The 72,089-nt window shown below is 37.9% G+C and overlaps 1 protein-coding gene across 1 annotated transcript; it reads right to left on the bottom strand.

Annotated features, from left to right (window-relative positions):
* Positions 1-24,480: 24,480 nt before the first annotated feature.
* On the bottom strand, positions 24,481-45,568 carry LGSN (lengsin, lens protein with glutamine synthetase domain). Its single transcript, XM_005421690.1, has 4 exons — positions 45,539-45,568; positions 37,667-38,663; positions 27,286-27,464; positions 24,481-25,680 (listed from the first exon to the last, which is right to left on the bottom strand). Exons 1-4 carry the CDS (start codon positions 45,566-45,568, stop codon positions 24,481-24,483), a joined length of 2,406 nt encoding a protein of 801 aa, XP_005421747.1.
* Between the last annotated feature and the right edge of the window lie 26,521 nt (positions 45,569-72,089).

The raw sequence follows: 72,089 nt of genomic DNA, 5'->3' as shown, positions 1-72,089 counted from the left end.
CAAAAGGTTTGGTATTCTGCTTACATTCAGATGTGAAAAGAGTTGGGTGTTTCATTATACATTGATTTGTAAAACCAAACAATTGGAAAATGCACAACTGGACAAAATTATCTTGTAAAGGGGCTTCTGGAAGCAATTGTACTTCTGGCTAATGGCTAAGGTAAATGACAAGTTCATTGGATTTTGACATCTGGATTCTGCATAGTACCTCCTACAGAGTAAGAATTGTAGAATTGCTGGTGTAGTCATACACATGAGAGATATTCATTTTTTCACCCCTCCATCTGAGATTTGTATTTTGATTAAAATCGGAAAAAATGGCAGAAGGATAAAATTAAATTTCAAGGCCAAATTTACTGTTATTCTTTATGTGCATGACAACTGCTGATGAATCTGGATATTGCTGCCACTGACAGAAAGCTGAATAAACTGCCATTGGAACTATGGGCACTATTATCTGTGGCATGTTTGCAGGCTCTCTGGAAAATTCAGTAACAAAATGGTGCAAATTAATTCAGCACCTTTGTAGCAACAAAAAGGTGAAAATAAAGTGTCAGAATAAAAATGAAGTACTATTCCTAAAAATTGGTCCCTTTAAGATCAGTTGGCTGTTCTGCAGAAAGCTTAAACTAGTTTAAGCCAACTTAATCTCACCTTACTCTTGTCCACAAGTTCCCAGTCTTTTCCTTCTGTCTGTACAAGGCTTTATGCAATCAGGCATACATCCTACTGGCCCTACTGAAAGAAATATTTTCCTGCATTAGTTTTTAGCAGAATGAGCTGTCTGAGCTGGCTGACTGGAAAGCTAATGTGAGTCAAGCTGGCAGAAGTGCACAGCAGAAACATACCATGGAGAGCAGGCTGAGAAAAGTCCATGCTGAAATCCCAGCCAAGCAGATCAACTGGAACCAAGGCTGCTTTTACAATTGGCTCTGCTCTGAACTATGTAGACTATTTTATCAAGCATGTCACACAGCTCCTGTGATATTGTGATAAATAATATGAACAAGTAGAATAAATGTATTATCCTCTGTCATGATCTGCATAAGAACTGAACAGTATGTGCAGTATAAAAATAGGTCTGGGAAGACAGAGGGGTTATTTGTGTTGTAAAAACCGTTGCCTTTGAAAAGAGTTGTTGATGGATATGCTAAAACAGCTGAAATTAGGACAGACCTTGTTAAAAAAAGAAGTTTTCAACAGGCTGAAATGTTGCTTTTTTTTTTTTTTAATGTCACTGACATTGTGCATCTGTTTCTCAAGGAGCACGGGGTGAAAACCTCTCCTTAACTGTCTTATTCATTTCCTTGTCATTGCAGACACCTATGCTACATAGTTGCTTTAAGTGTTTACCAAGATCAATTTTTTAAGAAATTTGTTACATTTCTTATCTCCAGTACTTCTGTGAGGAGAGTTTGAACCCAGCTTTCAGTGATAACTAACAGTAGAAAAAACAACTGAATATCTTCACGGAGTTCTCAAGTATAATTTTTAAACACCAGAAAAAGAAACCTCATTTCCTCTTTCAAATCACAGTAAAGTCTCTCATGTTGACATTCTTATTCTTCCCTAAAGGTTCTGTAGTTAAAAATGTCTCTTTTGTATTTCTGTTTCTTGAGCAAGCTACATTTCTTTCATATATTCTTTTAGTTCTTCCAGAATCTCATGTCATCTTCAGTGACATTTTTTCAAAAATCAAACTTGAATTTATGAAATATGTAATGTTCATAACACATACTGATGATCCATCAAATTAGAATGTGGCATCAGGATATCACCAGGATATTCAATAAAGGTTTTTCAAATGAGTTTTAGAAGCTGTTTCAGAAGATTTTCAAAGAAATATTTTCTTGCTTTTCTCAGTTCAAAATGTGTACATCAATATCAGAAAAATAAAGAATTGTGCAAATGCTTTTTCTTGAAGCCAGCAGGAGGTATGGCTTAATCAAAATTCATTATCATTTTGATTAACCTTTCACTGATTGTATTTCCGTATCAACAGAAATAGTAGTATATGATACTAAATAATTGAATCTATTTTGCAATTTAATAAATCATAGAATCAATTATTTAAATCAAACATATCAATTTCTTCTCCAAAACATTTAAACTGCTTGAAAGGTCTGCAGAGAAATGGTTACAAAAAATTCAAAAGGAAACTGAGGAAACTCATATATGCTATATGTAACCATATGCATGCAAAATGCTTCAAGTTGTTTGTATAGCTCATGTTTGAGCTGTAAAAAAGTCAGCAAAATCCACTCCTCCCTAGAATTATAAATGCATCAAATAAAAGAAAAATACATAATGGAAAAAAAAACAACCTACCAAAAATATAGCTATTAACCTGATTTTAATACAATAGAAATTATTCTAAAATAAAATTTTACTTTAATAAGTTATAAGTGACATTAATACTGCTACCTTGTTATGCAATGTTTCTTATTCAGTAATGTGTATATCTGGAAACTGGTGTTCCAGAATTACTCAGGAATAAAAAGTATAAAATATACACATGGAAACAGAAATAGTCTTGGTCAGAAGAAAAAGTGGAAATTAATCTTGCTGAATCCTACATCTCTTTCTTCTATTTGCACCCCAGCCAGACACTAAAGTGAGTTCTTTTAAGGCTTTTGGTTCATAATTTATAGCAACAGCTATTGTTGGCTCACAGGGAAAGTGAAAAGAAAAAAATACTTTCATGGCATTTTAGAAGAATAAGTTGTGTGCACTTTCTTCTTATGCACAGGCCACAGGAGGATTTTCAGCAAGTTGTGCAATCCTGAGCTACTTTGTGCTTCCATATTTGGGAGCAGAGCATTGCACCTTTGGAAGATGTCAATTCCAAAGCACTTTCTTTTTGTCTTAATAAATGTGGACAGCTAATTTACTGTCCATTTTGTGGCAATGATATTCCAACACTTGAAAAGCATAATTCATAGCGGAGATTGCCCTCAGCCTGCCCTCTGCATCATTTACCTTCCTCATCCTTGTGCCACCCAGGCACAACAGAATGCCAAGCTGTAAAAGTTCCCTTGAGTTAAAAAATTGAAATTAATCTTGACAGAACAAATAAAACATGTTATCTCTACGATGTGTACCTTTCAGCCACCTTAAAAAAAATAAGACCTTCAAAAGTTGTAATGAATATTTCATATGTGTGAGAGGAACCATTGCACTCACGCCTCATGGGTGAAACTGCATATTTACAGGGATTCATAAAGACATACTCAGGCATTCTGGAATGACAGGTTAACTGGAGTACTTTTCCCCCAAGCACATAAGAAAAAACAGAGGTGAAACACACTGGGAACAAACTCGGATAATTTTAACTGGGAGTTCAAAACCTGTACTACAGTGGCGCTACGAGCACCATGACTTTAATTAGGGAAGTGTTAATGGAGGCTCACACATAGAGGGGCTACTTGGATACCTCTGCTGGGTTTTGTTTCAAACAAAAAAAAGGTTGAATTCCATATTATGTTTTGGCAGTTTGCTTCATGTTCTAGACATTTAAAAGTAAATATATATCTTTAGATTTGTGTTTATCAGCATGTGAAGTATTAAGAAAAATCAAAAGAAGGTGTGGTGGAAGACAAAAACTTCTCTTGCATTTTTTCTATGCAATAACTTTTTCACTTCCTGAAAAAGCTGATATATTTATTTTTCATGAACTATCACAGAAAAGACGCACATAAGCAAACCAAAGTGCATGTTAATGAAGATTAAGCAGTTTTATGATGCTGCAAATTGTTGTAAATATTAAGAATAAGTTTCTGGACAAAGACTAATGAAGAAAAGTGCCCTGGAGTGCCTTTTCTAGCTGAAAATTTGAGTATTTGGAAAACAGGGTGATTTTGAGGCTTATTGTCTTGTTAACGTCTTGTCTGAAATTTTTCCAGCAACACTCAGTAGAGGATAATTGAATAGGACGCGTATAATCTAAAAAGAAACACACTTTTTATTTGAATTGCCATTATTGATCCAAATATCAGCTCTCCAGTCTGAATGCATTTGGCTTCATAAGGAAAGCTATGGTATCTTACATGTGTACTGGGTAATTCAGTAATGAACAAGTGCTAAACAGAGTTTGCTGGAGCTGAAATAGTACTGAGAGAGTTTTTACATATTGGTTTCAGGAACTGAGTGTAACAGCATTATTCTTGTCACATAGATAAGACATAAAATATACAGGTAGATTAGACTAGCAGGATTAATCTTTGCAAATGAAGCTGTCTACAGTATGGATGTCTGAATTTGAGCTAGGCCTTGTGAGATCTCTTTATTGTAAATGGAGAGAAAACAAGTACACTAGAGTACAATTGACTTAATACTGAACCTAAAGTCAGCACATTCAGAACAGGTCAGATACATGAAAATCAAGAAGGACTAGGAACCAGGACAACTATGTTAGAGTTAGACATATGCTTTGTACATTTAAAGTAAAATGAGATTATTGATACAGAAAGGATCTTCACACAGGAAGGACCAAGACTGACAGAGCCCAGCCACATGCCTCAATTTCAGTGAAGTTAATGTCCAGCAGAATTAGTTTAATGGGGAAAAGAAGTTACTCAAAACAGCTCAGTCTGAATTCTGGGAGTTACTTATTCCCATACAGTTGGTTTTTTAAGAGAATTCAAAATTAATTTAAACCTAAAGGAAAGTAGTACCAAACCGGAGAAGAAACATGGAGGTGAAAAAATATTGCTCATCTTGAGAAAACACCTTGGCAAAATAAAATGTGTTCTATGTCATATTCATAAGCTTTCCATTGCTGCCCTCTTCCACAGGTATACTAGAATGTCCTCTGAGTCACACAATTTAATAACCTGTTATTATACTGATCCCCAAATCAGAAAACTGGGAAAATAGGAAAAAATGTCTGAAGGCATATTGGAATGTTTATGAAAGAAAATAGAAGTCAAATTTCCAGTGTGTCTATGTAATTGAAAGCCTGACAGGACATAGGACCCACTTTTATTATTTAGAACTATGAGCAAAATCTGGATAAACGTGGAGAAATTGGGACTAGAAGAAAAAGTTTGTATGTTCAGCAATCTCACTGAGGATAGATACCATCAGGTTCTGGGCTAAGTCTGTGAAAAAGATGGATTAAATTGATACAAATAAATATCGAGGACATTCACTGAAAAGAGCATCTCCATCTCAGCCACCGAGGAGGGGAATGACTGTCTTTGATCTTGGCAGTAGCAGTTCAGTCTGCAGTTAATATGTTCATGAAATACTGAGAACCAAAACACAGATAAGTACACATTGGCTCCTAGAAGGGGACATTATGCCAGTAAATTAACATGGGAAATTATTGCTCCTCTCAAATGAGAAATATATATGTTAGCAGAAGATCTGATGTAAATTTCCTTAGGCAGAGACCCTACACCACTGTTCCACCTGCCAACCTAAAGGTTAAACACTTAGCCCTATTAAATACTGTGCTTTTTGATTCAAGCAATTTCTGTGATGTGTCAGAAGTTAATATGTGTGTGTATGTTTGTACACAGGTTTTTCAAGAGAAGGATTTTGCTAAAAACCTGTAAAGGGAATTTATGCTGGCAAACCCTCAGGAGGAATAGGGGGAAAAAGATTTATATAATGCTAACATTAGTTCCATTCCTGTGCTGGGTTTGTGGGTGTACTTTAGTGAATAAAGACACTGATAAAGTGGTACATAAATTCCCTGGATCGAAGGTATAATGTTATATCATGAGGAATGGAAACATGTTTGAGATTCAACTCCTCTGCCACACTCATTAGTGTGATTCTGGCAAAAATTTCAGTATGAGAAACACTGACCTGAGAATAAAAACTTTAGTGGCAATTTGTCATTATCTTGCTCTATCTCCAAGTTAACCAGAGGCAAGGAGTGAGACTGTCCTTGAAAACACCTGAAAAACATCTGTGTTTTCAAGGAAAAACACAGCCCTCTCTTTTTATTGGCAAGAGACCACAATTCTACCGCATAGCAGTCGAATATAGTTTTTTTTTATGATCACCGAAAATAGTGTACAGTGTGCAGAACCTACCACGGGAAATGTGAATTGTTCATTCCTCTTTTTCACTGAAGAGATTGGAAAGAATGGAAATCCATCCTAATTTAGAATCTGCTTTTGTCATCCTCAACATTTTGCACTCCATGTGCTGTAACTCCTGCTTTAAAGCCTGTCAAGTTTGTTTCCAGAAGCATCATCCCTGGAGCAAGCAAGAAAACCAAAGTAACCCAGTCAAAAGAGAAGGAAGAAAAAACTTCAAATACAGAATGATGGGATTCTGCAGAGGTAACCTGGATTGCTTAATAACTCAGTATTGTTTCTCAGGAGAAAGATTATCATCTATCCATTTTTCCCTCCATCTTCTTACCCACTCATAAAGGGTGTAGCTCCCTTGCCTTTACATGCCTACCCTTTCCATCCTTCCCCACTCAGGCATTTGAATGCAGTTTTTCTGTAAAACACAAGCAATAAACTCAAAGGAGGCGGGTTGGGGGGGGAACCAATAAAAATAGCTACACAGGAATATTCCATTTTCCCAAACATTCTACTGATTATTTTCCCTCAAACATCCAGTTTTTGTTCTGTCTCTAGGTGCTCTCATGGCCTTGTTGAAAGCTTTCTAATTTGGAGCCATGGAAGAGGCCAGCTGACTGCAGGCAGGGCCTCACCTCAATCTGCCTCCTGCAGCCTCAGCCCTCTGTGAGAGAGATGGATTACTTAATTGCAATTTTATTGTGCCAGCGTTTGCCTTTGCAAGTGTAGCAACTTTTGGGAAAGCACTTTTCGAATATAACAGACAAGTACAATTTCAAAATAGAGCAGTTTGAACCATTCTATTTAATTCAGTTAAATGTAATGGCAAATGGTATTTTTAAAAAAACTCAACTTCCTAAGATGGTATTTTAAAAATCAATGAAAATCTATTTCCCTAGCTCTGGTTGCAACATTAGAGAAGCTGCAGATTTTGGATTCCATATCTGTGGGGCTTTACTCATTTGATCCCAATTCAATCTTATGCTATTCTTCCCTAAGGAAGAGAAGAAAACAGATCAGGGAAGACAAAACAATAACAAACAAACAAACAAACAAACAAAAAAAACAACAAAAACCCCAAACAAACCTGAAACACCAAACCCTACAAAATCTCAGAATATAATTTTTTGTTTCACATTTTTCAAAAATATTTGCTTACTGATGAGGCAATAAGGTCTAAAAATGAGAGACATTAAATTTCAAAATGTCTGTGTGTGGTTTTGCATTTCCAGAGCAGCGTAGGGGAGTACCAGACCTCCAGGCTGAAGCCACAGGTGTGCCATGCCAAGCCTTGCACTGGCACTCGAAGTGCCCTAGCTCTATCTAGTGGATGGAAAGGAGATTCTGCTTGCCGTGCAAAAGCTGCTTAGTGCTTTTGCTGGACATTTGAATGCAACACAAACAACTTCTCTTTCTACTCTAAGTGTAGCTGTGCCATTTATAAATTGATGCATGCAACAGCTAAACTGGCTGTACTATTTTATAATACTTCTTGAACAAAAACTTGGAGGTGGGGTTATAGACAGAAATATTTTATTAGACAACCGATATTATTGGACTAAAGCAAAAGTCACACAAGTTCTTCTCTGGAGTTAAACAAGAAATTTTATGTTATGGAACAAACTAGGTCTTCACTAAAAAAAAGTATTATTTTCCTCTTTTTTCCCCTCTTTTTTCTTGCATTATGAGTTTACGGCTATGAATACTTTGTTTACAAAGGTACTGCTTATCTCCTCTATACACAGTCTTGCATAAAAATTGTAAAGACTATAGCACCAATATAATAATTAATATTTTTTAACTTCTCTTAAGGCAATTAATTATTACATTTTTGTCTTAATTTTTATATATTATACTTATTTAGACAAAAAGAAAGACAATACAAGATGAAAATGTTTACACATCTATTAGCTAATAACAGTACTCCCCCTTGAAACTTAGCTGTAAATCCAGCCCAGGCTTCCAGCTACTCTTTCCTGCAAAACCTTGTGCAAGGAGGAAAATCTGCATGGGGGCTGCCAAGCTGGGTATACAGAGCAGCCCTTGCTGTGGACTCAGCGGATGCCCAAAGGCCTGGCATGAGGTGGGGGAGAAAAACTTTTAAGGGGATCCCCTATAACCACCAGGTAAAAATCACCTTTTTCATTTAATTTGAGGATGGGGTTGAAACGAATTGTGAGGTCCACTCACAAAATCAAAAGGAGCTCAATGAGATTCCGTGGGAGGTCCCCTCTCTATGTCACTGAGCAAGTGTGCTCACTCATTTCTTAACAAGGCATTTGCCAGACTGAAGGGTGTGAAAGCTCAATTGCATTTTTTCATTATCATCACACATTGCACAAATTTATGTGTATTTAGGGTCTCCCAAATGAACTGATGAGATGTCTGCCATATGAGCTGTTTTTTAAGGCCTACAGGAAATTTATGCTTGCGCTGAATGTAGCTGCCAACTTGCTTACTGGAATGAGAAATGTGTCTTTCTCTTCCAAGGACTCTAGTTTAACTCTCAACAATGTTTGGCTTTTCCTTTTGCTCAGTAAATCCCTCTATAGCTGAAACTTTCTTCACTGCCAGAGCATTGATCTGTTGAAACATTTTAACTAACTTCCTTTAACTTTTGCACAGAAACTCTTTCAATCTAGATGTATCTTTATATATTGCAATTTCAGCAAAGGAACCAGTGTAGTAAAAGTCTCAGAAGCATAACTGCAATAAAAATTACACAAATCTAAATAAATCAGAACAATGTCAGGAAAGTAAAAGAGAAGTGAAAGGAAATGAAAGATCATTGGCTTAGTTAGATTAGAAAAATATATTTTGTAAGAAGAGACAATCCTAAGTTAAACACACCTTAAGGCAATGTAGCATGTCCATATCCATATAACATATGGACATGTAACATATCCACCTTCACTCCAACCAACTAAAATGAACTGGCAAAAATCTTTCTTTCCCCAGTGTAATTGTGTTTACATTCAGTTTACATTCAGAAAACTGTACTGCTAAGTGTTGTGACTTTTTTAGTTGATGCAGTTATTTTTTTAGATGAACTGACACAGCTTTATAAAAATAGACAAATTTTATTTCTTAATATATATGTCATTATTTTGCACAAAGGTGTTTCTAAAAAAGATTCTCCTTCTCCTCCCCTGAGGACCTGCAGCTCGTATCAGCATAACACAAAAAGATTCTAGCACAAGCCTACCTGTAAATCAATACTTTTAAAAATGTTTTTCCTAGCATTTTTCAAAGTATAGACACTTTGAAAGGTCTTCTGGTAGAGATAATGATTCCTGTAAAGAAAATTTCACCTTAATGTCCTTAATTAGCTTTAGCAGACCTTCGTTTAGACCAAAGATCTTGAGAGTCCCATGGAAGCACAGATTTTAATTGAGTTAATCTATTTTTAAACAGTAGATCTACATATCATAATTTTCCTAACATGCAATTTTACCTACAACCAGTCTGAATAATTGCTGAAGATCAGAGAGCAAGCAACTGGCAGAGATGAGAAGAGGCAGTCTTGTTTAGTGCTTAGCTGTACAACACTCAAGTCTTATCATTAATTACTGTTTTTGCCTGAAGCTGGGGAAAATGCCAGAGGAAGTCTGGTGAGAGCACAGCACTGTCTTGGGAGGAGGGGATGCTCAGAAAAGAATGTACTACAATTAAGATATTATTATGCTGGGGCTGGAACATTTCTGGGTTTTTTGGTGCAAGATAGAGATCCACTGAAATCATATCAATTCTAAGATATTGTGATATTTTTAATAAATAGCAATATTTATCTTAATGCCTATTAATATTTTACATGCATTCAGATCTTGTTGATTTAGCTTGTTTCCTAAATCAAAAAGTATACACCCATTTACACAGCTGATATTACATATGCAATTAGCTAAATTAAAAGCTGGAATGAAAATAGGAATATTGTCACCATTTTGCAATTCCATGATTTCACAGTCAAAACTCTACCACATGAGGAAAGATTGTACAACTGGACACCTTAACATACTTGGATGAAAATTTTCAAAATTCCTAAGACTTTTTTGTCCCTTGGTGAGATTTTGCAGAAAAACTGAAATGTCTAAATATAAGTATATAACAGTAATTTATTCTACATAGACTGCCACTTAATTGAATTGTAACTGCACCATGAGAACCCTTTAAAAATGAGAAATGAACCCCTCAGATTATTTCTTCTTGATTAGGAAAATAAAATAAGTGTAAAAGCCTCTACAAATCCTGAGTCCTTTTGTTGGCAGCATGAAGTAGCTGTGCACAGCGCACAGATAGTGATTAGGCATTTATCTGATATACTGAAACACTGCTATGTAACTGTTTGCAATGTATCAGCCTCCCAAACAGAGGTTCAAGCTATGATATGTAAAATATTAACAGGCAGATATAGGCTCATTTTATTTGCACATTTTGAAAATAATCACTTGAAAACTCCCAGGGAGGTGAAATGCTTCTGGTCTTTGGATGAAGGATTTTCAACATTTATTTCTTGGACCTTTATATGACTATTCATTATATTCCTAAAGGGATATAATTTCATCCCTACCTTTTAAATTTGTATAAATAGCTACAGAGATTGTAACCCATATATTCCAGCCTGCAAGTGCTATCTCTATTGCACTTTGCCTATTAGGATTCAGTCATTACTGGAGACCATGGGCTTCACTCCCAAATTATTTGTTACTGCAACTTCTCTTCTCACTTGCCTCCAGACACACAACTGCAAATACAGTAAAAAATAACTGCATTTCTTACAACACTCCCTTATATCTCTTACTCTCGCTCTGCTTCCAGTTGTAATTCCTGATTTGTAGACTACTGCTGCAGGCAGTACCGCAACACAAGTAATGAGTCATGCAGAGCAGTACAGAGTGCCCAGGCAAACAGGGGAAATCAGTTACACGCTCACGAGTGCTGCAGCCAGCGAGGCAATATGTAGAATTTAGACAGTGGCAATATTTCTAGGGCACAGCTGAAGATATAAGCCCTTCCTCTTTCTCCTAGTCAGAGCACAGCTGGGGAAGATGGAATTCATGTTTGGAGCCTGGGCCATCCCAAGAGGGCAGTAACAACAAATCAGCAAGAACAGCCTGCCAAAGGGAGACAAGGCAAGTGGTGCCTGTCTAAAATATGCTAAATGAAGGGGATGAGCACATGGTAGGGACTGAATCCCTTGCATTGAACAGGGAACAACTCAGCAGTGAGAAAGGGGAAGAAAGGAAACTCTCTTTTTAAGGCTCAGTATTCTTGTGGAAGTTGATATATTGTATTGGCACACTTCTGAGTTGCAATATATATAGAAAAAGTAGCAAATCTGATTCCACCCGCTCTCTAAGACAGACGGTTATGCTAGCGGAGGCACAGCTGTCAATGTGCCTCAGGCACAGATGTGATCTTCAGGATATGTCTAAACTGCTAATTGCAAGAAATCTTCTGGCTGCCAGGACCTAGGCCACACCCTGTGTTGTCCTTTACTGGGATGAATGCTGATCACAGACTGCTTTGGGTGGGAACAGACATTTAAAGGTCCTCTAGTCCAACCCCCCTCAATGAACAGTGACATCTTTAACTAGATCGGGTTTCTCAGAGCCCTGCCCAACATTGCAGTAATCCGTGGCTCTCTGGGCTTTGTATGGGTCCAGTCCGGCTAGCTCGAACCCAAGCCCACACGGCCTTGCATGGACAGAAAGTAAGAGACGAGAAGCGCTCTTCTCCACGTGAGGACGAGTATCCTGTTTATTGGCTTGGCACAGGACACTCCCAGCAGCAGCAACCACCAAGGCAGCAAAGAGCGTATGGCACCCTTGCAGTGGAATTTTATACCCCAGGGAAGGGGGCGGGGAAGAGGACAGCGGCCAATGGGATGCCAGTGGGGAGGGGCAAGGGGAGGGGTACCCATGGGACAGACCACCAAGTGTGTATAGAAAGGGGGGTGCATAGGGGACATGTAATGAGAAAGGGGGAGTAACAATCTCTCTGACATAACATACCCAGTACAAACTTCCCATCACCCAGTGCAAAACAACAACACAACACAACATGACTTAGAATTTTTCTAGGGACAGGACCTACAGCTTCTCTTGGCAACCTGTTCCAATGTTGCATCACCTTCATTGTAAAAAACTTCTTCCTTATGTTTAATCCAAATTGACCCATCTTCAGTTCTAAACCATTACCATCAAAATGATGCATGCCAGCTTCCTGTCATCCTGCTTCACCTCAGTTTGTGTGAAGGGATGGAAACCTGGGCATCCACTGCCAGCAAGGATCCAAAACATGCTATACTCTTTTGTCATTCTGGATGGGAATTCTCTTTTCCCATTCTGGATTGGATTCTGTGGTCTGGGACCACAGACTCTTGTCCTGTTAATTCTTGTAAACACAAACATATAAATGAGTCATAGCTTATATTAATATATATTCATATTATCTCTTAACGGGAAAAATGTAATTACTCTACTTAGCAAGCACAAAAATCACTTTCATCACACTTCTGACAACATCACTGTGTCAGTAACACTTTCTTAGACTTCAGATGGTATTTGTTCAGTGCTGGTTTTGAAGACCCCAGGCTTCCCCTCCAGGGTGCAAGAGCATAAAAGATGGATGTATATCCCAAACTCTGTTCTTGATTAGAACTGTCACTTGCAGTAGACTACTCTGACTGTATATCTTCAGGTTGTTGTGTGGAAGAAAACAACTAAGGAGACCACACATGAGGATCACATTAAGGGCTGAACTGTTGAGTTAAACTCTGTCATCACCATGGTGCAAGTACAGAGAAGCTGTACTCATGTTGGTGGATTTAAACCGTTAAAAAATCAGGGGAAGTAAAACAAGGGCAAGACTCCACCCACTAAGGAGTGTTCCCAGTCCTTGGGGTAGTGTTATGCAAAATTAAGGCATTCAAGAGAGGAGTTTGAAAGGAAAGGCTCTGAAGAAATATTACCCTTGCATTATCACAGTATGAGGTCTGATACGCAGAGCTGAGACTGTAGCCTACTGTGTCAGGAATCATGTTTAAAATGTCAGATGAGCTGGAATAAGTCTTCTTAAAGCTAATAATTCCTTTCATTGTTATTCTTTACTCATCAAAACGATGTATTGATTTTGAAAAAGCAGAGTGGGTGGGATTTTTCCACTTCTATCTTTAAAAACGTAAAATCTTACAAGGCAACAGACAGGAGTTCCATCAGGTTAAAAGATCTCAAGGACAAGAATGTTGTGATTATTTGGGGTCTTTGCACTAATATAAGTAAGAATCCATATATCTCGCTGGGGGTGAGATTTGTTTTCTGTAATAATATTACTTTTTTTTTTTCTTTATCACAATGTCAGTTCAAACTGGTTTTAGAATTAAATACACATAGATGGTATATACACTATGACAGGTGAAAGAAACATGGTTTTCTTAAAACAAAATATTTGTGTCAGTCAGAAATAAAAGATATCTCTGCATGCTGTAGACGAATAGCTATGCAGTAACTCAGAAAAAATCCTGAACAAAGACAAAAAATGTCAGTTATGCACTTAGCTGGAAGAACAGCTCTTAACAGCAGAAATGACACACAAGAGTGATGAAAAGAGGATATTTAAAAACCTTTTATTTTACATAATCTGTAACAGAATAATTAGTTATAATTGTGTTAATTAATAGCACTGATTTTGATTGGTATTAGAGAATATATAAATATTAAAAAGTTCTATTCTTGTATGGGAGAAAAAAAGCATATTTTAGATGCAGCAATCCAGAGACAGAAGACTAAAAAAATACCTTTTATTTGTCTTCTTTACAAGACCAGGGTCCAGCAAAACAGAAGGAAATTAATGAGAATAAAAATATTCTTGAAGTTCTTTCCTGTCTTAGTGGGTGGAAATTATGTTTTACTATTTTTTTAGGCTTAGTACTATGCTGCTTAACAATCCATTTCTTCATGTTCCCATCTCCACTTGTAACACAGTTGTAGGAAAAAATATTTTTATGGTTCTGTTCCACACAGTCTCACTTTAATAATTTGGTCTTGCTAAATAAAAGGTATCAACAGTACTTTAAGTTTTGCAGTCAACAAGAAACACTGCAGAATTAAACCCAAGACTAGGGGGTTTTTTTGCTATTACTCAAGAACTTTTAAAATAAAAACCTCTTCCATGTTCATGACTCTTGGAAGTATACTTGTAGCCACCAGAAATCTAAGCTGGATATAAGTGTGAATTCCATCAAATATGTGAGTCGGCTCCCTCAGACACTGAAATCTGGTCAGTAAAACCAGCAAATTACCCAACTGTATTTCCATTAGATCTCTCACCTAAGAAACAAATTTCATTGAATCTTTTGGGAGACGTTTTGTTGCTTCAGGAAGCATGTCCTGTGTTCTGAAATTTGCTGGATTGACATGGTGGCAGTTTGCACAGAACTACTGGGATAGTCATCTAGATAGAAAAAAATTAAGGTGGTGCCAATATTTGACTTTCTACTTGAATATGTGCTGTTTGGACTTTCAATTTAAATTTGAATATCTACATATTTCTTGCCCTTTAAAAAAGATGTGATGCGACAGAAACAAGCTATATGGACTTCCATTTATTTTGCTCTGAGTTTATGGGCATTTATACTATCTATGGCTCTGTAAGAAAAATCTGCCTAACCCCACTTTTAAAACAAATTATGTTTATGATGTGTGGGGAAACTGCACTGTGCTGGATCCAGTGCTGGATCCAAGAGAGGCTGAGCAGACACAGCCAGTAGGCACACAGACGCAGAACACACATGTACACCTCTTACAGACTCCTGGAACAGTCCTGACAGGGGCCCAGGTGGAGTGTCCCTTCCTCTGAGCCCTTAATTTGTGTTCCCACATGCCACAGGGCTCTCTGCTTCTCTGCAGTGGGGAAGATCAGCTCGTGATGAGCTGATGGATCCTGGATAGTCCTTGAAGGACACAGAGCAACGTGTTATTTGGATTCCCCTCCATGTACCATTACTTCTCTGTGTTTCTGTGTATACTGAAGAGCTTTTGAGACATAACATACAGATGCTGGCGCTCACACAAACAGATTTAGTGTCTAGTCTTTGACCAGCAGGAAGTGCCACAGTGAGGATGTGTGGAAAGACAGAAAATATTAGAAGAAGTTGCCTTTGGGATCATCCTTGACATAGCAAATATTTCAATATCTCTTTCACTGTAATTTCCTTAAGATCAAGATTTTATGAAGCAACAGGTTTCCAGCTCACACAGCGCACCCAGAGAGGTACATTCTCTGCTGTCAGAGAGCAATGATTGGCACCTGTCTTTTTCCAAGGTTTGTGGTTACAAATAGCAGGTAAAATGCAAGGAAGACACTGTGTGATTAATCAACTGGTTTCAACAAGACAAAACAGATTTTGTTTTGCAAGCTGTCATTTGTGAAGGTGCATAATGCAGTACATAAATGGAGAATGCATCTCACACAAGCAGCATGAGCTGCATGGCTGGTTCTGACAGGATCAGTGGAAATATCTGTCCCTCTGCTATCAGGATGTAGTAACACCCATTTCTGTTCATCAAAGCAGCAAGGTGGGTAGTGCAGACTTTTCAACCATGTATTTTACTCTGAGCAAGTAACCCAGACCCACAAATGTGACCCACTGATACTCTGTGGCATCTCAAGAATTAATGAAAATTATACCAGATGACATTGGCATTTCCCTTGTCATTCCACATAGCTCCTTCTGAAATCAGCACTAAACATTTGGTTTTAATGGTACAACAAGCAAAATGACAGCACGGACATATTGCTGCCATCCAAAATTTTTGCTATGGCAAAGGCTACCCAGGGGCTCTGAGAAATGGCCTGTACAGTTTCTAGAATTTAGAAATATATTAATCCATTTTATGCCTTCAAAAGAAAGCAATAAACTATGTATAGGATACTAAAAGTGACTTTGGCTGAGCCCTGATCAAAATGATAGGTTACATTTTGGTGTCTATAGTCAAGCACAGAGGCAAGGGGATGACAGCAGCATTTAAACTGCAACACCCATGGGACAGAGCAATGATCTTCAGGCTTCTCAGATGCAGCAGTACTGAGCTGAAGCAGCAGCTGAGCAGATGGAAAGCTGCTATCTGCTGGATGCCATTGTAGTAGCAGTCCTTTTTGGCTCTTTGATGAGTTAAGGGAAATCACACATCAGTCTTGTAGCATGCAGTGACTGTTCCAGAGCTCAGAGTGCTTGGAACCATACCCTCTTTGAAATGTCAGATTAACTCATCACTTAAATGTACAGCAACTCCAGAGAAGTCAACAACTAACTGAGTAACCACTGGTGTCTATGTAGCTTCTTTAACTAATATTTGATGTCTCAGTGCAATGACATTATTTGATGCTGTTGGTCATGCATACTTCAAGGTCAAAAACACGCTCTGAGTGGGGAAGCTCCATCAACATACTAACTGTGATACATTAGTAGTTTACAAAGCAGCTTTGTTAGCTATCTCCAAAATAACTTTCACTTGGGAACTGCCTCTAGAGGCATCCTTCACAACCACTTCTTTGTTGATGGGTCATGTGCCAAGTATATATTGGATGAAGGATGAAGCCTTTTGCCTGAAGCAGCCATATGATCTCTGTTTTCTTCAGCTTTTCCACAATCAGCATCAGCTTTTTTTTCTCATTCTTCTGGTTTAATTAATGCCTGTATATCTGCATGAATGTTCCCTTTTCCCTTTCAACCCTCAGTATACCAAAATTAGAGTGTAAACAATTCTGTATGCATATATCCTTGAGAGCACTGCCCTAAGTTTTCAGGGAAAATATTAATCACAAAAAAGGTGGCTGATCTGAAGCTATCCATCAAAACAAAATTAAAGTTTTAAAGTGATGTTTTGCAGAGATTCCTGTGAATATTGTTTTCCCAGTGTCTAGTGAAGTATCCCCAAAGGAGAACTGAAATTTACTGTCAACTATTTATTTCATAAATGCACATGCTGTTAAGGCAACCAATGGAGCCCTGGGATTAGTTCATCCTCACTGTCGAGCAAGGTCAGCAGGTCAGCAGTGGTGGAGAAATGTGCAGAATAGGCCTGTGCTAAAGAGGCCACCTCACTGCCTTCTGATGTTTAAAATTCTTTTCCTACTATGTCCCTGTCTGTTGCAAAGCTACCACATTTCTAAGCAGAATTGTGAGCATCCCAAAGGAAGCACAAATTTGATGCAGTAGTTGGTGGCCACACTCCATGTGCATCCTCAAAGTCAAACTGATTTACCATTTTCCTTAACTCTACCTGTCAGTGACAGATACCCCCATATCACTACAGCAGTAATAATAATAGCCCAAATAAAGCAAGGTGCTTGCTGGGCCTTGCTGTAACTTAGTGATTTATTGTATATTACATGGGAGCTTAAAGGTGAACCTTATAGTGAATCTCCATGATTTAGCACATATTCCAGAGACGCTTAGCATGTAATTCTGTTGTAAATTTATATTGATTTGCTGTACAATATACAGAACATTATGGTGTAGCTTCATTGGGAGGTTCTTCTTGCTCACTTCCAGTACCATGCACTGTGACTGTAGCTCCAGTGTGAAATGCTCTGATTTACAGGGGGCACAGACGATTTCACTGTGCAACTCTGCTGTGACCTTCTAATGATGTCCTCACTGAGTCCTGCTGGAGGATAGGCAGAACTTCAACAACCACTGATGCTATCATGTGCTAAAGTATCTGCAGCCAATGAAATATTTAAATATTAAAAAAAGCTTTCAGAACAGAGAATCTGGATTAAAGCATATTTGCTTCTAATCCAGACACTAATAAGGTGTCACAAAACATGACTTGTTCACCTTTTCCACAAAAATCCTGATATCACCAACACTACGCATCAATTACTCCCATTTCCAAAAACTCCAAAATTTTTAGCTTGCACAGTGTTTTCACCTAGGTTTGTCTTAGGCCAGGGTCACAAATTTTCCAGCAGCAGTTTGTGGCAGGTTGACTGCAGTCAGCAACTAAGCACCCCCACAGCTGCTCACTCGCCCACCCTCCCATCAGGATGGTGGAGAGAAATGGAAGAGCAAACACAAGAAGGACTTGTGAGTAAAGACAATTTAACATATGAAGGAATAAGGAGAAAAAACCCAAGTGACACAAAGACAATCACTCACCACCTCCCACAAACAGATCAGTGTGCAGCCAGTCTCCAAGCCCTGGTCGCTTTGAAAAAACTTCTCCTGGATTTATTGCTGAGCATGTTATATTGTATATAAGTGATATCACCCTTGTCAGTTTGGGTCAGCTGTTGCAGCTCTGTCCCCTCCCAGTTTCTTGTTCACCCCAGCCTATTTGCAGGTGATGCAGAGTGAGAAACAGAGAAAACTTTGTGGCTGTGTAAGCCCTGCTTAGCAGTAGCTAAAACACTGATGTGTTACCAACACTTTTACTCACAAATCCTTTGTTGTGGGCTTCTTTGAAGGAAACACAGCACCTTTGTTGTGGGCTTCTTTGAAGGAAATCTACTCCATCCCAACCAGACCCAGTCCACTGTTGTAAAATATCTAAGAAATCAGATTTCAGTAGCATTGTCCTCAGCCCTAATTTTGAGAATTAAACAATACAGTATATAAAATAATGTAATTTATTTTTTTGCCCTGTAGCAATTTCTATCTGTTTCAATAAACAACCAGAGGTGCATGGGAGCTAAGCTCCTAACTGAGATGTGCCAATAAAGTGCCTAAAATTTTTGGGGGTAAGTTTGAGCACAATAGCTTTGAATTCAATTTAGTATTCTACATAAAGTTCATATAGAGTGTGTATGGAAGAGAAACAAAACAGTGTCAGTAGTAGCTGCAATTTTGTAAATGGTGGCAGTAAATCAAGAAACCCAAAGTGAAACAACAACAAGAAGAGTAAAAAATCAAGGACATAACATTACCAGGATGGAACATCATAGTCAGTGTGAGATGGTAGAAGGCTCTATTTGTGGATGTTGTTATGATGAGAGCTTAGTGTCAGCAAAGAAATCAAAAAGCACTCAGAAATTACAGATTAAATTGAACAATTGTTATTAAATACCTTCAATGAAAAAAAATTGCTCTGTATTTGCAAACTCATCCAAGTGATTTCTCATTTTCAACCAGTCATTCTTCATCCAAGAGCTGGTCTTTTTTTCTCAGGTGATGAATTAGAGTTTACACAAAGCACTCTCACCTGCTCAGTCCTCTTCACATCTTTCTCCTGTTGCTCAACACTAACACTTTTAGTGGAGTTGCTTGCAAATAGTTCCTCTCCTCTTTATTCCTTTACTGCCATGCCCTGGGACTGCATTGGTGTCTTTTCCACAGACAGCATATTCAAATGTGTTAAAACAGCAGAGTTTCAGAGCAGCTAAACTAATGCTCTGCAACAACACTGCAGTATCCATTTTTATTTTGAAAATAAATTTGAAGAATTTTGGACATAATTGAGCTCTTTAGTTAAATAGAACCAAACAAACGAAACCAAAAGGTCACGAAGGTGTTGCAAAGAAAGTGTTGGAGGAAAAGGATTGCTAAGACTTAAATACTACAACTTTGTGAAGAAATTCAATATTGAAAAATGTGAGTTGTGGTAGCAGACTTGCGGAGCAAAGCCATATGGATATATGTGGTCAGAACCACTTAAAAATGGCTATCCCACATACTGAAAGATATCTAGAATGTGTATCTAAATTTCAGCAATTCAAACTCTGGGTAAAGTTATGTTTCTGCTCAGAAATAGAAAGGTGGTTGGAATGGGTATTTCTAGGGTGTGTTTATTCACTATGCATTTATGATTTTCTTCCTGCAGATGGGGAAAAAAATGACACAACAGTATAGGTAAAATGGAAGTCCCTATAAGCAAGCAGACCTCCCAAAGTATTTAAGATGGAAACATGAAATAAATTCCACTAATGGCTTACATTATATTACAAAATTGGATTATTGCCATTAAATGGTTCGTACTTTCACTGCAATGCTATTAAGGATGATACACCTAAAGATCACACAATTCACACATGAATATAGATACAAGCTTTTCACTGGACTATGTTATTATCAAGAATGAAAACAATATTTTGGATCTGTGGTGCTTTACTGAAAAGGCCATGCAAATTCAACAGATAATTAAGCTTAGCTAAACCAATGTAAAAGATATGCATTAGCTTTCAGCTGCCACACTATTTAAAAAAAATATTGTAGGTACATATATAAAACATATAGGTGTATTTTAATGGGTGTTTTTCAGCACAGCATGACAGCTTGAGAGCCCAGAGGAACACTGCACAGTGCACTGCTGCCCTCTGGCTGGAGCCTGAAAGAATAAAATTTGAATATATACTTGGGTACATGACATCATCACCTTGTCTTGCTGGAGACATGTTAGCTAACAAATTCAATTCTCTTTTCATACCTCATGAAACCTGAAGCCTGGTTAGAAGTATGGCATTTCCATATAGAAAATAAGCTACTGTATGAAGGTGTTTGTAGCTTTTGTATTATTTTTTGGATCCTGTATCACAAAAGAGATCAAGTCATGACATGTGTCAGGGGTATGAGCTACCTCCATTTCTCATTGCATACATTCAGCATAAAATTTTCCTGAGCAATGATATTATAGTTTTTCAGTACATTTTCACTGTGTCCCTAGTGTTCCACTACATTATATGTCTAAGTGTAGCTGTACACCAGTTTTTCTGACTGCTTTGCTACTCTGTATCTTCTGGTATGTTTTCCTCCATACACTCACCATGGATAGATTTCTCTCATTAAAAATAATGTGAAAAAGTAAATTATAAAAAATAAAAGTAATGATAAAATTATTATTATTTGATTAAAAATATGATTTTAAAAATAATTTTTTATCTCCTAAATTAGATAGTGTAGCAGTCTGTTCAATGATCTCACAGCAACATGGGACCCAGCAAACAATGAAAATGAGCCATCCTATTATAGCTGTAAACACTGTGAAGGTACTATGCATCAGGATATACTATCTTAGTGCATCATAAATTACACTGTGGAGCCCCTTTTCATAACACTGCCACTTTCCATGGACATCTACCTGCATCCAGTTTCACTCTCTTTAATGAACTGATGTATTCCAGACCGTCTAATCTAAATTTTCCTTGATAAAAACCTGCTGCTATGTTCTAACTGCAACAGATAGGAAGAAGAGATAATATTCTGCTCCTTAGCTATGTCCTCTACATGCCTGAAAACCATTAGTAAAACCTATACTCTGTCTCCACTTTCTGAGCTACACAATTCAGTTATTCCTAGTAAATATGTCCTACCTAGATGTATCCACTTTGGTCCCTGGATTTTCTCCAATAAATCTGCATGTCTTTGAAGTGTGTCACCCTATTATCAAATCCTGAGAAGAATTTAATTGAGCAAAATTATCAGGTTTTTGTTCTTGCAAGCTATACGCTTGTTAATATTTCCTGATCTGCCTGTTCTATGCAATGCTGAGCTGGTGAAATGAGCACAGCCCAGATTCCTCTCTGAACAAGCACAAAGTTAGGCTCCTCACATCCTTGTCTCAGTGTAGTATCCTGCATTTACTCTTATTCAAGTACCTATTTCTTCCTTGAGCGCCCACCCTGGAAGTGTTCAAGTCCAGGCTGAGTGGGGCTCCAAGAAAACCTGTTCTAGCGGAAAGTGTCCCTGCCCATGGCAAGGGGCTTGGAATTAGATGACTATTAAGATTCCTTTTAACTCAAATCATTCTACGGTTCTATGATTTTATGTCCCTGAAAAATCCTCAGGAGCATATGCAAAATTACAGATGCTGTTTTTTTTTTATTTATAACACTACATATATTTATATTATCTAACTAATAATGCTCTAGACATTGACCTCAGACTTGTAGAAGAGTGAAGAGTACTTTCAGGCAACACTTGATAATAATTAATTTCAGCTGAGCAGAGGGAAGTAATTAACTTTTTCTTGTTGTCTTTCTAAGGAATATGCATGAAAACTTAGTTGGGGATACATGAAAATTTAAAATTCATTTGAAATAAGTTGAAATAAATGTTTTTGTGCTTTTGGACAGAGTTGGAGTTACTCTATTTTGATTATATAGAATATGTTTAGGAAAAGGTATTGAACAATATTGACCAAAATTTGAGACCCACTAGCTTCAGACTCCATCTGTAAACTTTCTAGTTTAGAAAAAAAAATAGCATTCATTTGCCAGAAACATGAAATGTTTCCATTTAATCATATATCAATGCCTTGTCAGAGTATGAGTCATCAAGGAATATGAGTCACTACTTAGAAAATACCTGTAGGTTTATTTTACTGGTTTACCTTATCTCGTTATAACTGATTATAACTTGTAGAACATCGGTTCTAGACACCTGAGGTTTTTTGGTTTATAAATAATGGCTTTCTGTCAATCTAGCATACAGCAAGAGGTTTAGTTGTGATGTTATTTTTTCAATGTTGTGATAAGAAAAGATATGGATAATATATGTAGTATATATAATAAACTTCATGTTTATTAAATTCAGTTATAGAAGTCCATTATATATATTTTTTAAGTGAAGGTATACAGTGGCATATAAATTATAAATCCAAGACAAATGAGAAAATGTCTTATAAACCCGCACCAACAAATAACTATTAATCTGTGTGACTGCTGGGGCTAAATATTAAGTGTGGTAAGTAAGCTCTCTGAGCAAGTAAATGATTTTTATGTGTGTCTTCTGCCAAGAGCTTGTGAAAGTGGTAAGTAACCAGAAAGAGAAAAGAGAAGACAGATTTCCAGAACCCCCGAAGAAGTGCTTGGGCAGCAGAGGAGAAGATTTTTTTTCAGAATGGGAAGTTCTCCTTAAATGCAAGGCTATGCAAATATATGCCCAATGCAAATTAGCCTCTAGCAAAGAAAAATAGTCCCCTATATGCCTGAAAATTGGGCATTCAAAAATGTATCATGAGAGTAAGAGGGAGAATCAAATCCACACACCAATCACAGACATGGGAATTCATCATGTTTCTGTAGATTATTTATTTCTTCTTGCTACCTGAGTATAAAACGAGTTCTTTGGAATCACACAAAAGCTTTAGCATACCGAGTGCTACATTTCAAGTACAATACTTTGTAGAGGAAGAATGGAAGATCCATCAGTAGGCAAGTAGCACATTCCTGTTCACACCTTCCCAGTTCTGCAAGTTGACAGAGGCATTGACTGAATCTTGTTTTTACTCCACTGATGACCAAACTTTCACTGACAAATTCCTACACATAGATCAAAATGTTGTGACAAGATAAAGACCAGAAATCACTGTTAATGCAGAGGTGGTGTAAGAAACAAAGATTATCTTTAATAATAAAGGATGACAGCAGTAACAAGAACAAAGAGCAAATCTAAACCCCACCTCCTGCTATTCCTAAAAATTACTTTTCTTTATACCAGCTGCCATTTCTAATTTTAGAATTGGGTCTTTTGTCCCTCTATTTTAACCATGACTTTTCAGTCTCTGAATTTGCATCTTCAATGTTTCTTTCTTGTTTAAACTTACTCTTACTCCTCAGTTGTTTTCTGCTTGCTTGATAAAATCAAGTTTCCTAAAAAAGTACAATTTAAGCTCTAAATTCTCTGGCTTTTTTGACTTTATTTTTTCCTCATTTGCCATTTAAATCTGAATTAACCCATTAACCATCAAAACAGATATAAAACCAACTCATTTTTTATTGCACAGTGGCCTGACACTGCTGACTTTCTATTAACTGTTCCCTCTTCAAGTTGCCATTTGATTTCTTTTAATATTTTTATTAACTATAATTCTTGAAAACTCCATTCAGCAGCAGAATTCATGATGTATAGATTACTATATAATCCAATCTGTCTTTTTTATTTATATCCATTAAGATACTGATTCCTGCCTCTCAGGTACTACAGCCTCAGTCCTTTGCCCCTCTCTCTACAATGTTCATTGTTCTAGCTTATGTTTTAAATCAAACTCATATTCTTTTGGTTTAGCAACCCATCAGTTACTGAATAGGCTGGAACAAATCCCATAACCATGCTGAACACAAAATTCCCCACCTTCCCCAGTTCTAAACCCCGCTCCTCGTCACCCCCATTTTTCTGCACGTTATATGGTCCTGTTACAGTTGAATAGTTGCTCTTCTCCATTTCACCTCCTCTTTTCTTCTTTTCACCAGCTGGTCTGCCAAAAAAAAACTCCATCTGTTTCTTAAAAGCTTGTTAATGTAATTTCATTAATATATCAGCTTTGTGCTGCATGATTGTATATGGACAATTAAGTGTAATTACCATGTACTGTACAAAGGGGGGGGGGGGGAATCCCAAAGCATTAAAACTTTTTAAAATATATTTAAAACTAATTTCAAGAATCTGAGCCATTTGCTGTACGCATTTACACAGCACCACTACAGAAGAGTGCTCCTTCTAAATAAAATATCCCAGGCATTTATTCCTTTCACTATCCATTTCTTCAGTTTCTAACTCGTAATGTTTCATGGCAACAAAGTATCGGATAAAAGTTTCACCTAATGCTTCCTTAATGCATGAATCTTTCTCGAGCGCAACCAGGGCATCTTCTAGTTTCAGAGGGATAGAGGCGTGTTTCAGATCAGCAGTGTGATTTTCCTCCTCAAGCATATCATCATACCTGAGTCCTCTCTTTACTCCATCTAGACCTGCAGCAATAGTAGCAGCAAGGACCAGGTACGGGTTTGCTGCAGCAGAACTTAATTTATTCTCTATGTAAGTGCCTTTTCCACCATGGCATTTGACATTAAAGGCGCAGCTGTTATCATTGTATGCCCACTTTGCATTTACAGTCTCTTTTGACTCTTTACTGTATTTAGAATAAGACTTGCGGCAGCTGGTGGTAGGAGCCATCAGGCAGCTGATAGCTGCTGTGTGTGCCAACAGACCTGACAGCCAGTTTTTTCCAAGCTCTGAGAGCTCCTCAACTCCATAACCAGCAGAAAACAAATTCTTCTGGCCATTCAGATCCCACAGGCTGTGTGATAGAGCCCCTGAATTGTAGAATCCTGATTCTGAGAAAAAGCTAGCCACGTAGTTATACTTCTTAGCCACCTCTTTAAGGCCTGTTCTAAATGTGAAGGCACTGTCAGCTGCATCTAGGCCAAACGCTGGATGAAAAGTGATCTCCATTTGCCCAGGCCCACTGGAAGAAGAAAAGCTTTCAATGTTGGCACCAGCATAATACATTCCTTCAATGAGTTCCTGAATGAAAGTCTGGTCATGGTTATTTAGTATTGTGGCTGCAGGAAAGGATATTGTCTTTGAATTTACAACCTCAGTAATGCCATAAATACAAAATTCATAAGTGAATGCAGAGTGCAAAGAAAAACCATTGTCCTGAAGCTGGCTCAGCTGTTTCTTGGCAATGTGCCTTGGGGACGTCATTAGTGGGGTGCCCAGCACGGTGAAGGAATCACATATCACTCTTGCAGTCTGCTCAGTCCAGGGTAGTATTCGAAACGTTGATAAATCAGGGTTCAGAATTATGTCACAATTGAAATTGGTTGCATTTATGTACTCTAATTCATTATCTTTAGGATTCAGCGTCAGTTCCAGGTAACTTCTGGGCATGGCAATACCATGAATTGCTTTCTCCTAAACACAGAGCAGAATGACATATTACCAAACCAGAAAACAGCTCAACAGTATTTTTATGCATGTAAAAGACATAAAATTCAGATTCTCAGGTAGAAAAATGATATTTTCATAAAAGAACACTAAAATGCAGTGATCACTGATGTGAAGGGTAAGAGCCAGTTGCTGTGTCTTTATAAAGCAGAACAACTTTCTGCAAGATTGTTACGAAAACTGTGCCATCAATGATAATTTTTAAAATTTCCATAAAGGACAAAAAATTGTTCAACACTTTTCTTGCATAGTGTTTATATAATTATGGGTATCACCAGTTAGATGCACACTTTGCAAGTCAGACTTTTATCTGTAGTTAGTCTATTTAGCTACCATTTTTTTAAGTAGACCCAAGTGACCACACAAGACTCATATCAATTCATTTCAGGCTGTAACTTCTCTTTAAATACTGTTTTTCAGATGCGACGTTTAACAGAAAAATCTCACTTTCTGGACTTAAAAAGTTTGGGACAAAATGCAGGGAACCACTTACAGGTGAGAAAAATTCATAATTATACTTTCTTCTCCATTTGAGAAGTTTCAACTGATGAAAATTAAATGCAGGCAAGACCCCAAGGAAGGATCATCTTCCTTTGATCAAGCACCTTTACGACTTCCCTTACGATCAAACATTTTTCTGATGAAAGCTGCAATTAGGCCAAGTTCTAACCAAGTGAAATTTGGCTCATATTTATATCTTACCTTTATTCTTCTAAGGGAAAAAATTGCCATTTGTGTAAGCACAGGAGACAAAACAAACACAGAAAGGAGAAATCTCAGAGCTGAAAATAGCCGATTTTACATTTTCATATGGAAACTGCATATGGTGGCTTCTCTTAGAATGAATGAATGAATGAATGAATGAATGAATGAATGAATGAATGAAGGAATGAAGTCTTCTTTTAAGCAGGTGGCAGATTACAGTATCAATGTGTGACACCCATAACCAAAACTGCACACTCTGGTGAACCCTGCTCCAAGATGTCTAAGCTGTCCCTTTGGCACTGAAAAAGGTGTCAAAGGTGACTACTCCATAGTAGTACCTCTCCCCCCTTGAACACTGCTACCTAATTTATCCTGCTTCCTAATTGGATTTTTATTTCCTGAATCATTACTATGGTAGATATTGCTGTTAAATCATTGTGCAACTCAATGATATTTTCCTATCTTATTGATAATTATGACAATTTTCATAGCTAAAATTATTGTATTTTCAGTAATTTTATTTCTTTCAGTGTTTACTCCTTTCTTTTTTTCAATTTAGAAATGTTCGGCAAACTAAAATTTTTATAATGTGTTGAATCTGAAAAAGTATTTCTGAGGGAAGAGATAATTAGAACTTCAAAGAACTGAAATTATTAGCCTTATCTAATTAGATTACTATTTGGAGGAAAGGAGGAATAAATTATTGCAGTGATGAAAGGAGTCTAGACCCTTTGGGAACATGAGCAAGGGGATGGAACAGATAATTTGTTCTAAATTGGAGTTGCTGCCTGCAGTATGAAAAAATATATAATTTAAGGATGGGGGCATGAGAACGCATAAAGATACAAGTAGAAACCAAAAACTTACTTGAAAAAACCGAGAAGGAACATTCTTTGATCTTGACACACCATGGAGGTCTATTGATTCAAATCTGACAAACTGCACGTTGTCCCTGGCCATCTGCTGCTTAATAAATTCAATATGAGAGAACAGGTAAAGGAGAGTTGGGTTTCCGAGGCCGTTTACGTCAGGGTCTCTGTTGAATGCTAGAAGTGAAGAGGAGTGTTCATGTCAAACAAAATAATGAATGCTGGAATAAGGCTCTCCTAAAAAGTGCAATAGTAGGAAATTGTGGCATGGGGTGTAAAAACAGAAATGACAAAAAGATATGGATCATGAAAGAGTTTTGCAAATAAACACAAATATTTTTCCCTGACATCCTGTAAAAAATTCCTTATTTTTTGGAATGCTCTGTAATTTAAACTCTTTTTCAAGTTAAGAAGGGAACACATGGTAAAACCAGGAATTTATGAGGTTTGTTGAGGGTTTTTAGGAGCAAAATCAGTAACTGGATACCTATTTCCCACTGAAAACTGACAGAACACATGTGCTGTTTCTTCAATGACTTCGTAAAGTGTGTTGATACGGAAATATAATAAAAAGGCACTTGTCTTCTACTAAACCTTTCTCAAGGCCTCTTGAGGAGGATTACCTTCTTCTCCAGCACAGGCAGTGGCTTTTAAGGGAAGTTTAGGCATTTATACATTTGCTGTTATGGAGTCATCAACTGTATTGCAGAAGCTGTAGGGCACTATAAACTTCTTGACATGAAGGCAATTACACCTGAGTATAACTTCTATAACAGAGCAGAGGGATGGGCACAGAAGCTACCTTTCTCCAACCTCAATCTCTCAGCCTGCTTTTCTTTGAAGTATCTGTGCATTGTTTTTATTCAAGTTAAACTACATAAGGCATTAACTTCCACTTGATACAATAAACTAAAACAACCAAGAGTAAAATTTTATATTAACAGGCAAAAAATTGGGAAAAATACATTTCTTTTCACATTTCTGGGAGAAAAGTGTTCCATTCTGAGGATGTGCGCAGATGAATTTTTGCAGAAGTTTCAAATCCACAGTGAAAGATCACCAACAGCAAGCATTCACCACCACCAACCTTCAAGTGGAAGTTTAAAGCTTCATGCCGATGTACTCTTGAGGTTGGTGGGTCCACCCTAATCTCTCCAGTAGCAAAGTACCCAAACTAGAGCAGATCTCCTCTAGCAGGAGCCAGCAGGCACAAACACAGCTTTTTGATCTCTCCTTTGGGGTAAGTAGGACTGGCAGTTGCAAGGCTTTAAGAAGGCTCACCAACTGGCCCAGCACAAGGCTGTCAGATAATTCCCTGAGAAGGCCACAAATTCATCGGTAGTCACAGATTTCTCAGAATCTTTGAGTATTACTGGAGCATCCTCCAGCTTCGATGGCAAGAAGGATAGTTTAGGTCAGTCAAGTAAGAAAGAGTTAAGTAATAACAGTGCTTCCTGAGGAATGGCAGCTGAAAGCACAGAACAATATTTAAGTAAGTATGAGAATACAGTAAAAATTGAACAGAAGGAAAATAATTTTATCACATTCACTTCTCTTCATGACATCTTTCTCTTTGGCATGGCTCTATATTCCTTATGGAATAGCCTTTTCATCCCAAATGTCTTCTATAAGCACTGGGGGAATATGGCCTTTAAAAGGTGAGTATTAAATAAGGAAGTCCTGCTTAAATGTTTTGTGCAACACTCACTCTGCTGTAGGTGCTGCCAAAACACAAGAGCAAGCAGGGAGGACTGGCCTTGCCCTGCCTATGCCACCAAGTTATTTGAATACCACTTCAGTCATCCTGTCATGTTGTTTTACAACATATAGTTTTACTGGCATTTACCAGATTTGACTTTTTTTATGAACATGACCAATATTTAGAAGTTTATTAAGATGTATAAATTATGGCTGTTTAATAGTTTAACAGAACTTTAAAAGATTCTGAAAATCTTCCTAAAGTTTATATCAAGAGAAGTTTTTTTACCTCCAAGGACACAACCTGAGGCTTTTACCTTTAGAGCAATGCTCAATGCCTTATTTTATACATGTTTAATTTCCTTGGCAAAGATGGTAAACATTTCCTGTCAACAACCTGTCACACCGAGATTTTTATGTCTTTGTAGTGTTCAAAGTAATGTTCAAAGTAAGGATTGGTTGACATCAGTCAACTTTTAATTTAAAATTTGCAAATATTTCTCTAAAATGTCCTGAAATGTTGTCTGTCAAATTTTCATCTACTGAACAAATATTTTTCAGATAAAAATATAGAAATCATGAAAAAAAAGCAACTTTAATTCTGATCCAATTAATTCTTTAAAACAGTATTCCTGAGAGATATAGATTCTATTAATCAGTATCTAAGAAAAACATGTATAATGTTGTATTATTGATGCATAAATTCATTTTAAAAGTACAGCTACAAATATATTTAATTTAAATATCTGCCAATGGCAGATGATTTTCCAAATTTTATATACGTGTGTCTTCAAGCTAAAGTTCTTTAAATAAATACATAATTCCATATGTGAACAAACATTTACAGAAAATTCATAAACATACATTTTTTCTAAAGAATACTAAGAAAGAAAAAATTAGTAACTAAAGGAGCAAGAATTTGTCTTCTCCAGTTAGACTTTTACAATCAAAGATATTTTTAAATTATGAGAATAAATTGTATATATTGGTCTGGTATTAGTCTAGAATTAATCTATATACCCATGTAGACACCCTGCTATTCAAAAGACACTTATTCATCGACAAGAACTTTTTCCAAAATCTTTTAGAACCAACAGAAACAGTCATGCAGCTTTCGCACACTTTTTAGAGTTCATCTTTTATATAATTTTCAGATTAGCTTTCTCATTGAAATAATGTTTCTGTAAATTGTAAGATAGATTAAAATGTCATCTCTGATTGATTTTGGAAATATGTGAGGGGATTTGTTTCTTAAGTAATAATTAGTGAATAACTACTAGCTGCTCACTTTTCCACTGCATAGGACCCAAAATATATTTTCTTGGTAGACACTAAATAAATCACTGTCAAACTACATCCATGATTCCAACAATTATTAAAGATTGGAAAAGCATAGTAGGGAACTCAATACTCTGTCTTTACTCAGTTCATATAGTCACTATCCGGAGCATTAGCTACTAGAGGTAAAGTAGCTAATACATATTTGACAGGCCTAGCTGATTTAGAATCACAGTCTAAAAGTTTTACATTCTTCTAAGGGAGGGTTCTGTTCACAAGTGTAACTTTTTCTCTAGTTTTCTGAGTGCCTAGAAATAAGGGCATCTTCCTTTTTGTTTCAGAAAATCTTGTTAAAGAAACATGTAACTTCCATGAGATGCTCAAATTTTTGTTCGTGTATTCATTTTTTTAAAAATCAAATAAAAAATCCAAACTGGCCGTCTTTCTTTAAGCAAATCATTAAATATCTACATCAGTTTGGGATGACATAGGAAAGATGTTTGTTTGTCCATGGTTCTGTCTGCATTTCCCAATTAGTTACCACTAAGAAACAATCAGTAATATTCCCATTTCTACTGTAATTAGTACAAAATATCTACAAATACGAACTATCTTCACATATTTTAAACATATTAATTGCACAAAGTTGTTGGTGGTGGTGTTTTATTTTTATTTTTATTTTTATTTTTATTTTTATTTTTATTTTTATTTTTATTTTTATTTTTATTATTATTAGAGAGTTACCATTCTTAGATTATTAATATTTAAATAATCCAGATTGGTAAGAGCAGCTAAGGCAAATAGTTGACATCAGCTTTCCCTTCTCAGCAACAATAAAGTGACAAAAAGAAGAAAATGCACGTCGCAGATCAATCTCTCATTTTCAACTTGTTCAAGGACATTAAACCACACCACAACTCAAGCAAACAGTTTCTCAGTTCTAGAAGATGCTACTATGTTAGAAATCTAACACAGGATGCTCTGAAATTCTATATTTGGCCCCCTTTCCAAAAACAGATACCTTGTGTTGATGGTACTCACTAGAAATGAGTCCCACAGGGTAATCACACAACTACACTCTTCTAAATCCTATGGAAATTACTGTCAGAACCAGTTTAAATATGTCTGCTCCTCCTTACAGTACTCTGGTTGGTATAGTTAAGAACAGCCAGTTTACTTGTTTTACACAGCATGTTATTTACTGTTCTCACTTTTGCCTTCGAACATTAGCCACCTTTATTTCTCAAACTTTATATGACAGCTTTTCCTACAGCTGAGATAATTATTATTGCTACTTTTCTATTCCCATCTGTTTTTTTGACATGGTAAGTAGACATGAGTTGCATTCAAATGCTCTATTGATGCAAACAGCGATCAGAAGCATCTTAGGTGGAAAAAATACGCAATTTCCATTTCTTTCTCACCTAAAAAAACATTTCACCAAAACCTCTTAATGATTTGATTTCTGCAGTAAAGCACATAAAAAGTTGTTTCCTACCTTGTATTTTAACTCACCTATGAGACTCTTAACAGGGGAATAAATATGTAAGCTTACCAGAAACTCTCAAAGGATACAAGACAGTAAAAATATTTCCCTGATCTGTTTGACAGTGAACTTTTTATGTTCATTTTTTTCCATTTATTTCTTTGTCTCATGATGGTCTGCTCTATATTTTAAACTTAACTGCAAAGCAGGTTTTTTACTAACATGACCATGCAGAAGCTAGGCTTTTTCTTGAGTTCTCTGGCTAATTTAGAGGCTGTCATATAGCTTAAATCAGCCATGAATGATTCTTCTTAACAGTATGACAACAACATGACACAGCTTCTCAGAGAGGATACATCTTCAAGAGTCAAATGCAAAGTACATTTTTATCTTTCAATAAGTGAGAGATGAAATAAATGACCTATATTTTCTACATCCCAGGATATTTATATAATATCTGCAATGAATGAGAAAATCATCACAGTTGTGTACAAAATTTAGAGGATTTGAAAACAAAATGTGCAGGTGTCTGAAAGAAATTTAAGTTATGAAATACCCAATGTAATTACCTAAGTGATAATTCTAAGATTAAACTACACTGGCCTATCTTTCTTCAAAATCAAAAAGAAAATTTGGATTTATGGAGGAATCATTGAGTAAAGTTGTGTGAACCAAGGCGTGCACTGTTGCAAACTGGGAAGTCCCTACTGGTCTAAAAATATTTGTCCTAATTTAAAAAAATCAGGAGAATCATAGAACAGGTTGGGTTGAAAGAAACCTTAGAGATCATCTTGTTCTGGCGCCAAATCCATGGGCAAGGACACCTTCCACTAGACCAGGTTGTTCAAATCTCCATCCAATCTGGCCTTGAACACTTCCAGGATGAGAGACAGCACTATGCTTAATGGGAAGCAAGGTTAATTAGGGAAGAGACTTTGTACAATATTGAAGGTAAGGACTAAACTTTTCATTAATATGTTATAGAAGGAGAAGCAGCTGGCAACCATAGCAAGCAAAGAATGCCTTGCCCTTACATTAGGTCCAATCTAACAATTTTTGCAACCTTTAACTATTACTGTAAAGAAAGCAAGCATCTCCATTGGGTGGGAAGAATTACTGTCAGAATACACCTCTTTCTCACAGAATCATGCCATGACTAGCTTACAACAAATACCAGAGACAGACGAGTTGAATCTCAGCTGAAAGAGGACAAAATAGATCAGAAGGACTGGATGGAAGTCCTGTCTGAGCATTTTTCTTTCACATAGATTAAGAGGAAAGATGGGAAATCATGCAGAGTCATAGAGGAGGATGATTTCATCTATTAGTATGGAAGATAAAAGACTGAAGAGTTTTTGGTTCTTTTGGTTTGTTCTTAGAGTTCATTAGGTAAAAAAGAAATGGTCAGTTGTATACAGCTTAGTTTGTAAAGAAAAGGAAAGAAAAAGAAAAAATATTTAATTTTTTTCAACAGAAAATAAGGGCAAGCAAGGGGGTTTAGAAAGGAGCTGAGCTTCAGCCCTGCTATGCTCCAACTCTGTTCAAAACGTAGAAAAGAGAGAAAAATTTTGTTGAGCCACAGAAAAGGCATGAGGAAAGAACATGAAGGAACAGTTTATCTTTGGTTCTTCACTTTAGGAGAATTGCAAGAATGGCACAGATTGTGTCACATACAAAGTGGAAAAGGGTACCAAGTGAAAAAGACAGTCCTAAGTCCCAAAGTAAGACAGTGTTATGCTGCAGGAATTACAGCAGAGGCAGTGACTATGAAGTGACCTCTTATATTCCCTGATTGTTCACCTGCAGCTCCCAAAGAGTCCCCATTTCTATTTCCTTGTGACTGACTGGTTTTGCTGAGCAGAATCAGTGGGGGCACACGTCTCCTCTGGGTGAGAACAGAGGACAGTGAAACCACATGAGGAGTTGAAATTTGGTTCAGACTGTGTGAGCAAATTTTTGTATGTCAAAAGAGAAAAGCCTAGGCTATTTCTTTGCTGAAGGATTCATAATTCTGTCCCTAAATATTAGGTAGCATAATTTGTTAATGCCTCATTATTAAAAATAAGAGCTTTGAACAAGTCAAAAGTAAGAATATGAGGTTAATATTGTAATAGAAAACAAGATTTCTTGTAGGACTGATGAAATCCACTTCTAAGTATGAAATACAGCCTGCTAATATCTTCTTGATATGTTTTTCTTTAAAAAACCAAGTTAACAAAGGAACTTAGTGTTTGGGGTCAGCATGTGATTCTTGAAACATTCAGACTTTCTTGTGCACTTGAAATTTCAACAGTCTCTAGGTAGCTATTGGTGCCTGCAGCCATAGCTGAAACATATTTTCTTTCTTCAGTTTCCTCTCAAGCAGTTCTTGGCCTCATGTTGGTCATATTTACATGGCCATGTGCGACATATACTCAAGAATACGAGTGCTGTTGAGAGGACCTGCTTTGGGAGCTGTCCTGGATGCCCAGCTCTGCAGTCTGCACTGAGTAGATTTTAAAACATTTTTTATCCTGGCTACCTACCAAGACACACAAAGCAAATTTGAAGCCTCAGATGAGAGACTTATTCCAGTGCTTTGCTCACCTACAGCTACCTGGGAGTGATGTAGTTTCCTAAGGTCCAGAAGAGCAATTTCTCCTCAGCCTGTGCGATGTCACCAGGCTCAGCTGGTCCTTCGGCCCACACAGAGTGCCTGTGGCTGCTGAGGCCACCCTCAGTCCCTGGCTCTGGGAGCCCACATGCCCCTGTGTCGTGTGGGGATGATACACCAAGAGTCTTGGGCATCATGATCCTTGGGGGCTTCATACTGCTTGAATAAAGTTATTTCCTCTGGCCTCCTCTCTGGCCGCTGTAGAATTAATATTCTAATGTAGCAGCACACAGAGCAGCACGTGGTAACATTTCAGTTCAGAGAGGTCAGTACTGTCAAACATTTCAGTTCAGAGAGGTCAGTACTCACCTGCCCTATGTGCTATACACACTATACATACAGCACATGCATGAATTCATCCTGTGTGCATGTACTACCATGAATGGTTATTTAATACTACATGCATCTTTTACTGTTATTCTTATCCTTCACTGTTTGGAATCATCCCTCTTTGTCTCCCAAGAAAGCAGGCATTGAACAGCTTAAGAAGCACCTGGTAATTGATGACTACATACCAACTTGCAGAAATTCATATCATTATCAGATATAGACACTTCAGCAAATAAAATTCCTAAATTCAGGTTAGTGCTGGCAGTATATTCACCTAATTAGCTGCATGTGTTAGTTTCTACCTTTCTTTTTTCCCGTCTAGCTTTAGATTGAGTTTTAGCTTTAGCTTCAGCTCCAGTTCCTCTGACATTGTTCAAGTAACATTTTTCTTACTAACCTAAGTATCTTACATGTCTGCTTCTTTCCTTTTATTTCTTCCCATGCCCAAGTACTTTTTTTACAAAAGATATGACAAGAAATGGACAAAATGCAGATCAGAATTTTGGAAAAAATATACGGATTTATAATTCTAGAGAGATGTTAGCCATGTAACTAACATGCCTGTGTATAAATCCTCTGATGTACTCTGAATCACTGATGCCCAGCTACATGTTTTAACCTTTCTACTGCTGATCTCTAGAGATTGTCCCTTAACTCTGTACTTTTATAACAATAAAGTACATTTCTGTTTTGGCCATAGCTCAACACTGAGTAAATCTGAAATATAACTTGTAATTTTTCCAAATATTTGGGATGAAGTCTTCTGATTTGAGCAAGTTCAAATATTTGAAAACTTGCAAATGATTGGAGATTGTATTTCAGATCTACTCAAAGTCAAGATGTCTTTAGATCCAATACTTCAGGCACTTTGGTAACTGAAATATTAACATAATGTTTTAGTCCAAAAGAAATGAAAATATTTAGGATTTGGTCTTATCAATCAATATATTACCACAGGCAACAATGAACTATTGTTTATGCAAATGCTCATTAAGCAGTGCAGAAATTTATCTAGAGCTTTCTTTTCTTCAGTTAAGTTACTGAATGTATTCAATGGAAATTAAATCTTGAACACATACAGTTCTTATTAAGTAGAAATTATTTCTGTGCATTCCATTAACGAGTTGAAATGCACAGTGAGGCCTACCACTTGTTTGGTCAAAGCCAAATGGAATCCAAACCTCATGAGATTCCAAAATATTTGATATTGAATACTTCTCTGATGAGACATAGCAGTTTTCTCCCAGCTCCCCTCAAAGTTACTTCTCACCTGTAGGTCTCTTGCAGCCATCACTACCACCAGTCATACAGGGCAGGGTTAATCCCAGGCAGCTTTAGGCATCTCAGACAAATGACCCAAACTAATCATCATGGGGCTTCTTCTCCGCTGAGTGAAAATATACACCCACCTTCAGAGATCAGTTTTTCATCCACCTCTAATACGTCCCTGAAGACAAAACGCCTCTCTTTACTGACTAGGTAATAAACTTGGATTAGCTACTTCAAGTTGAGTTACAACTGGCTTGAAATCTCCCTGTGGAATCTACAACTAATCTCATCAGTTCTCTCTACCTTGTAAGTGGTGTTTTGACAAAGAATAATTAGTCCTATGTTTTAAAATATACTTGCTGGTTTTGCAGACTGTGAGAACACAGTATTGTTTAAATTTTGATAATGAATTTTGCTAGCCTTTAACAATGTGAAAAAGAAAGGGAACAGCATCAAGCACAGGCTGAGAAATGATCCTCTAAACTTTTTATTCTAATAGACATGAATAGAGAGTGGTTCAAGTGTGAAGTATCTTCTCACAGCTTTGTATTTCTCATGCAGTGCCTTGAGTAAACACTGATACTGTTCATGGATTTCTTTTTCAGACTTGTTCAAAGTGGGTAATTCAAAATGTCTGCCAAGAAATCCTGCTGCAGCTGATAACAATAGACAGGTTCAAATTGTCTGTTTTCAGAATATCTATAGTAGGGTTTCTATCCATCTGCCAGGAGACTTGAAAAAAGAGGATAAATTAATACTATTATAAATATTTCATTGCTATTATTATATTTTCTTATATAGTTAATGATGGATAAAGTATTTTATCGATGAAGAGATTCATATTTCTTGTGTTAGTAAGGCAAGTCAAAAGGCAAGATATCTGTCCTGGAAAGCTGATAATGTGATCTTGTACTGATGCTCAAGGAAATGTATTCATCTCATATTCATACAACTGACAAACCGATGTTTTTGTGCTTCCTGGAAACAGAACAACAAACTGCTCAAACCCATTACATTATCACAGCTAATAACAGTTTTCAGTTTGCTGATCCATCTAGCCCAGAGCTTTTACAAAGAAATCACAGCCTATTAGTAGCAATTAATTGTCTCTACAAACACTTCCAAAATGGACTTACTGAACAGCATGAAAATAAGTGGAAGTTTTCTCTGCCTCATTTGCTTTTCTTCCCCTATAATTTGCAAGAGATGTTTTTGTGTTCCAGTCCTCTCACAAGACAAATAATTGAAAACACCATTCCTACACTGGAACAATTTCTACTGCTGGAAATGTTTTTTAAAAAAATAAACTTTAAGAAGTGCAGAGACCATCAGAGCTTTGCAGTATGTAGCAGAATTTTGGGAAATGCTGCCTTCACTCAGTTTAAATGAGGAAATATTTTAGTTTTAGTGAAAAAGACATGATCACTTGTGCGTGAAAGTTTTTGGCAGGTAGTTGGGCTTTATAAATACCTTGCTTAAAAAAAAATAGGAAAAGCAGCATAGATGTAGAGCACAATATCCAATCCATCCTGATCACACAGAAACCACAGGTGTCAGTACTCTCATGCACTAGCTCCGACTTAAATTTGTAGTTTAGCAAAACACCACAAAACAACAGGAGCATTTTCTTTAAGGGGAGAGCAGGTGATGTTTAAGTACCCTTACCGTCGAGGCATGTGGAGGAGTCAAACTGCACCTCAGGAGCTGTGCTGTCTGCAGGTGTAGGAGCTGCTGGAAGTCCCAGAATAAGGTGATCCACATCGCTTCCCACTGGCTGCTGCTGATCAGAGCCAGCAGAGCTGAGGACCAGGACGGTTTTGCTCTGCTGCCCCATTCCCTCCTTGTGGAAGCTGAGATACTTTTGTTTTTCCTCTCCAAAATGGGGACTAAAAGTCTCAAAGGGCCGGCCCTGCTTGTCAGCTGTTTTCTCCTGGGGCTTCAAATTTTTCTGAGCAAAAGTGCCGCCTGTCTTGCCACAGAAATTGGGCCCATGAGAAGGCAGATGACCTTCACTCAGCAGGTTTTTCAACTCTTGTAGACTTCGTTTAGAAATGCCAGGTGCCCCCTTGAAGACCTCTCCAGTTCGGCTCCCTGGTATGGATGTGGCGCTTCCCAGGGAGCCCATCTTTGTCATGTGAAACTTGACAATGTTTTCTTCCATCCCACCCTGTTCTTCTGGCTTATCCCCTGCCTGCTCACTGTGCTTCTCCCTCCACGCTGCCTCCGTGCAGCCACCTTTCTCTGCACCCCTCACAGGCTGCACACTTGTGGGCAGCTTCATCTGGGCTGCTGTATCTGTTTCCTCATGCATTTTTCGTAATACTCTTTTCCCAGTATCAGCATATTCCTGGGTTTCTCGTGTTTCTCCACACCTGTCTTCTTTATCATCGCTGCCAGAGTTGGAATTGTCATGACCTCCTCTGTCCTTTTGTGCTGCAGGAAAGGTAGTGGGGTTTTGGAGACACTGCTCTGATGGCAGCTCTGAGCAACCAGTGGTTCCTTTAAGTGGACAAGGATCTGGGACCTTTGAGGTGCGGGACAGCTCCATCTTCTCATTTTCTAGAGGAGGAACATACTTTGTAGGACCTTTGATTCCCTTTTTCTTTCTGAAACCACATATATTGTTGCCATCAACTTCATCATTGTCACTTTCAGATGTGTTCTGTAACCAGCAATAAAATATACACCAAACAACATGCATGAATGACACAAACATGGCAATGGAGCACTACCACCTGCTGCATTCACCTTGTAGTACTTCCACTACTTCTTGATGATGGAAGTCTCAAAAGTGAACACTTTTTTTGATCTTTAAAATATATCACAGAATTCTTTTTCTTATGTTTTACAACAAAATTACAGAGAACACCATAATACTGCTCTTAGGCAGATTTAGTAGATTATAATAGAAGACATACTACGTTGTGTGACATCATTTACCAAATGTGTCCTTCAAAGTTGAAAAAATGTATTTTAGTACTTACAATTAAGTATATTCCTGGTCATATTAAAAGTATTTGTATTTATAAAGGAAATTTATTGCCCTGAAACCAGAACACTGGCAATTCTTATGAGTGTGAGGATTGAAACCTGAAAATAAGCAGCTTTTAAATTAATTTCAGGACGTAATTTGGACAAATAACTGAACTTTCAGAACAGTGTTTAAAAGAAAAAACTCATATTCGGATGTTTAAATAGGAAAGAACCCAATGTTTACCTTTATATATGACACTGATAAAGCTTATATTGTAGTGGTGGGAACAGATTTTAAAATGGATGCAAACCTGTGGAAAAAGTGGAAAAAGGAGCTACAAAAAGTAATGTGTTTGCATTATCCCCAGATATATCAAGTATCTGGATCACCATCTCTCCTAAGTATCCTGATCTTATCTCAAGTGTGATTAATTTGATGGTGACAGGGAAAGGGACAGGAAATCAAAACCAGACACTTTCAAATTTAAAAAAATAGCACAGATTTCAATATTGTGAGTGATTAATTGTCACAATAGTGATTGAATTCTTCATCTCACGACGTCTTAAAAAAGACTCCCTAATTTAGTTTAACCAAAATCACTGCATATCCAATCACAAACTGTTATATTACTAATGAATACCTACTCAAGTATGTATTTAAGAGATATGAACACTTCTTGGCTTGCTTGGATTGGACTGGAATTAGCACCAGTAAAAACACTGGGAAATCAAGGGATATCCTCAGAATGAGACCATTCTTTACCTTTTCCACAAAGGAATAATCTGCACTCTCTCCAATTTCTGGATTTCCAGAAGAAGGGATCTGCACAAAAGCAAAGTGAATGCCAGCCTGGGTAAGGTAAAAGTGGATTTCTTTTGGAAGACAAAGGCATGTAGAAGGAAAGGCGGAAGCATCCAGTGTGCATATGGAATGAAGCAGCATGGCCTGCATGAAGTTCATTAGGAACTCCCCTTTTTTACAATTTTCTCACCATACTATTTTCAATCATTTTGTAATCAAAAGAGGTTCACGGCTTCTCTCCTAAAGAAGAGCTCACAGGAATGTTTCCTCCCTCTCTCCCGCCTCTCCCAGTTTGCCATGACAGGCTGTATGTCCAGCTGCTTTGGAGCTCACTGGGACTCTGCTGTTGGTGTGGCAGGCAGCTGGCCAGCAGCTCTGTGGGGAGGATAAACCCCTGGCTCCCACGCACATATCCTGGCAGGGACATGCCTGTGATGCCCACTTGCAATCAAACACAGTCACTGGTGCATTCACAACAGAAATCCTTTCCTACTCCAGTTTTAACACTCTGTGTTAATGAACTCATTTCTTCATCCAAGGGCTTTGATTTATTCCCATTACACACCCTATAACACCCCATAAAATAATTCTGGGTGTTTGCTGCCTTCACATTTGCCCATGCAGAATAGACCTAATTCTTACAGCTCTGTATCATTATGGAATAGAAACACAATAAAAAGGACTTTTTTGAAAAGAAAAGTGGACAAAACCAGATTGTAATTCAGAATTATAATTTTAATACTTTCCTTAGTAATACAAAAAGGGAATGAGGCTGGGGGAGAAGCAGTAGTGGTGGAGGAACTGGGGTCTGCCAAATGGAAAAACACAGGTCTTAAAATAAAACATTCATCATATTTAATTTCTAAACATGTAACATTATTTTTTGAGAGAAAGTAGACAAGAGTTCCAGCTATGAAAGCTATAGTCATTTTAAAAAATTATATTATCATTAATTTATGACAAATATTTGCATTAATATCTTTTGTGGCAGAGGCTGCTATCATCAAAATATCTTGATCTACAATTTATGGGGTTTTCAGAATTCTTTTGTTTCCTTTGAGTAACTCAAAACCAGTAACATAATCATAACGCCATATGCATTTCTGCTTTATAATGTATGCTGATAGCTATAGAAAATTTTTTAAATAGATGAAATTTTTGCCTGTTATCCATATTGTAGACCTCTAAAAATATTAGGCAAAATGACTGAAGGAAAGTTGAGCTCATCCTTTTTTATAACATCTCTACTGAAGTCAGGAAAAGGATTGTATAGATGTCAAAAGCAAAATGTCAGAAAACTACTTATTCATATAACTAGCCATTCTAAAGGATTTCACAAACACAAGATACTATTCCCGCACTATAATCCTTACTGAAACAAATTCCTTCTGAATAGACATGAGCAGGAGAAGGACTGATCACTTGTAAGTTTGTAAATGGAAATTTTCTTTTGCAACAGACCACTAATAACTGATGCTTCTATAGTAGTTTGCAAAGGGTTTATTCTCCACGAATAATTAGGATATGGTACTACAGTTTGATTTTAGACCCAAAAGAAATACTGTACTCATTACTCTTAAACAAAAACAGTGATAATTTTTACTTTCAAATAAAGAAAACTCTTACAATTATACAGAGAACAACCTATTAATTACTTTAGGTTCTCAGCACATTGTGCATTTTTGCAGGAAAATGACTCTTAATTTCTAAATAAACTCAGATATTATGGACTTTCATTTAGAAAATGTCATTTTTCATTTCATTTCATTTCATTTCATTTCATTCACAGTATTTTCTGCAGTGAAATAAACATTTCTATATTTGTTGCAAGGTACCACTACAGCATCTCTTCATATTAAAGACAGTCAAATGCATGAGATATAACACAGACTTTGACTTATTTGTCTAGTAATTTATGTGGTGTGTACCATCAGAAAAGGCTTAGTACATGGGTACAGAGAGGAGACCACCCAGGAATAGGACTTATGAATTGTCTGTTTAACTTTTTATTTCTTGAAAGGATTTTTTTTTCTGCAGAAGACAGAGATGGTTAAGTGAAATAGTGCCTTGAAAGAGATACAGTGAGCTAGCTATAAATCATTACTTAATTTAATTGAACCATGTGTCATGCTGTGCTGAGAGGAAAGTAAAACAGTCATGGCATTAATATAGCAAAAATTTTGACTACTTGTAATTTCCTTTCTGAGTGCTCTGAAAGTTTTTGTTGCTCTTCATCAACAGCATTAGGAAATAAGCTACTTTAAAGTTCTTTTACCCAACATTTGTTTCAGCTTGAATTAATTTTTGTTTGCTGATTTTCAAAAACTTGCTTGCACCTTAAGTCAGAGGTCTTGGCAGTTCTGAAATTTGCCTCTCTGTCTTAGCAAGTGAACGCTTGGGCAGCGATTCAAATATTCCTGCCAGAAGAATCAGCTCCAAAATACAAACTGTGTGAGCCACATTGTGTGACAGATCTGAGATTTAGGTTCTAAAGTTTTATCTGATGTTATTTTTCATTGATATTTATTGGTACTTGCCCAAGCTCTGATTTCTGTTAGGTCTACTTGTGCCAGTGCTGAAATTTGTACTGATACATCGATCCCCTCTGCACTGGAGTTTGCACCTGGTAAGGCTTCAGGTAGAGGAGGACCAGTGCAAGTCCTACAAGAGGCAGGAAGAGTAGGCTGGATCACACTTCATTTCCCTTTATGGATAATCTCAACTCATAATAAATAGCAGTTTTACTTGTCTTGACTTTGCGCTGGCTGTGTTGCTCTGAGTACACAAGAGTCTGGATGTCTCTGACTATCAACAGATAAGGGCTACACTTAAGCTTTACAGCAGCATGTTAAGGCACCATGCAGGCAGGAAGAGAAGAGGACAGAGGACAGTAACAGCAGGCAAGTATTTCAGCAGATGATATTGCTTGCTCTACTTAACCAGATTAAGTGCCGCTTCTGGCATGCGACCAGGATTCTACATCTGAGGAACATTCTATATCTTGTGATAACACAGAAAATATAAATCTAAAGCAATTTTTCTTAATCAGTTTGTGTTCATTTTTGGGCTTTGTACAGTTCTGAAGTGAAGCATTAACTACATAATGAAATACAGCACTGCCAAAAGGCAGTTCAACTGTAAACCTACCGAGCTGAGAGCATTGGAAATGTAAAGTATTGCCTTTGGGAGGAATAACAAATACAGACTTCTGTGGTGCATGAAACAGGTGAAAATCCAGGGCAATTCTTGAACTTTTGCCTTAAAATGTTATTATAGGTGACTGAAAATATATCTGTAGTTTTCTATGTGGCAAATTCAGATGCTGCAGAGGCAACCTTCTATTTTTCTCCTACTTTTTGTTTGTGTAGGCATCAATGTCATGACTTCAAGCAAGACTGCAAGCACTATTGTATTTTATAAACCTCTCTCAAAAACATATTGACAAAAAGAGACATGGAAATGAGAAAGATAAACTCTCAGTAAAGCATTTGAAAGGAGGGGAAGAAAGAGAAAAAAGGAGTTAGTTTAAAAAGAGCTCTGAATAACTCTAGATGAAGAGCTGCTGAAGGATTTCTATCAAAGGAAAAGATGAAAGTGGCAAGGTGAAACTCTAGCAGGAGCTTTAGTATACCTAACCAACAAAATAACTCAGTGTTCCTGCTACTGACTACCTAAAAAAGTGATGCAAGCATTCAACAAAAGACAATAGGAACTAAGTCACATTTCTCTTTTTTTATTTCATATCATTAACTGATTGTTAAAAGGTCAACTTGTGATGGTCTTTTTGACTCAGTGCTATAGATTTTTCAAGAATGAAAAGTTATTTTTGCAAAGAACATCTAAATGTCAAAATCTGGTAAGCCTAAGAAGTAGAAAAACGTGGGAAGCTAAAACAAAAGAAAAAATATATAGAGTTTGGTTGGATGCGTTTTCTTATATATGAAAAGTTAATTACTTCACTTAGGTTATTTTTTTTTAATCATATAAAACACTGTTGAAAAACTGAAATTAAATGTTTCCCATCTAAAAAAATGTAAAAATGTTGTTCAGGTCATGCTGACATGGGACGTTATTCTCATTGTTTGAAATTTTTTCTGGTTCTAATTCAAAAGCTAGTTTTTCAGTGTTTTCAAATACTGTCATATTCCAAATGCTGCAGAATTTTTTCTGTCCCACTCTGGCTGTCATGAGGTTACCCTTTACAGTTCTCCCAGTTTGGTACATCAAGTTTATTTAATCTTTTTTGTGTAGTAATGAATTTCAAATACTTGAAGCCAAGTCAGCAGGAGGTGCTGCTTAAGACCTCACACAACAGTATACATAAAGCAAGTAGTTCTGTGTCCAAGTGATTTCCCTGCCCCTTTCCCTGGCAGGAGGAAAGCATTGCCCTGCTGCTTCCCCAGCAACCAGGCAGTGAAGGAGCAGAGGATGCAAGAACAAATTATCTACTGCTTGGAATTAATGGAGCTTCACTGGAGTCACTGGAGCTACAAAGATTTGAACCAGGACAGAATCCGGGCATGGAGTTTTACCGAGGACAACACAGATATTTCCAGGGAGTATCTCCAAGCACAGAGAGGGGGTTTGGCTCTTGGGTGCAGTGCTGAAGCAAGGCATGCGTGCGACGATAAACAGACATTGATTGTTTGTAAGCAACAAACATGAGGATCACATACTTTGTCAAGATATTGCTGTGACTAATTTCTCCCTCAGTGACCTTGTTTGATAAAGAGGTTCTTTGAGAGTGATTTACTGCTACAAAAACCTTGTTGTGAAGGATGTGAAAGTGGCATAAATGTTAGGTACATCTCCTTATTTTGCAGTTTGAGAAGTTGAAGCACAAACTTGCCATAGGTCAAGGGAGATGTGTGGCAATGTGAGGAGCAGAAGGAATCTCCTTCCTTCTTTGAAACTTTTAAATATTCTCAAGAGTATTAATATCCTTCATGAGAAAATTAATGGAGTGAAGTTAGTGAGGTTAGCTCACAATATTGTGCTACTTATTTTCACATCTAACATCTGCCATTGTCTGTTACACCCATTTAAAGCCTTCATACTACACACACAATTATCGAAAAAGCTTCTCAAGGTCATTGATTATCTTGCTGCCTCAAAGCAAGAGTTGTCCTTGTAACAAGATTATTTGCAATTACTTTCCCTTGACTATGTTACCTGCACTGTGTTAAAAAAAATCCCTAAATAAGGCAGAGTCTCAAAATGAATAAGCTCAAAATGAATAATGATCTTTCCTTCACAGCAGTTTGGGACCACGGAAGTATGAATTCAGGACCAGAATCTGCTTTAAAATGCAATTATATAGAAACTAAGCATTTCCATTTGGGTCAGTAGCCTGACTCAAGAGTGTCACTTTCTAATCCAGGTCAGATCCCAATCCACAGATTGTAGTGCTTTCAATGCGGTTAATGAAGTCAAAGCCAATATGTTTCTCCAATAATATTAATAGGGTCAGATTTCAGACATCTGTTTCTGTTACTTTTGATAAAGCTATAAATGAAATGAATAGGAAGTAAAAATCTCTTGGACTTGCTTTCTAAAGCAAATTGAGTGTTTTCAGGTTAAATAAGAACCCTGTCTTTGACCTCCATTTCCTTCAGAATCAGACCATGCTCAACATACATGCATGAAGAGCCTTGCACATAATTCACAAGGAACAACACACTCACTTGAAACCTTGAGGTAGATGCAAGAAGTATTTTATATCAGTATATCTGCTTGGAAATAATTTATGATCAATCTCTTACCTGCTGACTAAGATCTTCTTTTTTGTTCATGTCCACTTCATTCTAGTTCAGGTCCGTTAGAAATGGCCTAGTAAGAGTCTGGTAGAAAGGTATCCCATATTTATAGGCACAGACACAATGAAGGTTCGTTCAAACAGAATTGCTGTAAAGTTCTTTTCCCAGAAGTCCATGCAGATGATGAACCATGGAGAGCAACCCCAACGAGTCATGGCCAAGAGCACTGCTCTCTGGAACAGCACAGAAGTAGTAAACTGACAGACACACATTATTAAGCTGCCTGCCTGGAGACAAAGACAACTGAGCATAAAACTGGTTTGCTCAACTTTTCTCATCACAAAAGGCTTTTGTCCTGTAACAAGCCATTTCTGTTCTGGAATAGAAACTATTGTTAGGCTCCTTAGAGGTAAAACCTGTACTGGGCATTACAACAGCAGTATGTTTTTGAGGCACATGAACAGGGATTTGAAAGGCACACAACACTGCAAGAACAACATGCAGCACCAGCCAGTTATTCTGGCTTGCATGTTGTAAATTAATAGAGAGGCATCTGGCTGTATTAGAGCTGGAGAGGGGTCATTTTACATTCAATATCTAAAAATATTTCAAGATTAGATAGTTAAGCTTGTCTTTCTTTTTTTTTTCTTTTTATTTTTCAGGTTTAATATGTATTCAAAGGACTGTTTTTAGCTGACGTTTCATTCATTCAAATTCCTTTGGATTTTGGACAACCAAACACTCAATAAATTCAAGTTCAGATTTAATTATGTGAAAACTCAGATTTGGCATTGTTTTAATACTCAAAAAAAAAAAAAAGTTTGTTACCCAAAATAACAACTATGCATTAGGAGCTGTAATTCACAAAAATCTTGGGCATCACCAGTCCAATGCATAAATATAAGTGCCCAAGTCCCAAATTGGGATTCTGAAAATCGTTCCTTTTCTTATAGGCCAGAGATCCTACGTTTGTGACTGAATCTATGCAATTTCTGTAACTGCCCCGTTCTGAACTCGTCACAGACCAGAGCAGGCAACAATTGGAAGTTCACTACTATTCAAGAAATGGGCTTATTTATAAGTCTTGACATTTTGTCGGCCAGACTTAAAAAAAAATCAACACCCAGACCATTCAATAGAACCAGGCTCCTACAAGACAGATAGCATGGAAGTCAGCATTTTGCTTTCAGAATAGTTCTTTCAAAAATGTTTGCCTTAGACTTCCATCACACAACAGTAGGCACAATTGCACAGTTCCTTTTCTAGGCAATGTATAGCTGTCATAGACCTACAGTCTGCCATGGCAGAGATGCTTGTGAGCCTGCTAGGATGAGCTATGTCAAAAGGACACTTCTGAGTAGGACCACTCACACCTCTGAGACAGAGGCCAGACAGCAAATATTCTTCTAGCTTCCCATTTTTACAGTTTTGAATGCAAGCAGGAACAACCTCAGTTCTTAATTTAAAAAAGACATACTTCAGGTTAAAAATCTCATTTTTCAGAGGAATAAAAATATTCTTCACAACAACAGTGGTCTAACACTGGCACAAGTTGCCCAGACAGGCTGTGGGATATCCATCCTTGGAGGTATTCAGAGTTTGAGTGTAAAATGCCCTGAATAAACTGAGACAAGTTCTGATTTAAGTGGCAGATCAAGCCTGATAACTACCACAGATGTTATCCAGAATAAATTATTATGTGATTGTACATATGATTAATTTATACATATTTTTAATTAACTTCATTGCATTCTTCCAAGTACAAAACATCTCTGGCACACTTTACATTCTGTTCTACTCTGTTCTACTAAACAGATCCTAAAGACAAGAAAGAGAAACCTCTGCTTTAAACAGTGTAGTTGAGGCACCAATCTTGTGAACATCGTTAGAAAGAAACAATCTTTTCATTAATGTTGAAAGAATCAACTATTTCCATCTCAAGTATGTATTAGGTCCTTTTTAAAAAAGTGTTGGTTTGTTTTGCTCTGTGGATAGAATGTAAGAGGAGAGGGAGGGGGTTCTCTGCCAGGATCTGCCTGTAAGATGCTGCTGGTTTCAGAAAAACTGTGCTGATTGGAGAATCTGAGAACCCAGAAACTAATGGAAGCTTATTTCAGATCTACCACAACACACAGATTACTGCAAAGAGCAGTGTTTGGTCAGTAACACTCATCATCTTCCCACCTTTTGGGAATAAGATAAATCAAGACAAATCACTATTTAATGAGAAAAATACAGGGGTTTATTAAAAAATGGCTTTTATAAATACATTCAGAAAGGCAGTTTCTGTAACTAAGCTTTTGTAAAAACCCTCTTTCAAATGGATATGGGAGTACTCTTCCTAAAACAAACCTCTCTACAGTCTTTTCAAAACAAAGTCAACCCCAAAAAAACTACAGAGGAAGGCATCCTCCGAGGGAGAAGTATTCTGACAATAGAGAAATGAGAAAATAAAGTTAATGGAATCAACTTTATTTTATAGTTATCATTTAATTCTGCATAAGAGACATCATAAGTAGTGAATTCCAAACTCCTGAAAACACGGTTTAGCATTGACCACAGTAAGAAAGGGTGAAAAAGTAGGGAGCAATATTTACTGCTTGATCAGGAACACAGCTGTGAGAAACAGCCATGCCATGCTCATCCACCCCTTGTTTCCTGGCAGACAGATGAGATGGGCTGGAGCAGACCTGCTTCTTAGGCTTGTCCTAAAATGCTTGTCCCATCTTTCATCCCCTCCTCTTTTTCCAGTTCATTAGAGAAGAACCTTCTTCAGTCCTTAAACCCTTCAGGTAGGTGTGAGAGACCTTGAGATTATTTCAATTTTGCATTAGCATAAATGTGCCAAAAATGTTCTTTTTCCAGATATACTGGCTACAAAACAGTTTTTAACATAATTTAAAGTAAACCAAATTTCTCAAGGGCATGTATGGTGCAGACTAATATTTTCATATTCATATATATTCTTTGTGGCATCACAGGAAAGGGAGTCTGAGAAGAACAGCTCAAAAAGGTGTTTTCTGGAGGAGAAACAAAGATTTATACAAAATAATCCCTTTATTTTAGAATGTAGAACTGATATTGTGAGTTTGCATAATTGTATAAATTAAATATACAGGACTTCAACCGCAGTTTATCAAATACCAATACAAAAATCTAGACACTTCAGAACTATAATACAGGACAAATGTCACCAAAGTGGTTACTTAATAATTTAACTACAGATACTTTGTATGCACTATGATGAATAAGTGCTAACGAGAAAGTGCAAACTGCTCATTATCCCATTAGTAGCTCTGCAGCAGCTAAAAAAAGAGAACCAGCTTCTCTGGTGACAGCTACTGTGGTAAACAACTGCCAGCTCAGGGGAGCGATCTGCTGGTGAGTTAGTGGGAGCCTTCAGACAGACTTCAGCGACACTGTGGCTTCAAACTGTTTCTGATTCCAGCTACTTACAAAAGCGTGGGGTTTTTTCATGTATTTAAAAAAAAAATAGAATTATCACTGCTTGTACTCTCCTCCCATTTAATTTGGTTCTCCAAGGGGGAAAATTTCTATATATGAATTAACATCATTTTAAACAGCAAAGAATCAGGCTTTGGAGCTTCCACCAGGAAAATATTTTTTCTCTTAACTAGTGCAGGTTACATTCAGTTGCTAAAAAATGTTTTCTCCTGTTTCAGAAACCTACAGAATAAAGAGACTTTTAAAGCTGTTTAGCATTCTTATAATGTGGAGATTTCCAGACTGGTGCCAACACTACTGTATGGATACACAGGTTACAGTCTGGATACAGTATACAGTAGTTATGGATATACAGGTTACAATGTGTTTTGGCAGACCTATTGCAGGAGTTTTTTATAAAAAAGACTCTTGAACTCTCTAGTTTCAAGGCTGGCAAAAGGAGGTGTTCACTAAGTCTCTCCCACATCATCATAAACTTATTAAATTCTGTGCTAATATCTAAAGGCTAGTATTACAAAGCCAAATGCAGAATTCAAACATTGAAATCCCTTCAAGTAAATCTAATCTAATGTATTCCTTCACCAACAGGATACATTTCCTCTTTTACCTCTAACCCTGTGCCTTGCCATCATTACTAAACAACACTGTACTTCAATTCACAGGCCTTTTTCTTTGCATTTTTTTTACAGCTGATATATTATTCAGCATCAAGATTTACAAAATAGTTCACCTAATTAAATTCCATATTGCCATCTAGTAAAACAGATTGTTAGGGCTTAGATTTGCATTGCCATCTCAATTATTGTAGCTATGTTTCTCCTAGGTCCTCTTAAATTTTCCTCATATGGTTTTCTCTTCCTGCATTCTCAAAAGGTAGGCACAAACGGTGCTCACATTGAATTGGAACCAAAACAAGACCACGACTAGAAGAAGAATTCCTGTGCCCCAAGTCCTACCCAAAACACCTTCCTTCTCCTCCTTCACCTCTCTGGTGGCGATACACACTTGCTTCCCTGGCAGTCATGCTTTGCCACAGTGCAGCTGCTGGGCTGGGTGAGCAGCCATAGAGCCCTGTTAGACAATTGTGTCCTATTTCCTCTACATGCCTCTTCCAGCACAGTACCACGTGGGAAGGCTGCCTTGCAGTGTGGCCCTACTCAGAGCTCATCACCCCGTGGGGAAGCATGACCTGAGAGGAGGTCTGGAGAGGTGCTCCAGCAAGCAGGGCACAGGACACTCCTTCCAGCGAGCCTTGTGGCTGCACCTGCCCCTGCACACTGTAATTAGCAGTTAATATGGATTGCAGTAAATCCAGGTAGTGCTTGACATTCTAGTCCTGCAAAACACATCATGTGAGCATTAATACCATTGCTGCAGTTTTACAGCTACCCCTGTAATTCTGTCTCACTATGACATGCTCCCTGAGGCGAACTGCAAGAAGCTGCACAGCAGAAACTGCATAACAGCAGCCCTGACACCATCTGTGGCAGCTGGGATTTTCCACCTTAATATACAACACAAATTCCTGGCAGATGTAACAGACCTTACTTGACACAGCAGTGTCACTGGCTGAGGTTCTGTAGCTATAGATCTTTGCACTCTGTGTAAAATCTTCATTATTTAGTCTGGAACCACACTAGGGAGGCCATGAATCCATGCTGGAAGAAGGTTTGATGGTTACCATTAGTTGTCAGCATGGACTGTGACCAGTGCATCATCACGTGACTCTTGTTGCCTCTTGTTACTTGCCACCAGCCTTCACAGATTTCTTTTTCCATATACAGTCAGTCTTCAAGTGAGACATAAACTTTAAGGAATTTAGAGGTTTTAGAGGAGCTAAGGTTTTAGTTAGAGATAAGTTTTATTGGAGTTAATTAAAATAAATGGGTAGGCCTTGATGAAGTTAAGAGTTAGTGGTTAACTAATAACTGATTGCTTGTCAACACAATGTTTGGTTAGCTGGGTTTATAATGAAGAATATAGAAACTGATAAGTAGCTTTTAGGAACATATGACAATTGTAGGCCTCCTCTGCTCTGAAACCAATAGAAGACAAGGAGTAGGAGTTCATTTGTCATATTTGCATTGAGAAGGTAGAAAGGTCAGAATGAGGAAAACTTCATTTACTTCCTCATTTTGGGACCCCTCCCCATGAAAGGGACCACCGACCCATTTCAAGGAATAAACTACACATGCTTAATAGCTTTTGAACTAATTACTATATGAAGCAGGGAATAGGATGTACCAAAGTTATGAATATGCATTTGTATTTTGGGGGTTCAACACTTGTATAGATTAAAGGGCTCTGTAATCACCAGTAAATGGAGGTGTGTATTTGGGAGCTATCCCACATGCTGCCTGGCATCGCAATAAACATACACTTCCTAACTTTAAACTGTTAGAGAGTTTTTGTCTGTCACAGTTGGATATTGGTACTAGATCAATATCCGTATTTTTTTAATAAATCATAAGAGCCTTTTGACATTATACCTACCAACCCCATTTTAGCAGAAGGTTGGAGAAAATTCGTGGCATCTTATGGCCTTTGTTCACAGGCCTTGCACACCCTCCAGGTAAACACAGCACAATGTCCATCACACACCTCAATCACTTCCATTTTTCCAGGATTACCTCTGCTTGATGGAAAAAGAGGAAAAAAATGTCACTTAATAGACTTGGCCTTTTACTTAGACTTAAGATGAGAGTTCAGATGTGCTTCCACACAACTTCCAAATTGTCCCACTTTAAAGTAGATGGCCAGCTGCCATTAAAGTGTATTAACACTACCGTGAGAGGTGCTCCATGGCAAGGCATGGACTTAGGCATGGATATCCAGTGTCTCTAAGTGGTGTCCTCAAACAAATGGAAATAAGTAAGAATGTTTACTGTCTCTTAAGGGAAATAAAAATTAAAAAGAAACCTTTCATATATTCTGGAACATATTTCTGCTAAATGTTTTTTTCTTTGACATATTTCAACCCTTTGTAACAGTGTTCCAGGTGACTGTAGTCCTATTTCCATGCTGTTAACTTGCCATCACAGTTGAAAATCTCATTAGAAAGAAAAAGTAAAGGGAGAAACATTCCTCAAGTACAACAGGATCAGACTGACCCAACCTCTCTGCAGTATGCAAACATAGCCTGCATGGCAGATGATTTATCAAGTATTTTTCCTGAGGAACCAGCAGTAGTTTCTTAGTACACAATTATGCAAATCGCTGAAAGCACAATGTGAAAATGATGATATTCAGTATGCACTCTGAGTGTACTAGCGATATTCAATGCCATTCATTCTACAATCCCAAATTTTCCAATTATATGTCCAAAAATTACATATTTATGAGATAAATAATGATAAATTAATAGCATCTGCTACCTTAATTTGCACTTATAAATTGGCAAAATCGAAGAAATCAAACCAAAAAAAAAAGCATCTTTGCCCACATAATATACCTGCTTGTAAAAAGCTCTTTATATCCACTAACTTTAGGGTCTTTCTCAGGTAACACCTGGAATCTTAAAACAAGTCTAGAGGAAGTTATCTTTAAGGTTTTCTTTGCAATAATTTTTAGCATTCTATAGCTGAAGAGGAATTCTGCACTGGGCGTTATGCTTAATTTAAACTTTGGCACTTCTGATGATTAAAACTTGATGCAAGATTTATTAGCCTAATTACCTAGATGTTTTAATGTATTTGTGCTATGACACCATAGTCCCACTATTCCTTATTTTGATTTCCTCGGTAAATCTGTGCACTCTGAAAGTAAATTCTCCTTTATGACATCTGCAGGCACAGAACATTCTGGCTTACTTGTGTTCATATTCCTTTTTCCTTAGTAGATTATTTGTGTTCACACATAGAGCATATACTCCTTTTTCATTCAATAAATTGCAGTTATCTAGGGTACAATAGATATGGTTTGAAATCAACTTATAGATATGGTTTGAAATCAACTTATGCCTGAATGGATTTAGATATGTAATTCTGCCCCCTTTAGTGACACCCTTAATAACTATGTTCAAATCCTTAGTGTTTCAAATCTGTATTTGATGTATATTCAAAAATATGAAGTTCAAGCTCAAAAGTAGGAAGCATTTCTTTGCCAACAGGGAATCAAGCACTGAACGGGCTTCCTAGATGGGTGTTTCATGTCCCTAGGCTGTCAGTGCTTAAGAGGCATTTGGGCAATGGCCTTGATAATATGCTGCAACTTTTGGTCAGTCCTGGAGTAATCAATCAGTTGGACCAGTTGGATTGTACATCACTTCCAGCTAGAACCATTCTATTCTATTCTATTCTGTTCTATTCTATTCTATTCTATTCTATTCTATTCTATTCTATTCTATTCTAAACACCTGTTGTTGCTAAATGAAGAGATGACAAAGATGCTTAGTCCTCCTTGTTAAAATTGCTCTGCTTGATGTAAGCTGATTAAAAAATCATTGGGTCAGATAAAGAGCAGAAGTATAAGCTTAAATCTCTATAACTAGTGAAAGATTCTTCTGGACAGAGGGAGAAACAGCTTTAATCTCTGTCCTAGTAAAAATTATATACTTTATATTGAGGCTGTTTTCTAGCCACCTTTTCTGCCAGTCAGGTTTTAAATTAGCATAGAATAGATGCAGTGGGGTAAAATTAAGAATCTCTACTTTCATTTAAAATACACATTTCTATCATGTTTTCAAGGAAGCCTTGAAAGTAAGCTAGTATGAGTGGAAACAAAAGGGAGTACTAAATTCCTAATATTTCAATCCTCGCTGGTAATTTAACAGCAACAAAAAGTAGCTGCCATGTTCTCTACTTACATTAGGTGGCACCATCCTCACAGATTTATTGTTTATGTAAAAAAGCTTAAAAACACTAATTCTGAAATTATGCTAATTCGAGTACGAAATACCTTGATAAAGTTGATGCTTGAATTGCAACTCAGAGGAACATCTGACATTATTTAGACAGGAAAGAGTACTCAAATTTTGTGCAAAATAAATCTCCTTTGTTGAAGAAAAGGTGCAAGGAATAGCTAGCAGGAAAGCCGGAATGCTGATGGATTTAGCCATAAATCTTGCTCTGTAATAGGCTTATTAAGAAGTCCACAATTCACTCTTCATCTCTAAACAGGTTTTGTTCCCAGAAAAACAATAGTGAAAACCTCTTTATGATTCAACTTATTTAACTGGGTTATGATAATTTGCAGGACCTTTTCATTCTTCACCTATCAATGGAGGAATTTCTAAAAATAGCTGAGAATTGCCAATTGCCAATTCCACTTTACAACATTTGTCACTATTTCGTAGTGAGTCTCCTTGCATTAAAATGAAGTTAGTACTATTAGAAATGAAATGAAGGAGAGGGTAAGTGGTGAGAGCAACCAACATCAAATTAAATTAAGATCAGCCTCTTCTCAAGTCATCTCTGTGTCAGGCTAGGCATGGACTTAGGCATGGATATCCAGTGTCTTTAGGTGGTGTCCCAAAACAGATGGAAATAAGTAAGAATGTTTACTGTCTCTTAAGGAAAATAAATAAAAAACAAACCCTTTATATATTCTTCAACATATTTCTGCTGAATGTTTTCTCTTTGATGTAGTTCAACCCTTTGTAACAGTGTTCCAGGTGGCTGTAGGCCTGTTATCATGCCATTAACTTGCCATCACAGTTGAAAATCTCATTAGAAAGAAATTCTTACAAGACTCATGACACTAAGGCTCCTGGTCCTGAGAAGAATTCTTCTAATAGCTTAACTTTAAAACTCAATGTTTAGTTTTACCAAATCTGGAAAATTACATATAGTCTATCAGATAGAAACAGGTGGGTGTGAACTGCCTAAATATTTTAGGACCTCAAAAGAGAAGTGACTTTCTGTTTCCTTGTTCCATCTCTAGGGTAACATACTAGGAACTCATTAAATCAGTTTAAGTAACCTCTTTGTCATGACCTGAGTAGCAAGAATCAAATTTATAAAGGCAAATAGATGTTATTTGAAATTTTCATCCACATAGCTCACTGCTCTTATTGCTGATGATCCTCTGATACCAAATTTCACTGCAGTGTGAACTCGTGCCATTTACTGAGGTTCACAGAGACAGGTGATCCAAACAGCCTGTGATGAATATCCCTCCACTCTGTTTATGTCAACTCAAAAAACCAATGACAATTCAAAGTTATGACTTTGGGTAGATGATTAAGTTAAAAAGAATGCTAAAGTACAGAAGGCCCTAGATACCTAGCCATGACATTATTATTAAATCTATCATATATTACCGTGTATGTATAATTATCATATTTTATTATTATTAAAGCTATGTATAGTACAGTATGTACGTAAGCCTGGACTGATTACAGGATGCACACACACTGTTTTCTTGCACATATTGCTGCTTCAGAGATGAATTAAGGATGACTGATCTATTTACTAAAAAACAAAACCAAGAACTTGTCTCAAATAACAGTGATAAAAGTTAGAAAATATTGCAAAATAATTGAGTATGCATTTTCTATTGCTCTAAAAAATACATTGGTGTCACTGTTAAAGTTTTTTTAAAGATGTGCAGCAAAATCTTGCTGAAAACTACTTTTAGAAGTTCCTTTCTAAGTTCCTACTGTTTGTAAGATTGTTTACAGAGCAGATAAAATAGGTCAGTTGGAGAATGGTATTGCATAGGTGACTAATGCATGGCATTTATACAAGTTACAAGCAATCTGGATATGTTTTTAATAGAGCATGGTAGTCCTAGAAAACAGATTTGGTCCCACAAACCAATGTATTTATTGCACACTTCTTGGGGTAATAATACAGTCCATACCTAGAAGGCAGAGGAAAGAATCACAGGCTTGTTCCATAGGTTATGTTACTGGGACTGTATCTGCAGCTGTAAAAAAAGAGGTTTGGCTATAAAAAAACAACCATGTCAGCTAAAAGCAGTCAATACATGCAGCAGCACATGCTGCAGTAGGGAATATACTGTGTTCCTTCTTGCTGCAATTTTGCACATTTACTTGAGCCAGGTAATAGAAGTGGATCTCACAAATGTCATTTAGCATTTGTCCTAGTGCTTCAAGCAAACATTCTTAAGACTGAGCCACTGAATGAAATACTCATTAACTACTGGAGGTAGGAACTGGACAAAGTAAAGCTGAGTGTGCTGCCTCTGATGCCTCCTAAAACACACATTTAATGTTTCTACCCTAACCACTGAAAGACCACTAGGTCAAGGCTATACAAATAGATTTATATATTGTCCTTACTGTTCTTTTAATCCTTTAAATAAGGATGATTTAAACTATAACAGGTATTCCAGCAATGGTATGGAAACTTCCATGTGCACAACGGATGAATGGATTGAAGGCACACCCAAATTAGTTTGGGAGGTTCTCTAGTAGTGCACTCATGCTCCATCATCCCTCCTTGCCCCTAATGGACTGTGTTTTGTACATGCTCATGTGCCAGGTGGCATTCAGGGCTCAGAACAGGCCAGGGATCATTTATAATAGGTGGTTAAAATATGTCAGACCCATTTTGGAAGGCACAAGCAATTAAACATAAGAGCATGAATGAGGCAGTTCCAATCAGCCTGAGGATTCAAGAGCTGTTCTTCTAGTATTTATGTACTGATTTGCATTTAATCCAACAGTCCAGTGTGGGTGAGGAGGAGATGGTGCAGCACATAAAAGGCTATCAAACGTGTGGCTCCTATGAGCTCTGCCATGGCTCTTTGAAAGAATTTGGTTACCAGATCATTTTCTGATACTCTGATAAGAGCAGTGAGGGACTTGCCCCTCTGTGTCATAGTCCAGAGGTCATCACTTAGTGCATTTTGAATCTCTGTAAGCTTTTTTTAATAAGCGAAATAAAATTGGCATAGATTGTTAAATAAAGACATAGTGTAGATGTAATTTCTGACTGATTTTCCTCGCTGCCTTATCAGGCCAGACCTAACATCTCTTCTCTAAGCAAATTACTTGCAGTGCCAAAGGCAAGTTTTCTTTCCCATATCCAGCCCAATAGTTCAAATTTCCACTCATAAATAACTCCCTTTACCCTGTAGATATTTCTAATGATGAATGAATACTTTTCCTAGATACTTTCATCTTCAAGAAGTTCCTGACCTTACAAATATAATCCAGAGAAGTAATGAGGAAAGATTCCCTATCTACTTAAATGAGAAGGTGCCAAATCCCCACTTCTTCACTACAGATTCGGTGTAATTTAGAAGACAATTTTTTTCTAGTGATCCATATAGCAGGCTGAGCACAAGAACTCTAGATGTAGGAGCCTGAGGCAAAAGTCATTACAAAACCAGCAAAGAGTAGCCTGACCTGCATTGCAGTGAAGACTCCAAGGCAAACTGCATGGACAGAAGTGCTCTGCAACTCTTTCTTTTTCTCAGATAAGGACTACTCTATGTTGGTTCCCCTTCTAGGCATAGAAAGCCAGGATAGGGTTAAAAGTGTTCCAAGACATGGAAAGATTTTCTGAGTTCACCCAAAGTCAGTAACAGAAGCATATTTATTCTGTGAGAAAAGTACATGTGTTACACCTGATCAGCCAAGGGTAAAACAATGCCTTAAAGTAACAATGAAGCTTGCAAAGTTTTTGCAGAAGATATTTAAAATGCTTAAAGCTATAGCTTGCTCACAACTTTCCTGAACATGTATGAATTCTAATTGACATAATCATTATGACCTCAAAAAAAACTGGGAGGATTTTCACAGGCAGGAAGGAAAGTGTTGCAGTAATGGGCAACACAGGGACCCCAGGCAGGATCAAAGGTGTGCTCTTTAATGCCAAAAACCTGGCCTTTTTAGCAGTTATCTGGTTATCACCAGCTAACATAGCACAACAAGCCCAAGTCAATCAATCACCATGCACCACGATGTGGACATGTAGCTGTCACATAGCATGTTTCTCATGTCTCTCATATCTCTCTACTTGTATTCCAGCTCAGTCAATCTCCCATAGTTCCCTTCTGCTTAGCCTAAGTAACAGGCTGGAGCCATATTACAAGGCCTTCCTTTTATAAAGCCTTACCTATGGGTAACAATCCCCCCTTCTTTGTTTATGTGTTGCACCGCTAAAACTCTGCGCTGGTAAAGCCATTATCCTATAAAGACTACTATTGATCATTTGCTGCACACGAGATATAATACAGGGGATATATATCACAATCACTAAGAACACACCAAGGATAACTATGCTATACTTTACTAAGTGTTTAAGCCATGCCTCGAAGCTGAGGCTGTCAAGCCATGAAGACACCAACCACCAATCACCTTCATTGAGTTGCAGTGGCAGTTTAGTGAGCTGCTTAAGATTACTGATACTCTTATGAATGGACTTTGGATGGTCACTTAAGTTCATGCAGCACATGCCATCAAAATCTTTGCACCCGTGGTCATGAGCCAGCAGTAAGAAATCAATGGCTGCCTTGTTTGCAGTGTTGCATGTTGCACCGATTTCCCGTCAATCAGAATTGCAGAAAGAGTGGCACCAGTGGAGTTAGCTTCCTGTGCAAGCCAGCAGCCGAGCTTATTTAAAGAAGACAAAGTGTGAGCAGTACCAGTTGCTGGTATCAAGCTGCCAGAGATGCGCTCTGCAGTGTTCCAGAAAGTCACCGGTGGATCACACTTCTCTCTGAGAACCCGTGTGCTGCGCCTGACCCAGTGCTGAGCTGCAGCTGCAGATTTGGATGAAACAAGGTCAGTTGGCCAATAGAGAAACAGGTTTGCCTGGTACACCTTTCCAGATACACTCCCTACCCATTAAGAACAATTCCAAGGGGAGAGCAATAGCACTGATGCCAGATGTCAGTCGACTTTCCAAGGTTCGATTACACCACAAGGAAGTATTGCTGAAAATACCTTTAGGAGAGACATCAAAGTTACATTACCATTAACACTGTTCATATGATTGTCAAATGTATCATCAATGTAAGAGCATAGAAAGTCATGCATTCTTCTCAGAGCTTTGTACCATGTCTCATCCCATCCTGGGTTCTTTCACCAGGGGTTCTGGCACCACCACCTGGGCTGCAATATACTTGGGGCCTGGCAGTTTCACATTGTGCAGCTTTCCAAAACACTCCTCACCAGTGGATACCCCTATGAGCCATGTGTGAAAGGAATCCCCAGGGGATGCCACAGAGGTGCACATAGTATCAGTGCGTGTAGCTTTTGCAAGGGTGATCCATACATTTGTGCTGTCCAGTGTAGGGGGTAAGACACTCACAGTGCCTTCACCAATCAGGATGATGCAAACAAATTCCATGTGGCAACCTGTGGAGACACAAGCATAACCCCTTCCCCACATTAACCAGTCTAAAGGTCCTGCCCACTGCCCTGTTACTGGGTCCTTTACCATCATCAGAGGCCTGGGATGAGCCTTTGTATCAAAAGAAAATTGCCTTTCGCATGCTGTTTGGCCAGCTTCATCCCGATTCAGGAAACTGAGAACATACAGGGCTTTTGCTAACCGATCATGTAGGCACTCCAGGAAGGCTTATTTTTGACATGAGAGCTACCTCTCTGCAAAATTTAAAACACCTGCAGAGTAGTGCTGGAGAACTTTACAGAACAGACCTCAAGGTATTAACACGAGCAAAGTCGCACCTTTTTCTTAGGCTCATTTATTGAAGGCGCTGGTTATTTGACTGAAATATTCTGGAATTCAGCCAGAGGCACAGGGATGATATGAAACACATTGGCTTAAACTTGATGCTTCAGAAAAGTATAAACAATTAAAATCAGTATTGTATAATGGAAATGGAGGCTGTTTTCAGTGGCGTCTTCAGTGGCATAGAGTGGTGTTGTTCACACCATGTGCAACAGACAGACAGAGCTCTCACCCTGCTGCATCTCTTCCTACAATTGCAGCAGGGAAAATGATCTTTCAGTAGAAATGCCAGACTAGTGTAAAAGGTCATTAATGACCTATTCCATATAATACTCATTTTCACTCCATTTAGCATTCCATTTTAATTAGTAGCTCAAGAAGCAAACAGGAAATAAGCATCATCTGAGGATACTCCTAACATTATTCTCTAAGACATCTCCAAAGTAGACCACAATCCTCCCAACAGGCTGAGACAAGAAAAGATTTGAGAAGTAAGTGGTATATATCTCTCTTTCCTGTGTGCCAGCTGAAGCTAGCAAGATGTACATGCCACTATGACTCAGCAACAACAAACCTGTAATTTCCTCAGGCTTTGGGCATTTGACATTAGAATGACTCATTGTCCATATGGAGAGCTGAGGAGTCATTTTCATATGACCGCACCAGAGCATCTTGAAAGAACTTAGAGAAATAGCTGTAGTTCCAAGGTGTTCCTTTTCTGATAAATTTTCTTAGTTATTTCAGTTACCTCTTTGTCATTGTTTCATCGGTGAGATACAGTTGCTGATTGTGGCTCCACAACTCTTACAAAACAGTATTGCTTATCTTCTTAGAAGTTCTTATGGCAGCAACTTTCCACCAAATCTTTGATATTTGGCAATACTAAAACAACTAACACACAAATATGTTGATGTAGGTCATCACTGAATTGTGGAGAAAGGGAGCTGAGCCATATCCTACAGACCTGGGCATTTTACATGCCTAGGAATGAGAAGCAGATCCCACTGTACCCAAAGAACAGCCTGCTTTCAGCCCCAGAGCAGCACCAACCTTCCTTGCACAACCACGCAGCAGGCTCAAGGACCTCCCAGCCCCATGAGGAGTTGAAATTAAAAACATGTGCTAAAATAAGCAAATCTCTCCACACATTCTTTGGAAGGTGGCCACAGCCATCCACCTTCAATCAAGAAGTGCCACATAGAGCACAAATTTATTCCACAGAGGAGCCACTCTTTGTTACTCTTTCTCCTTCATCAGGGCGTTTAAGCATTAGCACCCGGACTAACATTCCCACAAAAAATAACATTCCCACAAAAAACATTCCCACAAAAAATAACCTTATTGTCCAAAGGTGACCTACATCAAGCTTTGATATCAGTGGTCTGATAAACAAGAGTGCTCTAATCTGACCAAGGTTCTTAAACTGTCACGTAACAGAAGATTTCAGTCAAACAGAAGATTTCAGTCACCTTTTCAAATCAATAGTAACTAACTACAAAACTAAAATGTGAATATAATATCACTTAGGTTGGAAGTTCTTTTGCTATCATTTACTATTTCAGCCATACAATTATGGTACTGCAGCTGGTGTGTGACCATCCATGGGGGAATGCAGGCTGAAGAACTGAGGTCTGACACTGGAAGACAGGAAACATCAGATAAATTATTTCCTGTCAACCTTTATTCTGTTCCTTGTGCGATTGTATTTCAATACAGTCTTTAATTAAGTAATCATATCCTATTCTTCCCCCTTGTTTTTGCCTTTAAGATTTAATGCAGAAAATTAATTCCCATGGTAGGTAGATGAAGGTGTCAGGGGCAAATCTTGGTTGTGGTGCTCCCTAGCTTCTCTGCAGCTTAATCTTTCATCCTCAATTGTATTTTTTGCAGATTTGGTTCTTATTACATGTGAGTTTTTATGAATGGATAACATCAAAGTTAGGTGAATTTTGAGTGCCTTTTACCACAGCTTTGCAGGTGGCTAGCAGAGGCACTTTTTGCTTTTTGTGCATCCCAGGCTTGAACAATACCAAAAGACATGAGAAAAGTTTCAATATGTAGGTTGGTCTGTTTCCAGACAAAAGCTGTTTCTACTAAACGATTAAATATGATATTTTTTCATGTGGGATGTTGCATTTGCACTGAAAATTGCAAAAAAATGTGATACTGTGAGCTGCAGTTCTCACAAGACATAAAAGTAACATTCAACATAAAATCCCCATAATTTTAAACATAAAAGTTTGAGGTTGAAAATTGATGAAGTTGAGCTCACACCTGAAGCATTCAGTATTTCACTGTAGAGCAAATATATTCTTCAAGGGAACAAAATCAATCCTCCTACTAATTCTGTTTCCAAGTGTCAGCCTGCATTATGCGAAAATGTTACCAGGCAATGGCATGACAGCAGAGAACAAATGAAACAAAAATCCCTTCTCAGTTTACTTTAACTTCCATATGACTTTTAAGAGAAGAAACTGCAGTTTTGCTTACTTAGCCTGTATCAGCTCTGTTCTTTACAGTTAAAATCAACATTCAGAGGTGGAATGACCTCCCTGAAGAATACTATGTTTCTGTCCCTGACAGCCCATGTCTCCAAGTATTGGAAATACAAGATTTTTTTCTATTTTTCTTGGCAATGGAATAAAATCTGATATTTGCTGATATTTGTGTTTAATGCCTGCTTAAAAGCATCTTTTCCAACACATCACTGATCAAAAAAACGGTAGTCTTTTTTGCACTGTCCTGAGGAAGTTATTTGTTTTACTCTAGTCTATGGATGATACAATCCAGACCTCAGGTTTGCACCTCATAGAGCTGTGTGATTCAGCTGCCACGGCTACTTCTATTTTTGTGTGTCCAAAACTTCAGCCTGTGCTTCTGGGTTTGCTGCAGTGTGTGTTTGGCTGCATTCAGAGAGATGTTCTTCATTTTAGCCTCTCTTTTCAGTCTCATAACTAAGCCTAAAGTGAGAACATAAAAGAACCAAATAGTCCAGGACTGTGATGAAAAACAAAGCTTTCTTAGATGTCATTAACCTGTGAAGCTATTTAATCAATTAAGGAGATTCAATGCTACCATATGGAACTTGGGAAATATTTGAGACTTATGAAGTGTTATTATGTTACAAACTTTTGGCTGATGGGCTTTTGTATGAAACTCTTTTACAAATATTTAGAAAATCCAATTTTTCAATGTACAGCCCTGAGACTTTGTTATGGCTTGCACCAGATATCCTGTGCCTGGAGCTAATAAATAGCTGCAATAGCAAAATTTGAAAGGCAATACTGTAGATTCTTATGGCAGTCTTCCTTTCCAAAAGCTACTGAAATACCTTTTTCTCCATTAAAATCAGACATTTTATCAGAAGTGGTTTGATATAGATTGTCTACTAATTGCTGTATTAGTTTATAGGACAGGGAACTTACTGCTCACAAGAGGCACCTCTAACTAATCTGTTCAAGAAATGGCAATTAATAATTGCTTCTGCTCATCTTTATCAAATCCACTACTGTGCACTGACTATGACTCTTTCAGACAATCTGTGTTGCTTTGTGCAAACATTTCTTGAGAAAAACATTCTCCCTTTATGGTGTAATTACAGGGTTATTTTCTTTTAATTATGGCTCTCATTTTTTATTATTATGAAAATAAACCTATGCATGGAAGCAGGTTTTTTATTATTTGAGAATTAATCAAAATGCCACCAGTTTTTTTTGCATTAATGTAATTAGTTTTATGTTTGGAGAGCAATAAAACATCTGTTAACTATCTATCATAATACTATACCACAAATTAATTCTTTTTCCATGAACATCATAAGGTATATGTGATATATTGCAGTAGACTATCATGAAAAATATTATTGTAGTACACCTGCTTATGATAATTTTACATGGGAAATAACAGTGCCAGGAGATGAACTTCAACTCTTTCTAATAAACTGAGGAAAAAACAGCAGAGCACAAAAACTTACTGACCTTTGCTGCCTTCAGACAATTGCTGCTTCCTGCAGTCCTGCTCTGGAGTTTTAATATCACGTGTAAGTGAATCTAGCATTCAGGAATGGGATCCTGCTTACAGAAGATACCAAAGGAAAAAAATTATTTTACTAACATACTTGTCCTCATTTTGTTCCACAAGTTGTTGCAGCCATTGCAAAATGGCCATCAAGAAAGAAGATTTTTTAGAGAATAATTATCTATCAGAATAAATCATACTGTTGGCTTTTAATGAACAAAACAACTAAACAAAAATGCTTCCATCATTTTTGTGCCTAATGAAGCTTCAGACAGTTATTAATTTACAGAGGTCTAGCACTGCAATCAAAACTACTATCCCTTTAATCTTCATTTTCTCATAATCAAGGCCTTGAATCCAGCTTTTTAACTTTCTAGTACAGTCTACTTTTTATAAATACAGACTGCTGTCAATGATGTAAGGGGAAGTTCAAACCACATCATGTATCCTCCTTATCATGTTTCCTTTTCCTCAATACAGGCATAACTTAATCACCTTAAAAAAGTCCCAATTATTTCTGCTTGAAATCCCCATGAAAAATGTCACCAAATAATATTTTCTTTACATTGATCAGTACATCCTCTTACCTACAAAGCAAACATTTCATCATTCATGCTCTTTCACTTCTCTCTACTAAAACAGGATTTCCACATAAAGAATTTCCACATTATTTAAATTATATTTTAGACTTTTCAAAAAATTCTTCAAAACCTTGCCTAACTCCATGCCCCCAAGCCAAGTTTCATGGATATCAAAGAGGATTTTCTAGTTAGTTCTTTCTTCCCCAAAGGAATTCATAGAAGCACTTTGCTTCTATGTGCTTGAAAAACTGAAATAACTAAAATGATTTTTGAAAAAACCTACAGCTTCTTCTTATTTGGCCCTCTGAAATTCACCTGCCTAATAATTTTGCCCATCCATTTTGAAGATAGAAGATAAAATTAGTGCAGAAAAGTAGTTCTTTTTAGGGAAACATCCCTCCCTCCCTCACTCCCAATTATATTTAGTTCTATGAGAAGGTAAAACTTTTGGAACACTGAAATGTCTGTTTTTAAATGTTTTTATTGCCATGTAAGTTAGTCTTCTTGGCCTATCTATGGTCAATGTACCTTCTTTAGAAAATTTGCTGCTGCTTGTGGTTTGCAAATGTAATTTGCCTACCAAGTTTGCAGGTCATGGTCAAGTCACCAAGTGGTGCTTTCTGGCTGATTAAGCTGTGGGACACGTTCCAGTGAGCATGTCTGAAAGCACATGCTGACCCCATCTAAATCTTTAGCCAGGTGAAACCTGGGAACACCTCAGCTCCCCCCTGCCTCCACCTGAAGGCAACCCGGGCACCTGGTCCAGAAAGTGGTCCCTCTCCACAGCAGCAGCAGCCCAGCCTTGCCTCTGGGTCCTCAACAGGAAATGCTTCTTCCCCCTTGATCAGACATAGCTGAAGCCTATGCACACAGATGAAGGAAGAGTTTTGTTTAAACAGCTTTTCATTACAAACTCAAGTTCTGCAAAATCTGGTAGGTCAATTGAAAAATTATTTTTTAATGAAAAACACTGAAACATGAAAATTCCCTTTATTATGAACATAAAAGTTTGCTACATAATGAATTCTAACTATATCTTCAGGAGCCTTGTGATCTAGAAGCTGTTATTCTCCTTTGTCTCCTAGGAAGCTTCCTGGACAAATAACATTTTTCATGACTTACTGGAAACATCCTTTCCCATAGTGAAGAATGGCATTTTTTTTAATAAGAACACAGATTTCATCTGATGAGGTTTTAAATCTATTCCTCTCTCTCCCCTTCTTAGACCATATTTCTGAGGTGGAGGAGTGGGACATCCCAGTCTGAAATTCATTCACACTTCACAAAGTCTTCAGGCACAGTTGGGCCTTTAAGAGACATGACTTGAAAATTGATGTACCTTACCTATGGTAAATTCACAGCATCAGTTGAGCATCCTGTCATCTTTAGAGCATCCTAAGTTGTGCCTTACCCTAAAGACTGGCTATAAAGTAGAAAGCATACAACACATTTTCTATGACTTTGGATTTCAGCACACCAGCCATCGGAAATCCATCAGCCCAGGCACCCACTTGGAAGTCCTGGATTACTTACAGATAATGGCCACACAATTCCCCCCCTTCAAAGAATCCAGGACCCAGGAGCCAAAGAAAGCCACCAGAATATTTTGGCATGAAGTTGAGGTCCAGAAATTAAGAATAGTGATGATGGGCAAAGACCACTTGCTGGTTTTACTGCTTTGGAGGATTAACACAGAGAATGTTAAGATCTATTGAAATGTATTAAAATCTGGGCAAGCTGTATAGATGGGCTGAGGCCAATGGTATGAGGTTAAATAAGACCTGGCACCAGGTCCTACACTTTGGCTAGAAAAACCCCAAGCAGCACTACAGACTGAGGGCAGAGTGACTGGAATGGGAAAGGATCTGGTGGTGATGGTCAGCAGCAGCTGAACATGGGCCAGTGTGTGCCCAGGTGCCCAAGAAGGTCAATGGCACCCTGGCCTGTACCAGCAAGAGTGCGGCCAGGAAGACCGGGGCAGATTGTCCCTCTGAACTCAGCACTGGTGAGGCCACACCTGGAGCGAGTCCAGAGGAGGGCAACGGAGCTAGTGAAGCATCTAAAGAGTGAGTCCCATGAGGGGCAGCTGAAGGAGCTGGGAGTGTTTAACCTGGAGAAGAGGAGGCTCAGGGGTGACTATATAGCTCTCTACCACTCCCTGAAAGGAGGTCGCAGCCAGGTGGGGGTTGGTCTCTTCTCTCAGGCAGCCAGTGACAGGATAAGAGGAAATGGCCTCATGTGCCACCAGGGGAGGTTCAGACTGGACATGAGGAGGAATTGTTTCACAGAAGGCGTTGTTAAACAATGGAATGGGCTGCCCAGGGAGGTGGTGGAGGCACCATCTCTGGGGTTGTTCACAAAATGACTGGACATCGTACTTAGTGCCTCAGCCTAGTTGACAACGTGATGTTCGGTCAAAGATTGGATGCCATGATCTTGGAGGTCTTTTCCAACCTACTTCTGTGAAATCATAGAATCACAGAATCACTAGGTATGAAGAGACCTTCAAAATTATTGAGTCCAACCCATGCCCTAACACCTCATGCCACCTAACCATGGCACCAGTCTTTTTTTAAACACATCCAGGGATGGTGACTCTATCACCTCCCCTGGACAGACAATTCCAGTACTTTATCTCTCTTTTGTTAAAAAACTTTTTCCTAATATCTAGCCTGTATTTCCCTTGGTGCAGCTGAAGACTTTGTCCTCTCATTCTATCAGTTGCTGCCTGGACAGACAGACACCAACCCCCCCCCCACCTCGCCCCGACCACAACCACCTTTCAGGAGATTGTAGAGGGCTCCTTTCTCTCTTTAGTCAAACTACTGTTAGTTCAGTAATAGCCGCTAATCTTCTTAATGGATGACTTGCATCCAAGCCTGAATTTCCACATATTTCACCCTGACTCATCACTGTTTAAGTTGGAATTGTTCTGTCTTACTGTTTTTGCAAATACACTGTCAGTCTTTGCTTACTCATATTAATAGCTTTGCCATGGCCTCATGTCTCCCCCTCAGTACCTTTCCAGCATCTGTGGGCAAAACCCAATGTTTTCTGTCTGAGATAGACTGGAAGACTTATTGCCTCCTCCATGAAAGAGGAATCTTTGCTCCTCAGAAAAGCCAGTCACAGCTTTATCACGACTTGCTGCTGGGAGTACACTACAGCTGATCTAAAAAAGCCTTGGAAGGTGCTTGAGAATTAGAGCTGCTGGCAAGGCAAAGAAGTGGCAGTCACTCCCCGCCGCCTCCAAGAATTCACATTCTGTAAGGGGGATTTTCCTCTCGTTTAAGCCTGAAAACATTCCTGAGAGGAACAGTTTGTCCTCAAGTTGGCATAATGTTGCATTAAACATTTGCCACTTACTGTTCTGCAAGCTGTTAAGCTTCCTGTGAAAGCAGTAAGATACCACAGAAGCACTCTTTTGTAAACAGAGTCCTACATCATTTTATTAAAGAACTGTGGCAATACTTATCTGGGAACAAAACAAGGGGAAGTTGCGTCACTATGTGGGCTGCAAATGAGGCAAGGGGAATTATTAGCCTGAATTAACACAGAAGAACAAATTATATTCAGCCGAGAAGTGTTTTACAAGGAAGAAGATGAAAGAGAAAGTTGTAGCTTTCTTTACAAGGAAAGATACAACTTTAATGATAAGCATAAGAGATAGGATATACAGATTAAAAGAAATGAGGGTGTAATTTGATCTTAGTCCTGAGTTGTAATTACAATGCGAAATAAAAAGAATACCAATGAAAATTTCAATACACTCTAAAAAGGCATAGAAATAAAGGAGAAATGCACTTACTACAAAGATTCTGGAGAACATTCCAAGAGAGCAAAAAGTCCCTTCTTTTCTAACTGTGCAAGGACACCGGCATCATACTTGGCAACATCAGTTCCTTGCTTTGCTAAGGCCATTTCTATCCTTACCCAATAAACCACAGATCTTATTAAGAGTCTTGAATTATAACCCTAATTGCTATGTGCTTCACAAACCCCCTACTGCTAACAATCCAATTACAACACAAGAATTGACAGATAAACACAGATGAACATCATTCAGTGCATCCATGTGGTACCTTCTAGTCTAGAATCCCCATAGAAATGGGAAAACATGCTGAAACTTTCTTATTTCCCGTGACAGACATTGGTTGAAAAGCACCTGCATCCTAATCACTACCATCTGCACTCTAAATGCATTTCTTGCAGGTTTCTGTTTTTCTGAGTGGATCTCAGTAAATGTAGCACAATGAGAATCCTGTACTTGTTTGTATCTCCGCAAATGTGATCAGGCTGAGCCTGCTCAAGAGGCGGCAAGTAAACAGTAATAAACCAGTTAAAGCACTGCACTACTTTACAGAAGATTAAACATGCCCAGAACTTTTTTATACTGAAACTGGCTAGACCAAAATATCCAGAATGTCAGCACTAGTGACCACTCTTTGTCTCCAAAGCACTGTAGATTGATTTCAAACTGCCTGAAGGGAACAGTGTCTGTTCTGTACTAACTCCCAGGTAGTGCCCAAGAACTGCTGGGAGTCGTCTGAGCTGATCCAGCCCAAACCAGGGACAAGGTTAATGATCTAGCACTACAGATGACTGAGTTTATTACTCTGGAAGATTTAGAGTAAGAGACACCTCCCATGGCACTAACCTCAAGGAAGTCATGAGCAAGAATTAATCAGAAAACAATAGTGCTTTCAAGGATTTACTGCAAAAGCACATTCATTAGACTGCACCCCTGAATGTACCAGAGGCCAAAAACAGATCAATAGCCCAGAAACCAACCTCCTAAAGGAGTTTGTGTTCAGCAGAACACTGCTTGGAAGGGCAAACTCAGGACTGTAAGCTCAGAAAAGATCTTTGGTAAGTTTCTACAGCGAGGCAGTTGAGTGCTGCAGCAAGGGAGGCTGAGGAGGAAGACAAGGGCATCCCTATTTACAGACAAGACTGCACCAGAAGTGCCTGACTTACATAAGCAATTTGTTCTCTTGTTTGTGTAAGCAAGTCAGCTAGACCACAAATACCATCCTGAGTACTCAGGTAAAAAGTACTTGCAAGTCATTGTTCTGAGAAAACGCTCTGAAAAGCAGAGCTCAAGGCTGTGACATCAACTGCAGACCTCTGTATACCATGACTGGATGCTGGTGAGTCATGGCATGCATAAACCAGCAGCATTTGAGAAGACCTTCATAACCAGGTGCAGTAAAATTTATTGTTCTAAATTTGCAATTAACTCAGTTTAAATTGACATAATTAGGAGAATTTGACTCATAGCCTTTTTATAAGTGTATTTTTAAATCTCATTTATAAGATAAATGCATCTTCTGTTTCTGAAATGATGTAAATATTACTTTTTTTTTTTTAATGAAGCTATGCTTCATTTCACCCAGTAAAGGAGCCAAACCCTAGTTTATTAGTACTTGGTCTATGTCTGTCTGAGAAATGAATCAATACCCTTAAATCCTGGCCTAAATGAACTTTTGTGCAAAGTTGTGTCTTACAGCACAGCTGAGGATTTACATCAACACACTGACTCAGATCCTGCCTGGAGCCACAACTGGATTTTTATTGCTGTTAGAGAGACCAGAGTCTTTCATCGGTCCCCTCCCTCTTTCTTTTTTTTCATATAAAACCACCAACTCAAATTCTAACCTGGACTGCAGAGCAACTTCTCCTATGTCAGGAAGCTGGCCTGGGGGGGCAGCTGGATGGGGCTGCACCGAGCAGAGCAGGGCTGGCTCAGCAGCGTCAGGAGGTGTCGCTAGGCAACGCAGGTAACCATGGATACCTGCATCCCCGGCGGCCTGGGCTTCTGAGATTAGTCATTCATCTGAAAATACACTTTAAAAAAATAAATAATAATTAATGTGTTACAATGCAACACTGTCTCTGCATAAATGTTGTTGTAGTGATGAGATTCAATTTAATAGAACTTACTTTACTGGGACCTGGTGTTTGCACCACATGAAGACTGAGAACTCCAGGTCATAAAATCATGGAATCATAGAATAGTTTTTCACATGGATAAGAAGGGACCCTAAGGGTCACGTAGTTCCATGTCCCCTGCCATGGGCACAGACAACTTCCACTGGACCAGGTTACTCAAAGCTCCATCCAGCCCGGCTTTGAACTCTTCCAGCGATGGGGCATGGTCACTCACTTTCAAACATTGTGAGCTGCAGCATTAGTGACAAAACCAGATCTCTGGCCAAGGGTCACATGTTTTTAAATCCTTCATTAGAGAAATACCCTGAAGCTTAAAATGCTACAAGAAAAGCAGTAGAGTTCCTTTACATGGAAATTGCCCAGTGAGATTGACTGTGCCTTCCCCAGCAGTCTGGCATTGGTGTTTGGTTGGAAGGTATGATTGCTGGCTGATTAACATCAAAGTTGCCAGTAATCATGTGCCCACGACTAATGCTCTCCCATCTTTCCCATGTTGGAGGTTTCCAATTAGCAAAGGCGGCTCAGAAACAGCAGCATCCTGGAGGCCACAGCAGCAGGACAAAGAGCAGCCAAGGTCACCAAGAACTTTCCTTTCAGCTCTTGCAGGAATGTGATTGTGTAAATACATGAGCACAATTTTAGAAAGCCAGAAAACCTCCAAAATCCTTTGCAGTCTGCGGCCACTACACCCTGAGCAAAATTCCCTCCCAGCTCCAAGCCTGGGAACCTGTTCAGCCCTGTGCTTATTTGCCTCATTGCACACATCACCTGCGATACTGGTATTACCAGTCTCCTTCCTACCACTTCTTTCCCCTAATGCTGAATACTTGAGTCAATAAAATCAATCTGTAGTTAGCAAAGGCATTTACAGGAGCATGGATTTGTCCTTGCACAAGTGGTGTACCCAAAGTTATTAGCTCAGTCATTCCTGATAGGGTCTTGTAAACAAATTATTGATTCCTGGGTGTTTGAGGGATGTTGATTAGAATTAGAGTTTAAGCAACAGCTCGTCTTACTTCATCAGAAAAAATTGTAAAAAATGTATCAAGGAGATCAGCTGCTTAATAAACAGTAATTTTTCTTATCTGTGATATGCTGGCTATTTAAAATATTACTGTAAAGGAATAAGCAAACCAAACAATGATAACACACATGCTATATATATTACCTATCTTGCCTTAATTAAAGTAGTTTACTTTGTTTACTATCGGAATGAGGCAGGCCCTGTGACTTGCTTTAATCTGCTTATTCAACTTCTTTATTAAAATCATGCTTTTCAGCTGTGATCACTAAGCCAAATAATACACACTGTGAGCAAAAAGCTTATGAAAATCTGTATAAACTATTTTGATCAGTCTTAACAAAAAGTTGAATTTGGCTTCAAACAATGAACCTTTTTTTCTATGAAGCCTTTTAGGAAATCCCACTGCAAAAATTCTCAAGCTTAAATGGTAGCTACTGAGGATACCATTTGCTTGCTGGAAACATTTAGAAAATTTGATTTACTGTGCATAGTAGAAAAACAGAGAAAGTAGAAAAATTTTCTGGATTCAGTTGTACATTTGCAATACTGACTCAGTCATAAACTACACTCTGATCAATCTTGTGGTTCAGCTTCACTGACGTCGACGTCCTCGGACAAAAGCACTTGTAAGTAGCTGCATAGTTTAATAGATTTTTCTTCATGAAGCCTAAATTTATATGCACATCTATGCAGTGTCCTTGCACTCTCACACATTCTTGCACAGTTACCAGAGATTCTGATTTAGCAATCAGGCAAAGGCTTTTCCTCAACCAGAGTTATTAAGAAGTTGAAGCCTGAGCAGTGGAGTCTTTCATTGTAAATGATGCATCATGGATAGTGAAAAGTTTTAGACTAGATAATTAGGATTAATATATTTTATGATAAGATAACAGCCATCTAAAAACAGCCCA

Source organism: Geospiza fortis, unplaced genomic scaffold, assembly GCF_000277835.1.
Source record: "Geospiza fortis unplaced genomic scaffold, GeoFor_1.0 scaffold264, whole genome shotgun sequence".
Classification (NCBI taxonomy): Eukaryota; Metazoa; Chordata; class Aves; order Passeriformes; family Thraupidae; genus Geospiza; species Geospiza fortis.
The sequence above is the reverse complement of the archived record's forward strand: the minus strand, read 5'-3'. Positions and strand labels throughout refer to the sequence as shown.

Coding starts and splice junctions, on each gene's coding strand:
- LGSN (XM_005421690.1), bottom strand. CDS start 45,568: ATGAACAAAAAAGAAGATCTTAGTCAGCAG. Junction 38,664..45,538: donor AAGAAGATCTTAGTCAGCAG/GTAAGAGATTGA, acceptor TGCTGGTTACAG/AACACATCTGAAAGTGACAA. Junction 27,465..37,666: donor CTCCTCCACATGCCTCGACG/GTAAGGGTACTT, acceptor CTTCACTTCTAG/CATTCAACAGAGACCCTGAC.